Source organism: Panthera pardus, unplaced genomic scaffold, assembly GCF_024362965.1.
Source record: "Panthera pardus isolate Hobbes unplaced genomic scaffold, ASM2436296v1 HiC_scaffold_9, whole genome shotgun sequence".
Lineage (NCBI taxonomy): Eukaryota > Metazoa > Chordata > Mammalia > Carnivora > Felidae > Panthera > Panthera pardus.
Window position 1 is genome coordinate 5380133 of NW_026527024.1, and position 70069 is coordinate 5450201.

The 70069-nt window shown below is 56.3% G+C and overlaps 1 protein-coding gene across 5 annotated transcripts; it reads right to left on the minus strand.

Moving 5' to 3' along the window:
• Window positions 1-7581: 7581 nt before the first annotated feature.
• Window positions 7582-54503, minus strand: CNPY1 (canopy FGF signaling regulator 1). Of its 5 annotated transcripts, XM_053898699.1 has the most exons (6): window positions 53389-54503; window positions 48847-48959; window positions 17626-17829; window positions 15778-15874; window positions 12019-12102; window positions 8955-9051 (listed from the first exon to the last, which is right to left on the minus strand). In XM_053898699.1, the coding sequence occupies exons 2-5, from the start codon at window positions 48943-48945 to the stop codon at window positions 12041-12043; spliced, it is 462 nt and encodes a 153-aa protein (XP_053754674.1). In that variant the 5' UTR covers window positions 48946-48959; window positions 53389-54503; the 3' UTR covers window positions 8955-9051; window positions 12019-12040. The 5 variants fall into 5 exon arrangements, with proteins under 5 accessions (XP_019280440.1, XP_053754674.1, XP_019280441.2 ...); XM_019424895.2 differs by lacking the exon at window positions 12019-12102 and having other exon boundaries at window positions 7582-9051; XM_019424896.2 differs by lacking the exon at window positions 8955-9051 and having other exon boundaries at window positions 10979-12102.
• Window positions 54504-70069: the final 15566 nt, after the last annotated feature.

The following is a 70069-nucleotide window of genomic DNA, read 5'->3' on the forward strand; positions in this document are numbered from 1 at the left end:
ACTGAGGAGCCGCACAATCCGGGAGGGGCCGGAGGGGCTTGGCGGCCGCCCAGTCTCGTTCCTCTTATTGAGGTGCTACGGCGCGATGACCCCGTACCTGTAGGTCTCGTGTGCGACAGGGTGACGGCGGTTAGCAGCGCCGCAGTCCGAGTTTGGACTGTTGCTAAGAGAGCGAATCTCACGAGTTCTCACCACACACACGCAGCCGGTAACTACACTTGTTGTGGTGATGCTTTCGGGACATATTCAGCCTGCTGCTTAAACGTTCGTCACACTTGAGCTCTGGACGCAGAGGTCTGGAAGGAGCGAGAACAGTGTTGCCAGGGCGGGAAGAAGCAAACAGACGGGAAGCAGGAAGGGCAGATCTCAGGCTGTGAGGACTGAGCGGGGCAGCACAAGGAGGCATGGGGTGGGGGCACCTGGGGAGGGCAGCTGGAGGAGGAGGAGGAGCAGCTGGAGGAGGGGGAGCAGCTGGAGGAGGAGGGGGAGCACCTAGAGGAGGGGGAGGAGCAGCTAGAAGAGGAGGAGCAGCTGGAGGAGGGGGAGGAGAAGCTGGAGGAGGGGGAGCAGCTGGAGGAGGGGGAGGAGCAGCTAGAAGAAGAGGAGCAGCTGGAGGAGGAGGAGCAGCTGAAGGAGGGGGAGCAGCTGGAGGAGGGGGAGCAGCTGGAGGAGGAGGAGGAGCACCTGGAGGAGGGGGAGCAGCTGGAGGAGGGGGAGCAGCTGGAGGAGAAAGAGGAATGGCTAGAAGAGGAGGAGCAGCTGGAGGAGGAGGAGGAGGAGCAGCTGGAGGAGGGAGAGCAGCTGGAGGAGGGGGAGCAGCTGGAGGAGGGGGAGCAGCTGGAGGAGAAAGAGGAATAGCTAGAAGAGGAGGAGCAGCTAGAAGAGGAGCAGCTGGAGGAGGTGGAGGAGCAGCTGGAGGGGGAGCAGCTGGAGGAGGGGGAGCAGCTGGAGGAGGAGGAGGAGCATCTGGAGGAGGAGGGGGAGCATCTGGAGGAGGGGAGGAGCAGCTGGAGGAGGGGGAGGAGCAGCTGGGGGAGGGGGAGCAGCTGGGGGAGGGGGAGCAGCTGGAGGAGGAGGAGGAGCAGCTGGAGGAGGAGGGGGAGCAGCTGGAGGGTGGAGGGTTGCCGGAGGAGCATCTTGGCCCACGGCACCCGGGTGAGCCCAGGGCGGGAGCTGGCACGAGGGGAGGCTGATTTGGGGTGGGGGCCGTAAGGTGGGAAGCAGTACAGCAGAGACGCCGTCCCCAGGGAAACGTGAGGACCACACAGAGGGAGTGTGGGCTCGCTGCCCCGGGTGAAGTCTCCCCGCGGCAGCCTGAGAGCGTCTTTGGGAGAGGACGGCGACCCTGTGCCTGTGGCGCGGTGATCCTGACCGCCACGGGATGTACAAACAAACGCGAGGAAGGGAGAGATTTAGGAAGAGTCAGACCTTTGGTTTATGGAAATGGGGCAAGAGTCCACGGGCCCACCTTTTCATTCAGACTATTTCTTCAATCAATAAATAACCACGTACTGTTCCATTCTTTGGGGTGTTATTTTCCATATATTTCTGGAAACGTCTGACATTGGTCTGTACTTTCGGGGGCTACTTGCCTCCAGAGCGCTTCATTTTGTACAGAATTTCGGCAACACGGGACCTCAAGACCCATTGGCCACGTCCTCCATTGCAACCGAAACGTAGTAAGTGAAGCTTACGGTTAACTTATCTATATAGGTATTTATTTCTTTTAAATCTGAACTTGGTCTGAAGGATTTCTTCAAGCAGTCTTATTACTAATTTTATAGCGCTCCCCAGAACGAGGGCCATGAACTGGAAGTTCGAGATTTTTCTCTAGCGAAATGAATCTTCTCATTCCCCCTCGAACCGAGCAAGTCTGTGTGTGTGGTTCAGGTGTGGGTTTTAGATGATCAGTAACTCTTTCCTGAGAGACTCTTTTCAACGTCTTAAAATTTTGTCCATAGTCGTCTTCAGTGAATAGCAAATGTGGTCAAGTGATCTTCGTGGAAGCTCGTCAGGATGAAATCTCTAGAACACTCCCGAGGAGGACGTCTGAGCCAGCACTGAAGGTCAGTGCCTTCAGCAGAAGGTCCCGTGTGGGGCTCTGACCTGCTGTGGTGCCTTGGACCAAACAGCGAGCCTCTCTGCCTTGGTCTCTTCTCTGAACAGGTTGACCCATTCCTGTTTACTTTAAGGCAGGAGCTCTTACTCTGGCTTCCGTGAACTTGGGCCGGGAACATGCATGCTCGTTGTTGTCGCGAGTCGGTGTCTACCAGCCCCCTCCCCGTTCTTTTCCTTACGAGACAGACATAATGATGTCGCGGCAGGAGTCAACCCTGCCCGAGCCCCTGTTGGCAACTTTTTAAAGGTCTCACTTTCGTTCCCGTCAGCGGCCACGGTGTTACATTCGTCTCAGGTGTGCGACGTAGTGACCCAGCACTTGGTGTCCACCCGGTGCTCCTGGCCAGCGCATCCTTAGTCCCCGTCGCCTGTCTCCCCCCGCCCCCCCCCTCCCGCCCACCTCCCCTCTGGTGACCGTCAGTGTGTGCTCTGTAGTGAAGAGTCTGTTTCCTGGTTTGTCTGCCTCTCTTTTGTCTCCCTGCTCATTTGCTTTGTTCCTTCAATTCCAAATATGAGGGAAATCCTGTGGCATTGGTCCTTCTCGACTCCTTTCGCTCAGCCGTATCCTCTCTAGCTGCCTTTTTGCCAACCGAAACCACAGATATTTTCATATCACGCTATAGTCGTCGCAGATACGGGAGATCATCATTTCGGCCCGTCGCTACTTAATTTTTTTTTAACGTTTGCTTATTTATTTTGAGAGAGAGAGAGAGAGCATGAGCAAGGGAGGGGCAGAGAGAGAGAGAGAGAGAGACAGAATCCCAAGCAGGCTCCGCGCCATCAGCACAGAGCCCGATGCGGGGCTCAAACTCACAAACCATGAGCCCATGGCCCGAGCCAAAATCAAGAGTTGGAGGCCTAACCCACTGAGCCACCCAGGTGCCCTTGAGAGACGGACACTTAGCTGACTGAGCCACCCGCGTGCCCTCGCCCATCACTACTTTAAAATCATTGATTCAACCTGTGACTAGACTACGTCTAACACATTAGTACAGAAACACATCACAGTTAAAATATATTTTGTAAGTATTTTAATCCGATTGTGTTTCTTGTCACCTTGCACATTTTATTTTGTGCATGGATCTATCTATCTATACACACACGCACACACACACACGTATCCGTCTAAGAAGGGCGTTGCCAAAGGCTTCCCAAGGCTGCCAGAAGGCTCCATGCCATCCGAAGAGGTTAGGAAGCCCTGCTTTAGAGAGACATTGAGGCGAAACGAACGTTTACCAAAGGGCCGGCAGAACAGTGTCATTACCATGGGGAACAATCAATGAAGTGGCTCCAAGGAGAGGAGGCTGACCTTGGGGCATCACCTCAATTATTAGTATTCAGGGCAGACAGTCCCTCAGGATGGTTTTGGGGCCACACCACCTGGCCGAGCCTGGCCTCCGTGACCCCGCAAGTGGATGTCAACGCCCCCGGCCCCGAGCTCAGCCCCGCATGTTGGGGCCACGTGCTCTGCCCCTCCTGGACACATATTTCCCCGTCCCGATCTCTAGGGGAGATGTCACCGTGGACAAGCGCGCGTCCGAGCAGCAGCTGGGCTGACGCTGGGGCCCTGTTCCCCGTGCAGCAAATTTCTGTCCCGACGCTCCGTGCATAGGGCTTCTGGGGGCCCTCGAGGCACCGAGCCCAGAAGCCCCGTCCTCCCGCCGTCATGCTCTCACGTCGGCACCCGCGGGACCGCGGGGACTGTCCTGTCCAACCAGTCCATCTCGGGGGCCTCCTTCACCGTGTCGGAGGGGGCCCCCCGCTGGAGGCGGGCCGGTGCTGCAGTCAGGACACCGGGGCCTTCGAACCTGGTCACCCGTGTTTCTCCAGACCCCGGCTTCCTCATCTGCACGGTGGAGACGAGATTGTATTTCCACGCGCGGCGGTGGGAGGGTGATGTGAAACGGTACCCGTGGAAGGGACTAAAGCCACGCTCACGTGCGTCGCCAGCACAGCTGTTACTGGAGCCGTGGAGGGCTCCCGAGGGCCCCGACGACCGGGCGGGCTCACCCTGTGGCTTGGGCACCACGCCGGGGACGTCTGCCGGGCGGGGACTCCTGTCCTTGCACCGAAGACGGGGAGTTTCCCAAACAGGAGAGGACCGTTTGGACCCCTCACCCACGGGGGGTGCCCAGTCGGGAGGGCAGGCGCTGTTCTCGACTCTGATGGCACCGCTGGGGACGTGGGGCCACGGGCCCCCCGAGACCTCCCTGCGGCAGCGAGGAACCCAGCCGAGGCCGGCGGCAGCCAGGGAGAATCCGCCGAAGATCCAGCTACCGAGATTCACCTCCGCCTCGTTCCCACTAGTCAAACACTGAAAATGGTCTAAATGGTCCTAACGTAGGAGGCCCGTTACATACAAGTAGACGTTCTGCAGCCGCGACAACTTACGTGGCAGGAGGACATTGAACAACAGGAGAAGAAACTCCTAGCGCTTTGAGGGGAAAGGCCGGGTCAGAGAACATAGGTGACGCACTCAACTCCCCCCGACACCCCCCCACACGTGTGTGCACACCCATATATGATGCAAACAGTTATCTTGGTGATGGGACTTGAGGACTTTTAAAAACTGATTTTTTTTTTAATGTTTGTTTTTGAGAGAGAGAGCACAGGCAGGGGTGGGGCAGGGAGGGAGGGAGACACAGAATCGGAAGCAGGCTCCAGGCTCTGAGCTGTCCGCACAGAGCCCGACGCGGGGCTCGAACTCACAGACCGCGAGATCATGACCTGAGCCAAAGTCGGCCGCTTAACCGACTGAGCCACCCAGGCGCCCCTAATTAATTTTTGGAGGAGGGGGAGGGGTAGAGGGAGAGGTAGGGAGGGAGAGAGAGAGAGAGAGAGAGAGAATCTCAGGTAGGCTCCACACTCAGTGCAGAGCCTGGGGCTCGATCCCATAACTCTGGGATTTGTGACTTTAACCAAAATCAAGAGTCAGACGCACAACTACCTGAGCCACCCAGGTGCCCCGAGAACATTGTCATTTTCTTCTTTTTGAAGAAGTACATGTATTTCTTCTTACCCATGAGGAAAAAAATGTAGGGTTTTTGCGTGTGTGTTTTTCATTTTGCTTTGTCTGGTGTTAAGGGAATCCAAGCTGCAGAGACTGGGGTGCCTCGTGTGCAGTCCGGCAGACTGAAGGGACCCTGGCCACCCGCCTGTCCAGGGCCCAGCTTGCTCTGCCCTGAGCGGCACCTGCTGAGTGTTTGGAGGGCCAAGGGATCCCCCAGTGTGGTGCTTGAGCCCCCGACTTGCCCTGCCTCCAGGAGGAACTGGGCCCGGGGCACTTGGCGACCTGGAACGGGGTCTTCGGAGGACAATGGGGGAGAAAGACCAGTGAGGTCCACTCAGTGGACTGGAGCCCGAGCGGGGCGGCCGGCGGGTAAACCCACCGAAGTCGCACGGTCACCTCGACAAACGGTCCCCGGCCGAGCAGGGTCCCTCAATTCCTACCTCGCGTTGGAGACTCCCTGTGCCAGGCTTTCAGAGGGAAGGTGACCAGGAGGCAAACCGATCACAGGCACTTAAATAAATGAAAACTCTAGAGAGATCCAAGGGATTCCTTCTGCTCTCCACCGCCCTGACCACCCGCCCCCTACTGTGAGAGCCAATAAAAATTAAATGCTTTCCACTCTACTGAAAATTAGCAAAAGTAGATGAACTACGTTTACAACACATGTTTGTGTTTAGCTTGAAGCTCAGGTAACGTCCACGCTCCGAGCCGGCCCTGGCAGGTGACCGGGTGACACAGGTCCTGCAGGAGGGGGGCTCCGGGTGTGGCCAGCCAAGCACAGTGGAGGCGGGGGGCGGGGTGGGGGGCACACATGGCCCACCGTTCTTGCCAGTGAGCCTGCAGAACCGCGAGCTGACCCAGGGCGGTCATCCTCTGTCTCGGCCCGGATCACAGCGACCTGGGAGACACCCCCCTACCCCACCGAGGTGCCCTCTAGGGGCATCGAGGGACCACCCAGCCGCTCTGACCCCCACGGTCTCTGTGCCTCTCCCCTTTCAGCGCAGGAGACCCTGGGAGCCTCTGAACTCCTCTCCCCGCTGACTCCTTCCTCCTCCCAGCAGGGAACACATCCCCCGGTCCCTGTCCTCTCCTCCATAGCGTCCACGTTAGCATTTCTTCCCACCACCTGCCCCTGCGGGGGTCTTTTCTGGGTCTGCTTGTCCCACCACTGACCTGGAAAGCAGTGGTGGCCCCCGGAGGAGGTGGCCCTTTTGAGACGAAGACGAGGACCCCGGTCCCTGTCCAGCACGCAGAGGGCACCAGCGTTCACGTCGAGGCCTCCGGCGAGGCTTCCCCACGGCCCCCCTTCCCGTGGAAAAATCCCAAATTGAATGTAGAGGGGACCCCGGCCACCGCCCCTCCGCCTCTCACCATGGGGCCTTACAACGCACAGGCGTCTGCTGAAACGTGGGCCAGCAAGAGTAGTCGTCAAGGGGGGACAGTTACTGTGGGGGCGCGGGCTTTCGGGGGCACCCTCGGCCCCACGCGGGCAGTGCCGAAGCTGCGTGACGTCGTCCAGCGCTTTCCCGGGGGGCCTGCCAGGAAGGGGCTCTGGCTGAGAAGTTTCTCCGGTTTGGGCCCATGGCTGGCTCTGAGCTACGACACACGGCCGGACTCGGGGGCCCCCTGAGGGAGGAGCCGTGCGCTGGGCCGGTGCTGCCCAGGTTCCCCTCAGCGAGACCACAAACGGGAGGCAGCCAGTGCTTTGTCTGAGCCTGACGGGCTGACCGTGGTGTTTGGGCCTCTGGGATCCAGGACGGGGGCGGCCGGGCTCAAGGGCACTGGCTGTCAGAGCAAGGCCGCAGGACGGCCCTGGACAAAGGGCTCCCCACCTGGGCCGGCGTCCCGCACCTGCCCCGAGGGGCTCGGCCCAGGGCAGCCAGAGCCGCGGGTGTGGGTCACACAGCTGCACCCCCAGGGGCTGGGGGGGGCTCTGGCCCTGAGTCATCGGGTCACCGTGTGGTTACTTAACACTGGGCCCATGAGTGAGAGAACACTTCCCTCTTTGGTGATGGGCCGTACGAACTAGAAGAACAAAGGCTTTGCTAGACTTAGACACTCAGTCATCGAGTAGAAGGAAAAGCATTTCTTTATATATATATATATATATGTATGAACGTATTCCTTTCCTTCTGTGGTATTCAAAGCACCACACCCAACAGGTGGACAGTCAGCCCTGACCAGCGCTGCTCCAAACGGACTCCATCTTCCTGCAGAAGGGACCCGCGACAGCCCTGGTCCACGGACACAGGGCCACGGAGCTCCCTGCAGCGCCGTGACAAAGAATCTCAACACGACTGTAGACCGTGCAGGGGCGGCGAGAGCAGAGCCCCCAGCCAGGCGCTTTGCAGTCTGGAAGTTGTCCAGGTTTCGGTGTCCACAAAGTATGCAAAATGTAGCTAATTCCCACCATTTGGGGTATTGCTAAAAAAAAAAATCCACTCAAGTGACCCTTTAATCTTAGGGCATTAATATTTAATCACAGCTCTGATTGCATAAAAGGGCAGTTCAAGGGCATATTTTCACCTTAAGGTCTAATAATTTAATAACACTTATTGGACCTGCATTTGTATTAGACCTCACTCTGTTTTAATACCATGTTGCTTTAAATAGGGTCCATTTTTAATGGGGACCGAATAGTCTATTTTTTGGTTCTGTGCTTTCTTCTACAAACCACAGGGCATGAAGGTGCTTAATCAGTGCGCTTTGATGAAGAACAACAAAGCCATAAAGATCGTTTCTATCAGACAATGAAAACCACCTGATTGAAATCTTCTCTCCCTCTGTTGACAGTGGTGTCACTTCAAGGATTGTCATCGCCCTTTCTCGGCCTGTATCAGAGAATACTCTGTAGAGAAAGTCCCACTTGTTCGGAAAGCGGCTTTGAGGCGAACCCTTAATCTAAAATGTCAGGAGTACATTCTCTCCCTTCAGGTACCAGCCTCGCTCGTCGTGCAGTTCGAAATCGGGATTAATATTTTAACTTCTCACTTACGGGATCTTTCCGAGTCGGAGCCAGGCTTAATTAGCTGACATTGGGCATCCGGTGTCCCATTATGGAACTTGCATTCCTTAGATATTGGTTCGTTTATGCTCCCGGAGGAGGAGGCAGCTCCTCTCTGTCCGCTCCGAGGAAGGCGTGTGCGCCTCGAGTGGTATCTTAGCTCAGCCAAGTGCGCGGTGCAGCTTCCACTGTGGTTTGGGGGCACGCGGCGCTCTCTCTCCTATTTAATCGCTAGCCTCGCTGTCCCGGCCTCCACTCTGTGCCGTTACGTTTTGGGGGATACGATGTTGGCCCGCGGGTGGTCCAATAAAATCCGTGTTCCGTACTAATGAGCCATATTGCAGTTTCGACATATTTCCGGTGTAACCTCATAGCTTGTTTCCCAAGCTTCTTAACAGATGGCATGTGTTTTGTAAATATCTCGCTGCCGTGAGACAGGATATTTTTGTCAGCTGACTTCCCCTTGCCCAGACGACAGGCCCACCTTTGTGCGTGGGACGGTATGCCTGCACCTAAGTTTCCGCTCTGAACCCTCAGAGAACCCAGAAGGGCACGCACCTGTGGCTGATGCCACAGACTCGTCTACAAACTGTCCCCAGGAAGCCAAGCCAGATTTTCAGGTGACGTCCCTACAGACAGGTGAGTTGCTATTACGGTCACTGTAAGCACCATCTCTGTGGAGAAGGGCAGATCCTGAAAACGGACAGAACGAGTGGGTCACTCCTCCTCAGCAAACCCACGTTCGGGGGCCAAGGGGCGGGAAGGACAAGTCCGGAGACGACATCATCATCTGTCCGTTGCACCTCTTCTGAGGTGACTTATGGGCGATGTAGGTCTATGATTCCATATTTCAATTTTATGTACCTCATTCGATCTTTTGTCTGTGTAGTTCCTTGCCCTGGAACAGTGATTCCGCGGACTGTAAGGAATGTAGCAGGGGGCATTAAGACCTGGGCAGAAAATCATAACAAAACACACACTCGTATGTAACAGGTATCGTGACAATTTGCTACCAGTGCATTGTGGGATAGAACGACGCAAAACGCCATTGAGTGGGTTTCCAGATTTGAGATGAGCTCATAGTTTTGTATCAGATTTTAACACAGGCCACAAAATCACATCAAAGAATGGCTTTTTCCCATATGCCATTGTAACCTGAATTTTAAGGTTGAAAGCTTCAACTTTTTCATGTAGCTAAAGCTACCACCTACGTGGATAAATATCAACCTGAGCAGAGAAACAGGTAGAAGAAATAACAAATATAAACAGCTACTGACTCTATTTTTCAGGGCTTGTCTTAGTAAATAAAGTATTGATCCCTCCCATTTGGGACTCTGGCTCAATTCCACTTTTCAGTCCTCAGTGAAATGGATTCAGTGGCCTGGGCTTCTTCTTAGCAAATGGTAATCCACATAACAGAATATAAACCGCTCATCTTGGCCAGCCTGGTTCCTCTCCAGGAGAACAGGTGCGCAGGATCTTCTGCAGAGACCCAAAGAGCCGGTCTCACAAAAACACAACTCGAAACCCCTGCCTCCAACACGTCTACTCTCCGCAGTATTTTCATAAGCATCACACGCCCCACCCCCCACCTTTTTTTCCCCTCCAGGAATTTCCCTGACCTAGAATTAGGTTGCTTTTCACGGACTCTAAGAAACTTTTGTGCCACGCTCTGGGTGCTGACTCTTTCTTTTCCCCCCAGGCTTTTTGCTGTCTTTGGTTTTGGTCAATCAACGTCATTAAAAAGGCAGGAGTGTGGTTCAGAGGGTCGCTAAAGCAACCCACTGCTCTGTCTCATTATTGCTCATTAGCAAACGCAGCACAACTTGACCGTGCCCCACAGGGAACCCCAGAATATCCCCAGCCCAAAGATGCAGGGGGTTCGCGTCTACCCCTCAAGCGGACGTTTAATCGGTAACTTCGCAAAGCCAAAATATTTACACGGGTTTAGCAAGTTGGATCCGGAAAAAAACTTTCTGGAAGGAAAAAGTACATAGAAGTCGTGGGGCATCAAAAGTCTTGTAAGAGACGAGCCTATTTTTTACCGGGAAATAAGAAAAAAACTGAAAAGCCGTATTCGGCGGAACCTTAGATGTGCGCCATCAGAGAGAGGCAAGATGAGTGGTTCGCGCCAGTCAAAGCAAAAGCATCCACACCCACGAGGGACACCGATCGGGGACAGAAGGCACACCTCTTGTGTTCGTGCGGGTTGGAAGCGGGAGCCCCAATTCTCCTGAGCGGCGCCATATCAGCACTGGCCGCGTCTGTCTCTGAGAATTTGTAGCGACCGCCAGGGAGGTGGAGACAATGCCACACGATCACAGAGTTCCCGTGTCACTGGGCACTTCCTGCCAGGGCCTCTGCCATGTGCTCAGCAAGGAATCGAGTCCCCGGGCAGCACACTTACCAACAAGGCCCACGTTAGGGAAACGTTTATGACTATGTGAGATGCTGAACGAATCTTAAATAGGTAGGCTTACACACGGATGTACGGGCTGCGCTTTAAACAACACTTTCGCTACCTGACTGCAATACGGTGCTAATTATTCTGAAATCCTCTTTCCGTGTTGTGTCAGCTATGGTGCAGGCTCGCTGGGCTACACTGGGCAGGGTCTAGACTCGCAGCCAGCTGCCGACACGTCCAAACACCACGTGCCTTTCCGCTTCCCCCAGTAAATAAGTGGTGTGAACTTACGACAAGAAGTGGGGAGGAAGAAGGAAAAAAGTGGAAACCGCTTCTCCTTAATTTTGGTAAATTTTCCTAAGTTCCAGAATTGTCTCTTCCCAAAGCATCAGCTGAGCGGTTTAAACAGCGTGATTTCCAGGCAATGACGTAACACACGGCGGACGGTTTTTGCTCTCTGGGGGCAGACTTTCTGTCACCCTGCCTAGTAAATTCTCACCACCAACAATGAGCATCTCTTCTTCAGAGTAAGGTACAGCATATGCCCCGGGATCGGCAACGATTACAGTCAGATGTCACTGACTGTAGGTTTAGCGAAGACAATGAAATATCCAAGCCTAGCACTAGGACGACTACGTTCTGGTATTCAGTGGGGTCAAAAGTAATTTTTCATCCGGTCCCACCTCCCCTCTGTCTCCACACCTACAAACACACCCAAATGGGAGGACAATAGATTAGTTAGTGGTAAAATACACACACTAAGCGTTAGCTGAAAGTCTTTTCAGAGACGCACACGCACAACAGAGTTTGCGGCAAAACAAAACACGGTCACTGGTGCCATCTTTGAGGAACACACAAGATAACAGTACAGTGACTTTCTGACTCATCTGGATTAACAAGGTATGCGGAAGAAAGGCCACCATATTGCTTGCGAGAAAAGCGTTCATTATTTTTTCACACATTCCGTTACATTTTAGAGATTAATACGTTTTTAAACTGAAGGTTTCTGGAACTTTGTATCCCCTTCCTGATGGAAAGAAAGTTTGTGTCTTTAATCGATCACCGTATAGAACCCAGAAGACATAATCTGGAATTTGTGGCAATATACTTTCTTACCTTCATGACCAATCAAGCATTTAAGAACTCAAATCATGCTCTTTCTCATCAACTAGAACATTATACTTGTAGACGTGCATAAGATATTGTGTATGTTATCAAATCCTTATTTCATTTATGAAATGCCTTCCGTTTTTTCTTCCTGGGCACTTAAACGCTTCACTCCTGACCCTGTCTGTATCCGAATCCACAAGGGTAATTTGTTTTATGCAGTCCTCAACTTCCCCTATCCAAAGAATCGGGTCTGTCGCGACACCAAACAACAGATTTTCAACACAATGTCACACGTGCGACAACACCGTATAAACGAGACACGTGAACTTTGTTTTCGTGAGGAAACGTGAAGATAGGAACACGGACGTTGACCTGTGGGCTGTGACTTTCCTCCTCAGTAACCAGTAGAGGTGCCATCCAGGAGCTCTGCGAGGTTAGCAGAGGCTCCACAGAGATCTGGAAAAAAAAAAAAACACAAACCAAGAAAAGTCACATAGCATCACTAACCCATCTCACACCAGCGCGTGAGTCACGGACTTTCTGCAAGAAACACAGTTTTGAGGGAAGCACGTTTTAAAAACTTTTTTATCATGGAAATTTTCAAACACACACACCTCCTCCCCGGTACCCCAAACGTGGCCTCCACACCTGCCAAGGCTCTGTTATCTTTGCTGCCGTCCTCCAGCATTTTTTCCCGGAGTATTTTAAAACCAAAGCCCAGGGAGCGTGTCACTTTGCCCATGGCCTTGGGGGTGTTTAAGAAATGCCTTAAATAGAGGCGCAGCACGCTTGGCATTTAACCCACGGAGCAGAGAGGCAAGGAGGGGGCTCTGAGACGCTCCACTTCGCCAACTGGAAGCAATTAACGTCCGCCCCCTCCAGAAAGGCTTCGATTCTTTTTACTCCATAATTTATCAAAAACAGGAAAAAGACGAGGTTTTGAAAGTAATTATTTTGTGTAATATAATTCAACACTGCCGTTCGCGTAGGGCAGTCTGCACGAAGAGGTAAAAACGCTTTTTCTTTAGACGGAAGCCGAACATCTCAAGGTACCTGGTCCTTTACTCCATAGGTCGCATTCACAAGGATCACGCGTCAGATTCCTCAGTCTCACGTTTTCAGGGTTGAGATTTAGGAGCGGAGCGGAAGTGACACGTACCCAGAATATATTCGTGTATTCACATGTAGGCCCTCACGCTCCAGCTAATGAACGCCTCCACAAAACTAAGAGGGTCCATCCATTCCCAACCCAGAGTGGTACACCCTCCACCATCCGTGGGACACAGCTGCCCTTTTACTCATGACCTTCTATCTTATTCCGATTTTAAAGCATCATTTGGACTTCGAGACGTTAAACTGACGATGTGGCCGGGGTAAGTGCCACAAAATATTCCACCAGGAAGATCGAATACACTCACTCCTCTTTTTTTGCCTGGGGAAAAACGACGGCGACGACAGATTGTCTATCAGGTAGTCCCATTACTCTGTCTCACACCCCAAGAGCAGGATGTATTTGACGCCTTTCCTTTTATGCGGTGCAGAGCGGTGAAGAGGCACCCACAGACCCGTCTGCGATGCTGTCGTCTTTCACCGAGGTTTTCTTTATTCGTTCAAGGCAGGGTGCACACGTTCACGAAAACCTCACTGATGGGGCCTTTTTAAATCTAAACGGTCATCGCGAATGTAACATGCGTTTTCTCCATGGCCCCCCACGTACTGGTCTGTGCACGGGGAGTAAACTGGACAGTCCTGTTAGGGTCCAGCGTCAATGAACTTGATGGGAAGAAGGTTTCACAACGTACACACGTATCAGATCGCCACGGTGCACATGTGAAACGCCTTACGGTTTTATACGTCCATCAAAGCCCAATAAAGCTGAGGCTTTAAAATCCGTGAACGTGCTTTCTTGTGCTCCTACGTAATTACCAAGAAGAAGGTGAAACGATCTACCCTCAAGAGAGAGAAAAGCAAAATTCATATATATACACGTATAACACACACGTGTGCACGCAGGCACACGCACGTATAGGTGAAGTGTATACAAAGTGTAAAAAGGGGCCGCCCTTCCGATTAAACATCTAGTTCTAGAACCACCTATTTAAAAAAAACCGATCTCCCTAAAAGCAGAACGTACACACTCTAGCAGCCGTCAGTGCAGCGCCTTGGACACAGCACACTCTGCCTTGGGGGACGGTCACCGGTGAATGCGGCCTCGCGGCCTCCAGCACACAAGACACACACACACACACACACACACACACACACACACACACGGCCCTGTCTTTAAAACGTTTTAAATCACAGAGCTCAATCGTAGCAAAGTTTCGGACAACAGCGCGGGAGTATTTCTACAACATGAGAGTGTCACCTTTTCCACGGGAATCCGAAAGCCTCCCAACCTGTGAAAACACATGCTTCTTTGTCGCCGTGGTCACCGAGGGCGAGCGTCCTCACTGACGCGTGGCTTTCGGTTTTCTGGCGATAATTTTTAAGCGTGAAAAAGGCGACCTCGTTACGTGGCGCTAACTTACTTCGACGGTGGGGACTTTGGGCTGGGAGGGAGTCTAGCCTCTTTGTAAGGTGACCGTGTTCTCACTTGTTAATTTACGGATGGTTTACAACAGCCATGAGGATGCTTCACGGGGAAACACGACCCTGAAAAGGCTCGCTACCTTGCGGCCACGAGGCGGTGGCCCACCTTGTACTCTCAGCAGCTCGGAGGGGCTGGCGCTTTACAGTGGAAATACTTCACCAGTTTCTAAACAACCAAATGCTATTAAGACTCCGTAAGCTAAGGTTTTCTTTCCTGCATAAATCTTAGGGTTTTGCCTTACACTCACGCTTTCTCGGGGCTAACGTTAATTCTCAGTTCCAGGGACCAATATGCAGAAGCAATGAAAAGGCAGTCACTATTATTAAAATTAAGTCAAACTGCTGCATTGAGGAAGAGGGTCTCTCCCCAGAATCTTGTCATTATTTGGGGCCACCGCTGCCAGGAAGAGTTGGTGAAACTTTCTCAGGCCCTTCTGTGAGGTCCAAACAGGTGTTTAGAGAGCAAACTACTGGCCCTTGCCATAGGTGATTGTGACAAGTCCAGACCCTCTGTGACAGAAAAATAGGAAAACAGGTATTTCCAATAGCACGCATCCCATTTTTGCTCGTATCTTCAAGCACGTGCCCATCTCTGAATCGTTCGCAAAACTTCGAAAACATCGAAACTACTTTCTTTGGAAAATCGTGGCTACGCACTTACTGACGGGAGGCTCACAAAAGCAACCTTTCGTGTCTGAGCTCAGTGAGACGGCTCTCCGGGCCCTGAGCAGTCCCGAGTGTCTCCTTCTACGGTACTCTTCAAACCCCCAACCAAACTGGATCATCTTTATTATTTTTTTTTTTCAAGCTGGATTTTAAAAAGAAAACAACCCCATTATCTACTCAGAGGAAGAAAACTTCTTCCTGTTGATGTGGCTTTGTCACTTTCTCGTTTAATAACCTTTGATGACAGAAAACTTTTCTCCACAGATGGGCAGTAACTCTTATTTCAAGGACTGGGGCGCTAAATTTGATACTGTGGAGGAAGGTACGTTAGGCTTTATTAGAAACAAAAAAATTTTTTTAAGATATCCCGGGAAAGAAACTTGAAAAAAAAAAAATACCCAGCACCCCTCGCAAATCGGCAAACAAAAAAAGCTTTTAAAATCTCGTACTAAATAAAGATCCCGCCTGCTATCAGTTTAGGTTCCAGGCGAGTCATAAAGAGATTCTCCTTCCTGGTCCAGGAGGGAGAGAGAACCCAACATCTCCGAGTCTGCAAACTGGAAAGAGAAAGTGCTTTGGACCCCGCCGGTTCTGATGGGCCTGTGCCCCCTTTACCATCTTGAGACTTCCTTGCAAACGCAGAAGAAAGCCAGCGCCCACGGAAGAGCCACCTAGCCCCGTGGTTTTGTTTATTTGTCTTCTCTCACATGGGGTCTTTCTGACTCAGTGCGGAGCCGGTGGTGGTGGTGGTGGTGGTGGTGGTGGTGGTGGTGGTGGCGGGGAGGCAGCGAGGGCGGTTTGAAAAAAAGATGCTGCCGCGCCGGGTGAGGGGGGTGGGCGAGCGGAAGACACATGTTACATCAGACACAGTACCTGCTTTCTCACTGCACAGCTTGTCAGCGAGGTCGTGTGCCTCCTGGGCGATAAGTGAGAATATCTCGTCTTCATGCTCCTCTATAATAGCTTCGCACTGCGGAAACGTAATAACAACATATGTGGCTAGATCCGCGCGCACGGGGCTCTCGTGAGAAGGACGCACCAACATTTTATTAGCTAAAAACAGAAAACCGTGTTACCGCCGTGGCCCGTTTTCATCAGCCCCTTTGCTTTCGGGACCTCACTGCCTCGGATGGAGCCTCGTCCCCAAACGTTAATTGCGTCATTTTCCTGGGACTTAACTAACCGATTAGTCGTGTTGAAAGACGAGGGTGAGGAAGAAAGCGGTTCTTTGTATCTGTGCCTCTTCGTTACATTGGAATGCGAAGAAAAGGAAGAAAGGGGTCTCCTAGGTAGAGCTGGGGAGTCTTAGCTTTCTGGTTTTGTTTGGGTTTTCCAGACTCCTTCAAAGAACCCGGCTCCTGGAGACGCTTAAACCAGTTTCCCTCAGATTTAACATAACAATCTATTTTGTGGTTTTAAAACAGAGTCTGAAGTGTGAAAACAATTAAGCTTTCTCAGCAATCAAAACAAACCTCATCGGTTTCACTGTGGGTAACATGCTTGGCAGTGACTTGGCCAAGTTTCTTTTCAAACCATCTAGCGCTCCGTTGATAATTTCACTTTGCTTCTAGCCCCAAATCTCACTTTTCAGAGAAGAGGGAGCCCAAAGGCGCCCGGGGCATTAAAAAAATCTTAAATTCTAACTGAAGGACGCGTCTGTGCTAAAGACCCACAGGGTTACAGCTCCTGGAACCGTGAAGCTACAGGAGGGCATTCGCTCGAGACTTGGCAAAGCACAGTCCAAGTTCATTCAGCAAGACTTTAAAATTTTTCAATGGCATTTACAAATATGTAAATTCCACCATAACGTGTTTATTTAAAACCTGTGAAATACAAGCACACGTACTCATCGCAATTCCTGTTCCAGGGGTACTTTTACCTTGGAGTTATTGCCTTTACTTTTTAATTAAAATGAAATCTCCAGAAGTCAGCTAAAGCCCCTGTTTCGGGGCGTCAGCATGCCTGGCATTTCGGCCAGTGTGTGAACTTAATACATTTTTTAAACAGGCTTTCCCATCACTTGGTCTGATTCAACAGCGTTAAGTAAAGCGAAATATATTGGAATCTATTTTGCCAGGCACATTCTAGCAAGCCAGAGGCCAGCATTCACTTAAAATAAACACCACACCGGACGGGAGTTTGGCATTAAGCCAACTATCATACCTAAGCCTTTGTTTAACTTAGTTTGTGCTAAAATACTTGAATTAACTCGGGAAGGAAATTCTCTGTCTTCTGTGAAGCCTGAAGGGGGAGAAGGAAAAAAAAAAAAAAAGATGTTTGTCACTCTTCCTCTATCATTTGGCTATAAATATTTGAAAACGACATTCATTCTAATTTGGATTTTAACCTAGGAGCCACCAGCCCTGATTCCTTCCGTGGGAACCTGGAAGAGACCTGCCTCGGCAAGGGGGGGCCACTGAGACCCCTCTCTGAGCCCCACGGGGGCAGAGCAGGCGCGACCCTCGGCTTCAAGTCGCTGGGAGCTACAACAGCACTTTCTGCAAAACACCGCCTGTCTGCACAGCCCCGTGAGGTGTCTCAAAGGCAACTTCCCAAATGCATGGTCAACACTGACGCCGCCGCGGGACCACAGAGCAGCCAGATAACCTTTTAACGTTCAAGGTCTGGAAACTCAACCACAACCCAAGCAAACGGCCAAAAAGAATACCCCAAATGGTGTTCCTGGCGCGTGGGATTCACCTGCGAAGAACGGGAGCTTACCGCGAATTTCAAAGGTCTGTAAGCATCAGAATAAAAATGGAATTTTTTAAATTCTTTGTACATTCTGTCTCCTTTCCTTGGAGCAAATCTCTTAAACTTCTTCTCCCGAGTCACGGAATCTTCTTCCAGCTGGTAGTGGTTCATCCGCTCGCACACTTGGTCCAACAGGTCTGTTAGGAAAACCTCCGAGTGGGCTAGGGGGGTCTGTGGAGACAAACGGGGCAGGAGACCTGCCTTAACGTCCACGCGGTCTTAGCAGATCGTGCGCCGGACGCGTCCGGAGCCGCGCGCCACCCCCAGACGCGCCGGGAGGCACGACCTTCCTCGCACAATGTGCTTGCGGTTAGGTTACTTACAGAACGTGAGAAGTTCGCTTACACTGTGCTTTTGGAAAGGGGCGGGTGTTCGAAAGTGGACGGGAAGAAAACCCCTAGATTGGAACTGGAAAGTGCACTTACACAGGTAGTCCTTTTTCAAAGTCATTGCACACGCAGAATACGGCACCGAGGACAGAAAATGGCTGTGATTATTTACTAGCCGGAGAGAGGGAGGGAGGGGAGGGGGAGGGGCGGAGGGGGAGCACAAGAGGGGGACCGGGAGGGAGGCAGAGACCGCGGGCCAGCGCGCCGCGTCCTTCTGGACGGGTCGGGCCGAGCCAACAGTGGCGCCCGCGGGCGCCGGTGGGGGAGGGGGGGACAGGGGCGCGCGGGACGGCCACGGGCGCGGGCTCGGGGAACAGCTGGCGCCCGTCTCCGCGCGCCCCTGTCCCTCCGGAATGCGGCGAGGATTCAGGGGACGCCCCCCCCCCCCCACTCCGGCCACCACCTCCGCCCCGCGCGGGGGTCAAAGAGCACCCCTCGCCCCTGGTAACCGACACAAAACCTCGGGGCCCGTCTAGACGGGTCAAGGTGCAGGATGCCGCGTCCCCGCGGCTCCTTCCGGAAGGGGGCGGGGACCCGCCAAGGGCGCCGCGGACGCGCCGCGCCCGGGCCTCCGCGGGCTTTCTCCCTCTCCACCCTCCGCTGATCAAAGTAGGAAGTTTGCGTGACAACCGTGGTGAAAGGGGCTGAATCGCAAATGAACTCGATTTCGGCGATGTTGATCTAGCCGGCCTCCATTGTCCCCTTTCAGGCGCAGTGTGAACCCTTCCGGTGCCGGCGACCGCGCGGCGGCGAGGCGCGCGCTCCGGGCGCACAAAGGGTCCCCGCGCCTCCCGCCCCCGGGCCGGCGTCCCCGCCGCCCCCGGGGTCCGCGAGCAGTGCGCGCGGTGGGACACAGGCCTGCGGGAGCCGGGGCAGCAAGAGAGCCGAAGACAACCGCCGCCGCCGATGGGCGCCCAGCTGCCCCCGCCGTGTGCGCGGTAACGGGGTCCCCGCCTCTCCCCCAAAACCCGGTTCCAGGCGCATTCTTTCCAGGCCCGGGCGCTCCCTTTTGCAACGAAACCGCTTACTCAACTGGATTAAACCACAACGGTTATCCATTCACTAAAATAGCCAGTTTTTAAAAACTCGCGAGTGTGGTTTGTTGTTGTTGTTTTCGGGTCTACAGTGAAAAGACCCTAAAGGTGGTGGCTTGAAGTGCATTCCAAATACAAGCTGCATTTTACTTACACTTTTAAGTATGCCAATCAAGCCCTGTAAGTTGTAAAAACAAAACAAAACAAAAAGCACAGCAATGCGTGGGTTAAGGAACAAACTGAAAATCCGTTTTATTAACCACAGGCGCTGAGGATTAAATCTGTATTGGGTCTGCACGTTATAAAACACAGAGGCAAATTCTTAATTACAGTTAATCAAGCAGATCATTAGCTGCATGATTATGGGGTGGTTTTTTTTTTTGCCTGCCACGCGTGTGGTTTAAGTGTATTTCCTTATCTGGTACGTTTGAGATACCTTCATGGTACTTTCTGGATGTTAGCAAAGCAGGTTTTCACTTTACAGTGATGAGTGCACGCTTTCACTTAAAAAAGCTAAGTGAAACCCGGAAAGGCACTCTCTGTCCCCTCCGGCCCCCACCTTCCCCAGCGGAAAAGTAAACAGGGTGGGGGTGGTCGTCACCGGAGGGCAGGGGTTCGAGTCTGGGAGACTTTGGGGGAACACTCAGCGCCGCCTTGACGGATCCCAGTACTTTCCGCTGACTGGGGACGCTCTCGAAAATGTTTTTTAAATCTGACCGCACCCACCCAGCCGTGTGCAGAAACTGCCCACCGTCTCGCCTGAGCAGATCAGACGCCAGCGACCGAAAGGCCTCCTCAACTTACTTTGGAGGGGTTTTTGATTTGTTTCCCCGGGCTGGCACTATTTTAGAACAGTCCCCACTTTACAACTTTCCCCAAAACGGGATTTTTTTTTTTCCAGTTTTCAAAGTGTCATGCTATACATTTGAATATACTGATATGGTACTGTTTTAACACACATATGTTATATCAAGAGATCAACACGTGAATTTTGTTGATTTTATGAGTCTGAAGGCAAACGGGTTTGTGTGTGTGTGTGTGTGTGTGTGTGTGTGTGTGTGTGTGTGTGTGTTTCCCATCATTTGCTGGCTCTTTTGAGTAAACATTCCTTAATAGGAGGAAGTGTTTGCCTGCCGATAGCTCAGAAAATGCTTCCTCACAATCTCCGCTAAAAACAGGTAAAGGAAAAACACCCAACGTGAACTTACTAGATCTGTTTTCAGAAGACTAAGAGAAAAAAAAGGATTTTAAAATCTCAATCAAAGCATCCGGCTTTGTGAGAAAATGGTAAAGATGTCTAAGCATCGCCGCTCTTTGCACATTGACGACGACGCACACGATTGGAGTCTAAAATGATTCCACTTAGCTGAACTGCCTTCAGTAAATTTAAAGACTGTTCACAGAATAATCGGGCCTTTTTCTCCCCTCAGAGTGTTTTGATTATAAGAGTGCAATAAGTGTTGAGACGAGTGGAATAAAACAAAGTCTTTCTTTCTATACTATGAAGATTTTGAATAGTACTTGTCAATAAAGCAATTCCTATTGTAATCTTAGGGGAGGGTGGCCTCCACCCCGGAAGGACTGTCTCAGAGATAGTAACCTCATTACAATATGAATGAAAAAGGCCGCCAGCATTGTATCGGGAGAAAACCGATGCACGGGCACCCGGTTTTCTTATCAGCCGTTACTTTTACGCAGGCACTCACTTGGGATCCGTTATACATATAAAAGCGATCCGTTATAACTTCATCGCTATCTCAGAGCGCGCTGGTCAAAGTAAATCCTAACTTTTGCTCTTCTGAAACCTACCTGCCCCTCTGGATCCTGCTACGTAGATAGAGTGTCTACTTTTCTTTTTTCCCCTCAAGGCTTATTCTGACCATGTGCTTATTCTGTGAGCAATGAAAGGGAGGGGGGGCGGAGGGAAGTACCCATATCCCAACGTGAAAGCGGGAAAAAAAGTCTCTGGAAGTTTTGGGTCTGGAACGCTGGAGTGTGGGGTTCATTCCAGACCCCGTGAGCCACATTCCTAACGGTTCCAGGGCGCCTCCGTGCGCGTTCATTACTGTGTCTCTGTTAATCTTGTAGCAAATTTCTTGCTTGATAGCTATCACAATTAGGCAGGAACACAATTATGTTACGGCGCACGATTGGACGTGGAAATGCCCTTGTGCTCTGTCTGTGGTTTTCATAACAGTCTGGCAATCTCAAATAAATCTCACTTATCTTTATCGTTATCTTGAGTGTTCCTCAGATATGAACCCAGGACTTAACCTGCTTAGCGACTGATAATTGATTTCACATTGTTGCAAAGATTCCCCTTCTGGAGGTTTAGTTAATGTCGAAATTTTAATTGCACTCTGGCAAATATTGCATCTGGCTTAATCACTAACTTTCCATCCATAAAAATATTGAAATCGCTTCTGATATTAGTTAAAAGTCAATATTTAGAAGTGAAAATTCAAGCCTCCTTTGCTCTAGGCGACAACAGGGTAAGCATACATTCGGAAACTTGTAAGATGATGAGATATATAATTAGCTTTTATGTTAATTGACTGTTATGAGTTTGTTGTAGGACAATTCTTCATATAATATGCAGATAGCATGGGCTGTTTAGTTTTATTAGACAATATAATTAGAAAGCTAAAGGAGCTCATTTCGATGAGGAATAATAGAAGCTGATAAATTTCCCAGTGTTCTGTGTATCAGAAGTGAATTCCATCTGGATTTAATCAATAACAGAGATTTCAAGTAGCCTTTGTTTAGAGAACTGAAGCCAGCCCACAGATAACAGAACTAATATAGTTTTTCCAGTTACCATCAATTCACTGTTAAAACAGGTGAATTTCTACAATCAATAAAACCTTGGGGACAAAACTACAAAGATTTCGGCACCGTTTATCACAGAGACACAGTAAATTTACGCAAATAACATCACAATTTTACCTTCCGCAACTTGAATGAGGAAAAGAGTCTTTCCTATTCTTACTTACGGACATATTGTGTTATATCAAGTATATGTTCAGGTTGTGAGGAAAATAGAAAGAATGAAATAAGAACATTTTGATTCGGGGGTAAATTTTCCTACAATTCAAAACTGCTCTAGTTTTGATCACATTTTTTTTTTTTTTAATTCTGGAGCCTTTTTCCAACTTACCAGGGATAAAACAGAATCAGAGAAAAATTGCATAATGCATCATCATTGATGAACTCCAAATGGGGTCATCAAACACAATTTGACCTTTTCCTGAAGTTTAAAAAAGCTCTGCTTTCATTGGCAAATGCAAAATTGGCCCTGCCACTTGGTTTCCCACCCTAAAAAAGTCTTCCACCAAAAACTTTAATTTTCAAACATTTTAGGTAAAGTGAAAACAAAATGCACTTATCCATATGAAAATGTCACAACTTTTCAATCTTTTAAACAAATCAGCCCTTCCCACAGTGGAGCCGTGCCCTCCGCCGGCGTGCCCCGGAAGGATTTTGCAGATTAAAAAACAAAACAAAAAAAAAGTGAATGGAAAAGTGCATGAAAGGAGACGGGAGCACCGTGGCGTTCCTAGAGTAAGATGCGAATCTGTCCATTCATGCCACGAATCCCGGTCCGTCTCCGTGCCAGGTCATTCACGAGGCTTGGAGGGGGCCTCCTCTGTGGTTCTGAATAAAAACGAAGGTACTTGGGGGAGCCTGTGTGCCCGGGAGAGGCCCAGCGAACGCTAGCGAACTGTGATGTGACTCCTCGTCTGTCGGCAGAGCTGAAGGTCACATAAATGCAGAATCGGTGCTCCTGGTTTACAGTTTTCCGCCCTCCCCCCAAGTCTGCATCCCTCACTACCTTGTCACGGAAAACAGGAAGGGATTGAGTGGTTGTGTTTCTGAGCACCGTCACGCAAGGGAAAAGGTGAGACCCCACGTTTGTGGGATGTAGGGCGGCATTTCCCAGCTTTGTGGGCAAACGGTAGCAGTTCCTTAGAAAGCGGTGGCGGGCTCAGGGGAGGAGGGACGGAGAAATGGGACCACGAGAACCTGAGTTGTTCCGTGTCCACAGATGTGGACACGGCCACGCACACAGTGGTTTCCACGGACCAGAAAGACAGCGCTGTTTTCCTTTAAAACCATTTTTAATAGGAAAAGTAACATAGTCATTTGATTGGGAAAAAAAAAAAAACATTCAAAAGGAACAAAAGGGCAGAGTAAAAAGTGAGGCTGATACCCGGGACCCTACGGCCCAGCTCTCCCCCGGGGCCAGGAACCTTCCCCCTGCACATCCATGTGAATGTGCCTGCACGTGTGTGTGTCTGTGTGTGTCACGAGCATTTGTGAGCACCCCTGTCCCCTTGGTACCCAGACTAGGGCACAGCGCTGGGCCTTAGTGACCCCATCCCCCCGCTCCTGGACTTGAGGGCACTGGAGCTTGGAGACCTCGCAGCCAACCCCCTTCTCGTCAGGGGAGGGGGCAGGCACAGAGTGGGGGGGACGGAGCCGGGGTCAGAACCCAGCCACGGGACGTGGTCGGCCAGTCCTCAGGGAAGCCTGTTCCCTAACCACCTTCAGCCGAAGCCACATGCCATGTCCTCCCCAGGTGACCAGGTAGGGGCACTCTTTGGGGCTGAGTTGTGTCCCCTAAACTCCTACGTTGAAGCCCCGACCCTCAGGACCTCACAACGTGGCCTTATTTGGAGACAGGACCTTCACAGAAGTCGTTAAGGTAAAATGAGGTCACCAGGGTGGCCCCGATCCAGTGTGACCGGTGTCCCTATAAGAAGAAGAGGTCAGGACACAGACACACAGAGGGACGGCCACGTGAGGACACAAGACAGCCTTCCACACGATGGGGGGAGAGGCTTCGGGAGGAACCGGCCCTGCCCACACCTCGGTCTTGGACTTCCAGCCTCCAGAACTGTGAGACGCTACCCTGCCCCCCCCCCCCCCCATCTTCGGTACCTTGTGGTGGCGGCCTGACCCGCAAATACAGTCACAGACCATGAGGTCCCCACCGTGAAGTCCTGCTACAACACCCCAAGCCCATCAAACCGAAGATTTGCAGAGAGCTCGACGGGCTGACTACCGCCAGGAGGTCCTGGCTCTGAACAGCACGAGGTGCGCGCCCAGCGACCCCATCCCCCTCCGTCACGTCGCCGCGCTGAGTGGGCAGGGCCCCCGCACATCTCCCCTGCGTGGCCCGGCCAGCCGCTGGCTTCTCCATTCTTCCAGGGTCCTGGCCTGTAAGGCTGGGATGAAAATAACACCCCGGCGGTGTCTCTGATCAGGTCAAGCGACTGGAGTGACATCCTCCCAGAGCCCAACAAATAAACGTAAAGAGCTGTGATTACTTTCCCTTCGACGGGTGCTGTCTGAGTCCGTCGACGTCTTGAGCGGGACGCCAACTTCAGGAGCGGAGACTGATTTCTGTGCTCTCCTTACTGTTGGGCTGGAGGGAGGGGGCCGAGTCCTTTAGGTGCGGAGGACGGGTGGGTGACCTCCCCGGTGGTGCGGACCTCTGCGAAGCTCTCCTTGCCGCTTCCCCTCCTGTCCGCTCAGAATGTGAGGGCCGCCAGGATGGGCACCTAGACCCTTGGCGCTCAAGGGGTGGTCCAGCAGCACTGGTGTCCGGGGGCCCCCGTCCCACCCGGACCTGCTGGGTCCCGCTCTGCCCGGGAAGGGCGTCTAGACCCTTGGCACTCAAGGCGTGGTCCTGGACCAGCAGCACAGGGAAGTTGAGGCCTCGCGGCTCAGAGTCCTGAGCACGGTGCCTGCGGTGGAGACAAGCGTGTAGAGAGCTGCCCGAGCTGGCGTCAGAGAAGCCGGGCTTTTATTCACCGCTGCCGCGCTCCCCCTGGAGACTGGAGGGAGGGCCACGCGGTCAGCGGTCTGGCTACAAGGCGTGTCTCCAGAAACGCGGTGTGGGACCGCCTGAAAAAGGTGCCTCTGTCCTCAGACCCAAACCTCATGCGGACAGCACCTCCGGGAGAGCCAAATGCGCCCATTCTCCCGGCGAGGGCTGAATGTGATGAGGACCGTCTTGCGGATTCGAAAACAGGCTTCCAGACCCGAGCTCTTTCACCAAGAAACCGAGAGCGGCAAAAGGCGATGAAGGGTATCGGCCGATCCTTGGCGCCTGTCGTCCCGGCAGGACCTTTCATTATGTCACGGGGCTGAACGTTCTCCGGAACATCGCAGAGCTCGTTCTCTGAGCTCACGTGGCATGCTCTTTCTCTCACCCATTTCCAATCTTCCCTCTGTTCTCCAGACCCACCCCAGGCGGGTGAGCCGTGTGTCAAGACGGGCTCTGCTCCCGGGGGCTGGGAGCCGGAACGCATGACCTCCCGCGGGCCCGGGGCGCGGGAGGAAGGGCGGCGGCAGGAGAGAAGGCGCCCCAAGTGCGAGCCATCCGATGCAAGCGGCTTGGAAACACTGAGGGTGCTGCGTTCCCCACCCCCCCCCCCCCCCCCGCCACCGGACGCAGAAAGTTCTGTCTCCGAAACACCTGGTCTCTCCAGCAGCCATGCAGGGGGAGGTGGCCGCCCGTGGTCTAGCCTAGACGCGAAGCCAGGGGGTCAAGAGGAAACCCCCAAGGGTTTGAGGACACCACCAGGCCTCAGGGCCAGGAGGGATTCCCGCGTGTCTTTGCCGTTCTGGCGGCTCTCGGACGCCAGTCGTCTGCCATGTCTCTGGCCTGGAAAGAATGGGGCCAGCGTGTGAGACCAAACCCAGCCCGCCCTGTGGCAGCGAAACGGAGACGACTAGTGAACCCACTTGGTTCTCGTTAAAGAAAGCGCTTTTGTTGGCTTGGCTTGCTTTCCCTCCTTCGGCGATCCCCGAGCCTTCGTCAATCCACGTGCCCGCAAGGTAAACGTTCAGCAACGCGCTTTTACTTGCGCCGTGGGACCCACGCGCGGCCGCAAACCCTGTCCCCCTCCGGCGCACACCGGCCCCGGCCGTAGCCCCGCTCTCGTGTCCCCGCTCGGGGACGGCAGAGCGTCCCGTGAGACCTTCCGGCCCGTCTCACGGCCCCTTGACCTTGGGACGCTGAGGGAACCACCAGCACTTGAAACATGACGAGTAACTCCTCCGCTCTGTGCTTCTGGATCCTTTTCTCAGGACGGGGTCCCAAACGTCGGGTAACGACGTCATCCTTGATACGCGTTTCCACGTGTTTCGGTCTCAACCCGGCCGCGTGTGGTCAGCACACTGAACCCAGCCGGGCTAATCACAGAAAGACGTCTCTAGAAATAAACTCTGAGCCAACTCACCGGATTCCTCTGATGGCTTCCCAGAGGAGAGACGGCGCCACAGGCTGCCCGCGTCCTGAGGGCCCTCTGGTCTCCCCTCTTCAGTCCAGCTTGAGAGCAGATGGTGGGGGACCCAGAGCTCAGATCCCTCCCCCCGCGGCAGGAGGCACGGACCCACGCTGGAGGCGGCCCTCCGAGCCGCAGTGACCGCCAGCTTCCGCACGACTTCTCGCGGCCACGGTGGCCTCTGCTTTCTGACGTCCATAGGCAGGAGATTCTTTTGCTCCGTTGGAACCGAATTGGTTTTTCACTACTTAAAAATTACTAATCCCAAGAGATAATGTGAAATCTGTGCCTTCCTGAGTCTCCGTGGATTGGGGTAAATATTATCTTTCTGCTAGTTAGTACTCGGACCGGAGAAGAAGGTTATGCTTCTATTTTTTTAAACAAGCATGAGATTAAAAAAATTTTTTTTTCTTTCATGTTTATTTATATTCGAGAGAGAGAATGCGAGCGGAGGTGGGGGGGGTGGCAGAGAGAGAGGGAGACACAGAATCCGAAGCAGGCTCCGGGCTCTGAGCTGTTAGCACAGAGCCCGACGCAGGGCTCGAACCCACAGACCGCGAGATCATGACCCGAGCCGAAGTCGGACGCCCAACCGCCTGAGCCACCCAGGCGCCCCGAAAGGTTCTGTTTCTAAATTGAGGGTATGAAATACTCCCCCTGGAGCTCCTGGAGAGAAGAAAGCGTGGTTGGCCATTCTTCCGGGCCCCGGGGCCCTGGCTGTGGGCGCACCAGCTTTCCAGGGGGCTTGCCAGCTGGGCCTCCGATTGCAGAGGCCACGGGCATTTGCTGAGCCCTGGGCACTGAGCGCTGTGCTGCGGGCTGACGGCAAGGAGAGTAAGCGTGTCTCCGAACGGGCGAGGTGCCTCGCCTGCAGGAGCCCCGGGAGAGGCTGGGCAAAGAAACACCTGCCCGAGAGAGAGTCTAGGGCAAGTCACATACTTCCACGGTGAAAGTGAGTCACTCGGCCGCTGTTTGTTGAACATCTACTTCATGCCGGGTTGTGCCAGACACGAGGAGGCCGCGGCGAACAAAATTAAGGTGGTCCTCGTCGTCCGGTGCCGGCGGCCTGGGCCCCCGCCTGAGGTCACACGGGGGCCGTATCGGCCTTGGGAGGAGCCCTCCCTTGGAGCTGGGGACCCCAGGCCACCGTCTGTGCACAGCCTGGGAGCCAAGACCGGTTCTTGCATTTATAAGTGGCAAAAAATCAAATCAAATCAAAATCAAAAGAATAGCGTTTGAGACGTGTGAAAATGATAGGAAATTCAAATTCCAGCGTCCACAATAAAGCTTCCTGGGACGCAGCCACACCCGTCAGTACACATCTCGCCCGTGGCTGCCGTCCGGCTGCAGTGGCAGGGGTGAGTCGTGGCCACGGGGCCCCACAGATCCTCAAGTACTCACTGTCTGGCTCTTTCCAGAAGCCACTTGCCCAGCCCTGCTCTGCGGCCCTGCCCCTCTGCGCAGGTGGCGTTGTTCCTGCTGTTCCCTGGCCCCCTGCCTGCAGGGCATGGTCCTGTCCCCACTGCCCTGCCTGTGTCCCTCCTCCCTTCTCTGTCAACAGCCTTCCTCTCCTGCCTGATGCAGCAACAGTTCTTCTAAACAGGCTTCAGACACACGTGTGTGCACCCACACACACGCATACTCCCGGGTGCACACGGGTGCTCACACACACGCACGCACACGTGTACTCACACACATGCACATACACGTGCACACGTGTGCTCACACACGTACGCACACGTGTACTCACACACATGCACGTACTCGTGCTGCACATGTGCGCGCGCACACGCACACACGCGTGAACACGTGTGTATTCACACAGATGCATTACTCGCGTGTGCACACGTGCATACACATGTATACTCACACGCACACGCGTGTGCTCATGTACATGCACACGTGTGTGCTCACACACGCGTGGTCGTGCTGCACACGTGCAATCACATAACATGCACACGCGCACACACGTGTGTACTCACACACGGACGTACTCGCGTGTGCACACGTGTGCACACATGCATACACTGTGTACTCACACGCACACACGCGTGCGCTCATGCACACACGTGTGTACTCACACACACATGCACACGTGTGTACTCACACGCATGTACTCGTGTGCGCACACGTGTGCACACATGCATACACTGTGTACTCACACGCGCATACACACACGTGTGTATTCACGCACACATGCATGCACTCATGTGCGCACACGTGTGCTCACATACACACACACACAGTGAGCAAGCTGCATCACCCCGAATGGAGAGGAAAGCCATTTTTATCCAGGGCATGATGACTATGCCAGAGCAACCCCCCCCCCCCCCCCCCCAGAGCACGCTCGGTCCCCGCTCCTGTCCCCCCGGGGCGGCGGCCCCGTGCCACTGAGCGGAGCCAACGCAGCGCGTGAGGGAGGGCTCTGGCCCGAGATCACAAACTAGTCTATTCGCTGAAGCCAGAAGACGAGCAGGTCTATCTGATGCTAAAGTCCTTCTCCGAGCGTCGGGGGCCAGAGGGAGTGGCGGCTTCCCAGCCCTCACGGAATGTTCCGGGTTCTCTGCCGTCCTCCCGAGAGCTGTGCGCGTGTGTCTCTACCGCCGGGCGCACCCCCGCGCAGCGCGTCTGGCTCCTGTAGCGTCAGGCACGTGCCCCCCAAGTCGCCGTTTCCAGGAGAGTTAGTGTCACAGACTCAGTCTCCCGTCCTGCCGATCTCTCTCGAAGGTAACCGGGGCCTCGCTTTCCCTCCGACGGCTCCCTGGAAAGAACGTTCGAAACCCGCCAGACTCCAAGCTGCCGCGCAGGAAACCCGGCCTCCCTGCACGCGGGCTGCGCGGCGCCCACCTGGGTCCTCACCCCTGTGTCCTGGGGGAGAAGCGGCGGCAGGCCTCTAAACGCTTCCCGTCAGCCGTCCCTTCTTCACCCGATTTGCGGATTCCAACAACCCTGATTCAGTGGAATCAGGGCAATTAACGGGACTAGGGATTTATTAAGGATAAGTCATGCAGACACTTTTGACAGCTTGTTTTGAGTGTGACAGAATTACAGGATGCATTATGTATTTAGACTTTTGTGCAGCGTCTAATACCAGGCTTGTGAAATTATTCTTGCCAAATGGTCTGAACCAGCCTGGATGAGAAACGGTCTCACGTACCGGAAATGAACTCAAACATCAGAGACAAAGGGTAAATGGCAGTGAGCCGCACACCCAGACGGGGGTCAGGAGCCATGGGGGGGGGGGGGCATGGCGTTTCCTGAGGGGCTGGAGGCCAGTGGTGGGGTCTGTTGCCCTTAGCACCTTTATTGCTGATCTGCAGGGAGGGGACGCGGTCCCCAACACGGGGCCACGTGAGGGGTGGGAAGGGACAGCCCCGACCAGGTGGCCCCCCCCCGGCCTGGCAGCTGGAGGGGGGGCTGCGAGGGGGATGCCGGCCCAGCCTTCCAGCACCCCCATCGCTCGACAGTGCCCGGCAGACACCGAGGCAGAGAAAAGAACCCCCTCAGCCTCATGGGATCAGACAGACAGCCGGAAGGCTCCAGGTCGCCAACTCGAAAGCCTGTGGTGGGTGAGATTGTGTCCCCCCCAAAACACGTGCTCCAGTCCAAACCCTTGGTCCCTGTGAATGCAGCCTTATTTGTCAACAGGGTCTCTGCAGACATAATGAGCGCAGACGAGGTCACATTCGGTTAGGATGGGTTCTGACCCGATGTGACCGGGGTCACGGACCCCCGGAGAGGGGTGCCGTGTGCTCACGAGGCAGACACTGGGGGTACAGCTCCAAGCCAGGGAGCTCCAGGACTGCCAGCCACCCGCAGAAGCGGGCGAGACAGGGGACCCGCTTTTCCTGAGCACTCGAGAAGGAGCCCAGCCTGCCCACACCTCGCGCCTCCTGACCTCTGAGAAACTCAGCCTCTGTTCCAGCCTCTGTTCCGGCCGCCCGGTCTGTGGCATCTGGTCAGGGCAGCCCGAGGACACACACCAGTCTGCTTTCAGGCACGAAGAACTAATGAGGGGGCTCCGATGGCCCCGGCCCCCCCCCCCGGGCAAGAGGAGGAGCTGTGAGCGTCCCCCCCCCGCCAGGGGAAAGTGGCCAGAGGAGGGGTCTCCATCCCCCGGGGGGCCCAGGGAAGATTTCAGTCGGGGGGGGGTGCCTGGCACATCCTGTCACACCTCCTGTTTGTAGTGATGAAAAGAAACACGCGTGGCCAGCAGCTGGTTAATTAACCCTGCGCCGTGCTAAGCCGCTACAGCCTTTAATTCTCTCCCATCACTTTATGCCCTCTGATAATTATTATTTTTATTCTGCTCAGGGGTACTGAATCATCTGTTTTATTTCTTCCCCCTGAGGGTGGTATAGCATTTAATCCTCCTACATGGCCAAGCGCTAAGGCTGCTGTTTTCTCGCTGCACCAGGATATTTGATTAAGCAGAAAACACTGCGCCTCTGCCCCTGAGATGCGTCGTGTCACCAACTTTCACGTCAGTCCCGGCCGGCGGCCAGCGTTGCTGCCCGCGGGGCCCCGGGGCGGGCCGTGGGGGAGCAGTGCAGGGAAGAAGGCGGTGCCGGGGACGCAGGGACCTGTCACAGGCTCACCGCCTGGACCGAAGGCTGGCTGTGCGAAGCCGCCCTCTGGGTACGCAGCGCCGACCCGAGCACAAAGCCACAGCTCCCGAGTCTTGTCTAGAAACTCCAACCTGATCCATAGACTCTTGTCATATCGCGCTGGGCTTAATCAGCACCTGGTGCCACAGACACTTATCATCAAACTAAATCCTCAGGAGGTTAGCAGGTGGAGGATCCCCTTTTTTCCTTGACATTCTATCACTTTTCTAAAGGCTTCACAAGATAATGGCAATAGTCCCCAAACAGCTCACAGAACCAATAGAGAAGTGATACATTGGGGCGCCTGGGTGGCTCAGTCGGTTAAGCGTCCGACTTCGGCTCGGGTCACGATCTCGCAGTCCGTGAGTTCGAGCCCTGCGTCAGGCCCTGGGCTGGTGGCTCAGAGCCTGGAGCCTGCTTCTGATTCTGTGTCTCCCTCTCTCTCTGCCCCTCCCCCGTTCATGCTCTGTCTCTCTCTGTCCCAAAAATAAATAAACGTTAAAAAAAATTAAAAAAAAAAAAAGAAGTGATACATCAATCGAGCAAACATTTATTCTTTTCCTCTTGCATTTCACAGAAATTCAGAACCGGGGTGCCTGGGTGGCTCAGTTGAGCGTCCGACTTCGGCTCGGGTCATGATCTCACAGTCCGTGAGTTTGAGCCCCGCGTCGGGCTCCGTGCCGACAACTCAGAGCCTGGAGCCTGCTTCGGAGTCTGTGTCTCCCTCTCTCTCTCTGCCCCTGCCCTGCTCATGCTCTGTCTCTGTCTCAAAAAGAAATAAAGACTTTAAAAAGCAATTTTTAAAAAATTAAAACAAAAAGAAATTGAGAACACACTAGAAGCAAATCCCGTGCTGTGCGCATACGGAGGGGGCGGTGCCAGAAAAAGACGTAGTTCAGGACAGAGATGTATTACGGCATACACATAACTAGAATAAAATGTAGAAATCAGCAAATGCTCTGAAAAAGCTACAAAAATACATCCGATGTTAGGAATGTGTATTTAGGAGTATCTGTATTTCAGTTTCTAACGAACTCCTCTTCATAAAAAGCTGACGACGCGTCACCCTGATTCAGTGAGGAGGGGTGTGGTTTCCTTAGTAGCGAGGGCTGACACATGTCACCGGAAGGAGAGGAGCCGGACCGTACCTCACGCCGTATCCAAAACCACGTTCCATATGGATGCCATGTCCACACACCAAAGCACAAGCTCTTGGGGGAAAATTCAGAAAGCCGTCAGTATGACAAAGAGGAGGGAGGCGTCCCTGAACAGGACGAGAAACCCACAGCCATCGAGAACAAAGACCTTCCAGGCACCGAAGGGGGCGAGGCCACTGACAAACCACGCGTGGAGACTCCTGTGTGGCCGGCGAGGCACAGTGTCCCCGTCTGCTGGATTGTCAAATAACAACGACACGAGGGACGAGCCAACAGAAAATGGGTAAGGACACAAATAAACAACTGGAAACACGGGAAATCTAAGTGAACGGTGCCCTTGCGAAAATATGCTTCTTTCACTTGGAGCCCATGAAAGGGAAATGAGGACAAGAATGAGATAGCATCCCGGGCGCCTGGCGGGGCTCAGCCGGCTAAGTGTCCGACCTCGGCTCAGGTCATGATCTCGCGGTTCGTGGGTTCGAGCCCCGCGTCGGGCTCTGGGCTGACGGCTCAGAGCCTGGAGCCTGCTTCTGATTCTGTGTCTCCCTCTCTCTCTGCCCCTCCTCCACTGTGCTCGCTCGCTCTCAAAATAAGTAAATAAACATTAAAGAAACAGGCAATGAAATAACCCTCTTTCACTTACGAGATTACCAAACATCGAAGAATGATATGATCCAATGCCGGCCGCAAGGCAAGAAAGCTGGTGAGGATCTAAAACGCAACAGCCTTTGGGGAAAACAATCTGGCAACACCAGTTCCAAAGAAAATGCACACGTCCTCTGAGCCCCGCGCTTCCGGGGGTCTGTGCTCTGGAAAGCAATTCGACACCAGGACGTACCGTCCAGGGGGCTTGCTGAAGCCCTGATGGGTTGTGATAACACACTGGACACAGCCCGTCCGTCCGTCGCTGGGGCGGTCACCAGGGTGCAGACACGGACAGAGACGGGTTGGATCTCTGTCCGTTGGTTGACAGTGGGGGGTGTCCTCGTCCGCTCTGGCGGCCATAACAAATAGCACCGTCCGGGGGGCTTAGGCATCAGGAGTGTATCCCTCACACTTCTGGAGGCTGGAGTCCAAGATCGCACTGCCAGAAGGTTCCGTTCCCGGCGAGAGCCCTCCTGCTGGCTTGTGGCGGCCACATCCCCCTCTGTCCTCACACGCGGCACAGAGACAGATGCCTCCTTCTCTGCTCACGAGGATCCCAGTCCTACCCGAGTGGGGCCCCACCCTCACGGCCTCATTTAACCCGAATCACCTCCTTATGAGCGACCCGTGCCCAGTGTGGCCACATGGGGGGTTAGGGCTTCAACATATGCATGGGGTTGCACACTCCAGTCGAGAGCGTGGAGTCTAGACTGAACACTTAGGTTTATTTCACATTTCCACATTCTTCAGAGGAATAGAGAGAGGCTATTAATTTATAATGACAAGCAAAACCAAAAAATACTGAACGTGTGGACGTTCGCGAGAGTTTGAGTGCGTGTGGAGAAAGCTGGGGGCTGGTCTCCTACCGCTGATCATCTGAGTCGCTGGGAAGGGTGGATTTCAAAAGCTCCTGTATCCCTCCAGCTAAAATCACCATGTGTTACTTTCATACTGTAACGTTTTTGACGAAAAGAACTTAGAAAACCCAAAGTGGGGGCATCAGACACAAGCGTCCCTACTCTGACCGCCTCCTGCCTGGGGCCGCTCATCGCCCAGCAGGAGCCCCAGCCCACAGTCGGCGCACTGCTTGCGGGACCCCGGGAGCCCACAGAGACCCAGCCCCTGGGTGGCATCACTGACCCCTTCACTCAAAATGCGACGCCTTCCCCGAAACATGGGGACAGCTTGAGAGCTGACTAGATAGATCTTATCAGCGAAATCTACTGGCCTCCGCAATATTAGAGATGACTCTTAACTCTACGTTTTCGTACAGAAGGGAGAGCAGAGCTCTCCAGGCAGCCCCCTCCACACGGTCAAATAATTCAACGTGGCTGGAGAGGCTCTCTCCCTCTGGTGTTTCCAGAAAGTTCACAGACCAAGACTTGAGAAGGGGCCCAAAGAGCCTAATTATTTCTGCACTTGACTTAAACAATGGGCTGGAAAATAAGACCCTGTTCATATAAAATTTAAACTCTCTCCATTGGAGCTGTGTCCACACCAACGCCTCCCTCCACGGCTTTCCGTGCCTCTTACCGGCGGGACGGCAGGGAGGACGGGCTGGTCCCTGAGCCAGGCCGGCCAGGTCTCCGGCAGCTGGGCATGGCGGCCCTTCCGGTCACAGGTCACCTTCCCTTCTCCGTCCCACGTTAACCTCTGCTGGAGGGATGGGCCGCTGTCACCACCGTGCGGGTCACGTTGGCACCGGAGAGAAGGGATGTTCACGTCGGGCACATGGAGTGGAGCCCCCTCATGGCGCCGGGCGGTACAAGCCACAGCGGTCCCTCGTCTAGAGCCAAACTCCAATGAAGGGGAGCTTGTCTAACTCCTTCCACAGGGCAGCCCGGGCTCCCATTTCTCTCCAAACCCGTGACGTCTTGGTCTTTGAGGTCCGCTGTGGTTAGAGACCGGGCTGTGGACCCAGACCCTGCACCTGTAAGGAAAGCACTGGGCCAGCGGTGAGCACTGGGCTGGGCGGCCTGGGAGGCCACCAGAGGGGCTGTGGACACCGCAGGGAACACGCCGGATGGGGGGGATGACTGAGGCCCGAGGGGCGGGTCCCCGGATGCCCCAGAGAAACGAGAAAGACAACCGTTGACAGGGAACCTTCCACGCACGATTGCTGGCTCGCGGTTCTGTTTTCCACATTGTGGGGGCTGCATGTGCGGGACCCTCCGATCTTTCTCCCCCCGCGGGACCCGCTCGCTTCCCCGGGGCCGGGCTCCCACCTGGCTCGTGTCCACACTGTGGCTCCGAACGGCAGAAACGTGCTCTCTGGCAGTTCGGGAGGCCGGGGTGTGACCTCGAGGTATCGGCAGGGCCTCGCTCCCCCTGAAGCCTCCAGGGAGGGTCCTTCCGGGCCTGGTTCCAGCTGCTGGTGTCCCCCGCATCCTTGGCGACCCTGGCCTCTCCGATCTCCGCCTCAGTCTTTGCATGGCCACCTCCCCTCTGTGTGTCTCTGCTGGCCTTCTGGGAAGGGCTGTGATCATTGGAACAGGGCTTCCCTTAATCCGGGATGACCTCCTCTTAACTAGAAACATCTGTAGAGATCCTATTCAAAAACTTTTGTGAGAGAGAGAGAGGGAGGGAGACAGAGTGTGAGTGGGGGAGGGGCAGAGAGAGAGCCTTCCACTGCATTCCACGGCCTTCCTCAGCCTTCCACTGCTTTTCACAGCCTTTCTCAGCCTTCCAACGCCTTCCACGGCCTTCCTCAGCCTTCCACAGCCTTCCATGGCCTTCCTCAGCCTTCCTCGGCCTTCCTCGGTCTTCCTCAGCCTTCCACAGCCTTCCACGGCCTTCCTCAGCCTTCCACAGCCTTCCACGGCCTTCCTCAGCCTTCCACTACATTCCACGGCCTTTCTCAGCCTTTCACGGCCTTCCTCAGCCTTCCACTACATTCCACGGCCTTTCTCAGCCTTTCACGGCCTTCCTCAGCCTTCCACAGCCTTCCACGGCCTTCCTCAGCCTTACACAGCCTTCCATGGCCTTTCTCAGCCTTCCACAGCCTTCCACGGCCTTCCACGGCCTTCCATGGCCTTCCTCAGCCTTCCACAGCCTTCCACGGCCTTTCTCAGCCTTCCACGGCCTTCCTTCAGCCTTCCATGGCCTTCCTCAGCTTTCCACAGCCTTCCACGGCCTTCCTTCAGCCTTCCACGGCCTTCCTCAGCTTTTTACAGCCTTCCACAGCCTTCCACGGTCTTCCACGGCCTTCCTCAGCCTTCCACAGCCTTCCACAGCCGTCCTCAGGCTTCCACTGCCTTCCACGGCCTTTCTCAGCCTTCCACTGCCTTCCACAGCCATCCTCAGCCTTCCACTGCCTCCCACTTGGCCTTTCACACAGCCTTCCACAACTTCCCCAGCTTTCCTCCACCTTCTGCAGCCTTCCGTGGCCTTCCTCTGCCTTCCTCAGCCTTCCACATGGCTTTCTGCAGCCTTTGACAACCTTCTGCAGGGCCTTCCTTAGCTTTCTACAGCCTTCCACAGCCTTCTGCAGCCTTCTGCGTGGCCTCCTACAGCCTCCCACAGCCTTCTGCTGGTCACCCCTTACTTTTACTGGGTTCATCCTGCCCGGCTCACCCTCTCCCTCTGCAGGTTAGCATTCGGGCACTTCTTTGCCAGATGACACACAGCCTGCACTCAGAGATGGGATAATTCCTTATTGGTATTTCTGTTTCCAAAGAGCTGCTCAGCCGAGCCTTGGGGAGCTCTGGCTAATTTCAGCTTCACACAATCCAGCAACAGGAAACCCCAGACAGGACGTCAGGGTGAGTGGTGACAGCCAAAGGGACAGAGTTCCAGGGAAATGCCTCAGAAACAGAGAAGGGGATTTCGCCTTGTCAGTTCCCTAGAGGGCTGAGCCCTGAGCCCCTGAGCATCATCAATCCAGGATGTCCAGAAGCATTAGAAAGGACCTCAGCGGAAAGGGGTCTCCTCCTCGCGGTAAATTGTCCTCTCACTGCACAATCCTGTTCAAGTGTGACAGCCAAGTCGGCTTGCATTCCAGATGACAGAAGAGAATAGAACAGAATATGTGCAAACAGCAGCCCAGGATAATAAATAGCTCACTTACCTCGATGGCTAGTAGGAGACTCCATAAGCAAAAGTGATACTGAAATTCAGAGAGGAAAAAAAAATTGGTTCTGAAAGTTCAGCCTGATTTTTCAAGCCCATTAGTTAACAATGGAAGTTATTGCAGAAGAGATGTGTCTGTGGACGGTCCCGAGGCTGCTTCTTTCCCAGGGTCTTTGTCTTTTGAAACGATTCTCGGAGAACCCTCCTTCACCATTTTGGAAACAGGACACTTTTATAAACCATTGCTTTATTTTATGTTACCTACTAACTCCTCCTAAAAATGTTGCTGGAATTTTCCTTCTTCCTTCCTTCCTTCCTTCCTTCCTTCCTTCCTTCCTTCCTTCCTTTCTTACTCTTTCTCTCTCTTTCTTTCTTTCTCTCTTTCTTTCTCTCTCTCTCTCCTCTCTCTGTTTCTTTCTCTCTTTCTTTCTTTCGGAAAATTTTTTCTTAAATTAAACCCAAGAGAGAAGAATTTGCATGAAAAACTCCCACTATGCCTTTATGAGAAGATGCCATATCGCAAACACGGAAAGTCGTGCCGACGGAGGACCTCCCAGCCTGGCCACAGGCCTCTGTGTGCCTCCTCCTGCCCACGGGCATCTCCAGCCCCTGGGGAACATTGCTAACAAAGTTCAGCTTGCAAGCCCGATACGAGAATTCATCCCCTCAAATACTGCTTGCGGGACGCCTGCGTGGCTCAATCGGTCGAGCGTCCGACTCTTGATTTCCGCTCAGGTCATGACATCACAGTTCGTAGGTTCGAGCCCTGTGTCAGGTTCTGTGCTGACAGCGTGCAGCCTGCTTGGGATTGTGTCCCTCCCTCTCTCTCTCTGCCCCTCCCCAACTCATGCTGTCTCTGCCTCTCTCAGAATAAATAAGTAAACTTAAAAAAAAAAAAAAGATTCTTTAAAAAAATGCTGCTTGCGTCATCAGAGAACAAAATATGCTAACTTCTTTCTCGCTCAATAACAACCAAATGATCTCAAACGGATACCCGTTCAGACTTGCTCACCTCCAGGTAAGTGAGCAGGACGTGTCACGGGGCCCGGGAGGGTCGGGGGGGGTGGGGGGGGGCTTCCACTGCCGCTGGAGGAGCGGAGGATAAACCAGACGGAGCTAACACGCACGCGGTGACTGGAATCTTCCAACGCCACGTGCAGATAAGTAACTGCAGACGCGGGGTTTCCCACCGCAACGCGTCACCCCCCCGGCCACCGCACCCCGGACAGAGCTGCGCCGACTTCTGATCTCAGCCTGCGGCCCGTCCGCACCAGGCAGGTGGGACAAGCGGACCGGCCGGAATGCGGCAAGTCAGGGCCTCACTGAGGCCACAGCTGCTCTGTGTTCACTCCCCGCCCGGGCGGATTAGTCCGAGCGGGACGGGGGACCGAGAACGTCTGTGTCACTTCCCGGAAGGTTCTCAAGGCAGCTCAGTGTTCGGGTTCACTTTAGTTTTAAGTTTATGCCTGAGTGATGGGGCGGAGGCTGCGGGCGACCCAGCTAACAGCCCCCAGAAGGAGCACCCACCCCCCGCATCGGGTTGCCCCCGCGACAGGCCTCCTGGGCCGTTGGAAACCCGGACCGGGAGAGGTGCCATCACGCCTGAATCCCACCCGCGCACGCCCAGCACAGGAAGACCGGTTTGGGGCCGGGAAGGCAGTGGCCGGGTGGGGAAGGCCTGGGGAAGGGTCCCCCTGCTGGCCCCTCCGGGAAGAGCAGTGGCGCCCCCACGCCGGGGCACGCGGTCCTGCAGGAGAGATGTGCCCTCCCCCGACCCCAGGGCCGCAAGCAGTCCCCCTGGGGTCCCAGCCGGGCCTGCCCCCGCCCCCGCAGCTCCTACCTTCCCGAGGCTCACGCTCTCTGCTCTGTGATAGGCGACCTCCGGCTAAGGTGCCTGTGTTGTGTGCATACACGCACACACACGTGCACACACGGAGCCCGCAGACGCCTGCTCCTGTCCCCCAGGGCTGCATTCTCACTCCGGCCTCCCCGGACGAGATTTGGTGGCAGGGGCGGTTCCACTCTGGGGTGGTGGCCCATCGCGCTGACCCAGAGGCAGCCCCGGACGGTCCCGGACAATTCAGAGGCAGGGGCGAGGAGGGGCTGCGTGAGGTTGGACGGGGGGGAGGCACCCCAGCCTTGGGCCCTGCAGGCCCAGATGCCCTCCCGGCCACGCGCGGAGAGGAGGGCACCCCTTTGAGCCACAAAAGCAGGGCTAAGGACCTGGAGGCTTCGCCGCAGGGTCTGGCGGGCAAGGGGAGGTGGACTGGGTCACCTTTCCGCGGACGATGGGGGCGAGAGAGGCTGATGTCGGAGGAGGCGGGCGGTTCCGGGTCAGGAAGATCCTCCTGAGCTAAGCCGGCTGGGGGGCGGGGGGGGGGACCGGCTGATGAGGGAACCACCCCCGGGCTGAGCCGCTGCAGAAGAGGAGGTGGGGGGTGTGGCGCCAGGTGGGGGAGGCTCCTCCCCCCCAAACAAGGGGCCGTCCCCAAGCACCCGAGTTCAGATTCCACACCCCCAGGGCCCCTGCTGTTGCGCGTGAACAGTGTGCGGACATCCGGGCACACCCGCGTTGTGGGGATACCAAGGCGAGCCTTCTCTCCACTGTCCCCTGCTCCCCCAACCCTGCTGCCCCTGCCTCCGGGGAGGCCAGCGCTGCGGGGCCAAGGGCGAGAGTCTCAGGCCACACCCTTCTGTCCGTGCCTCTGCCAGAGCGGAGCCCGCCCGGACGGCACAGCGGGAGCCCTGGGGAGGCGTCCCAAGGCTGGGGAGAGGCAGAAGGGACACAGGGGCAAAATGACGGAAATACACTGGGCCCAAGAAGGAATCTGAGGCTGCCCGGAGCCCACCCGGGTAAGATGACAGCATGTTACTGGACATAAACGGACTCGGATGCACGGAGCGCACACCTGAGTCCGGGCGCCGACTGGCTCCCTCCCAGACAGACCGCCTCCCACCACCCTGCAGGGGGCGCCACACAGCACAGCCCTCTGAGCAGCTGGGGCTCTTTCTGGGGCCCGCTGGATGTCCTCCCACGTGGCCGGAAGACGGGGACTCGTCTTCTGCCGTCATCCTCCGGTCGGGGTGTCCGCGCCCTCGGGTTTTCCCAAAGCGGTTCCCAGCACCCCGCACGGGTCTGGAGCAGGACGAGGGTGTCTGCGGTAGGACCGGGCAGGGGCCAGGACTTCCGCTGCTTCCTTTTGTGGGAGCTGACCCAGCAGACATGTCCTGGGGGCAAGGTCACAGCTGCCACAGTCACTTGCTGGGCCCTCGGTGACAGCTAACCAGAGTCTGGCATTTAATGCGGCTGCTCCCGGCCGCGGCCTCTCGCTCTCCCTTCTCCTGTGGGCAGCAGAGGGGGCAGCTCCCTGGGGGTCTGGGTGTGCTGTGTGGACGCATCTAAAAGCCTGTATTAAATTCCTTCCTGGGGTCGCCCGGAGGGCTCGGTCGGTTAAGCGTCCGACTCTTGATTTCGGCTCAGGTCACGATCTCGCGGTTCGTGGGTCGGAGCCCCGCGTCGGGCCCTGCGCTGACAGGCTCGGAGCCTGGAGCCCGCTTCGGATTCTGTGTCTCCCTCTCTCTCTGCCCCTCCCCTGCTCATACTCTGTCTCTCAAAAGTAAATAAATACAGTAAATAAATGAAATCTTGAGGGGTAGCGTTTCTCTTTAAAAAAAAAAAATAAAGAAGTAAAATAAAAGATGATGCACGATAAAAGTCCCAAAATTTTTCTCCAAGGTGCACAGAACCCCAAGTGTTATGGTCTTGAGGACTAGAATTCATTCTTTCTTTTTTAAAAAAAAAAAAGTTTTTTTAATGTTTATTTTTGAGAGACAGAGACATGGTGTGAGCAGGGGAGGGGCAGAGAGAGAGGGAGACACAGAATCCAAAACGGGCTCCAGGCTCCGAGCCATCGGCACAGAGCCCGATGTGGGGCTCGAACTCACGAACTGTGAGATCATGACCCGAGCCGAAGTCGGATGCTTAACCGACTGAGCCACCCAGGCGCCCCATAGAATTCATTCTTATTCTTCCTCGAGAGGAAGAGGAATGAAGAGTGTAAGTAAACCAGTCAGCGTTATTTCGTACCGAACACACAAATACCTGTTCATTTCCTTGCAGACGAGGGACCAGACCAACCTGTCCCCCGGGGGAAGTTCTCGGGCCGCGAGGGCCATGGAGACAAGACAGCGACACATCAGAGACGTGCTGAAAGCCACCCCAGCCCCACCCCGTCCTCCCGGTCCTCTCAAAATGTCTGAAGGACAAGCGTGTGCCGACTGCGTTACTGACGGTGACGAAGGACCAGTATGACCACCAGGAACGGAGACTGAACAAATCGGGAGAAGGCCTCGCTGTAGCTCTTTGTCAGGAATTTTGTAAAAAGGCAAATCACGTGTTCCTGTGTGGCTTTCCAACTCCCTGAGAACAACGCTACGTTTTAGCATTGGAGTTCTTGAAATGACATGGAATTCTTTTGATTTCTCAAAAAAAAAAAAACCAAAAAAACCCACACTTCGCAAAAAATTACAGCGATAATGTGTTCATTATGGAAAACATTTAAAAGATAAGCAAACGGAGAAGAAAGACCCAGTAATACCAAAGATAACCATGCCTGCCACTGTGATGTGTATTCTGGGACAACCCCCCTGCTCCCCCCAGAACAAGCGCATGTACACGCAGGGTCATCCTATACCCTGGCTAATAACCTCTTTTTTGCAGTTAAAAACTGGAAAACATCTTTCTGACTCTTTTTTTTTTTTTTTTTTACTGTTGCTGATTTACAGCTTCCTGGGAACATAATTTTATTCGTGATTGTTATCAAAGTAACCTACTTATTTTTTTAAATGTTTTTATTTATTTCTGAGACAGAGAGAGACAGAGCATGAGCGGGGGAGGGGCAGAGAGGGAGACACAGGATCCGAAGCAGGCTCCAGGCTCCGAGCTGTCAGCACAGAGCCCGACGTGGGGCTCGAACCCACAGACCGGGAGATCATGACCTGAGCTGAAGTCGGACGCTTCACCGACTGAGCCACCCAGACGCCCCAGTAACATACTTATTAAAATGTTGTCTGTGGGCTGACAATGTCCGCAGACCAACTTAGGGTGACCCCTCCCCCCAATTCCTGCTTCCTAGGCATGGTTGCCAGCCTGGCACTCCAACCCCACACCGTTTCCCTCTCTTGCTGACCCGGGAATGCAAGGCAGAGCGCAGGGCTGGCCCCCACCCGTGCCTCGCCAAAGGGGGGCTCTGGCTTCTGCCTGTCTCCTCAGTCCCCGGCCCTCAGGAACCCCCCTGCCCCCTCCCGCCGACAGCCCCCACTCCTGTTTCCGCCTATGCTCAAGCAGGCACCCCCAGCAGACCCCGAGTTCGGGTCTCCAGCGAGGGAGATCACCAGCAGGTGTTTGGGGCTCTCCTGACCACGACCCAGGAGACAAGTGTTCCGGGGATGGGGGTGGGGCTTCTGGACAAGTTTCCCACGGGTTAAAAAAGGAACGTAATACAAAACTTTCCCCTTCTTGGGGCGCCTGGGTGGCTCAGTTGGTTGGGCGGCCAACTTCGGCTCAGGTCATGATCTCGCGGTCCGTGAGTTCGAGCCCCGCGTCGGGCTCTGTGCTGACAGCTCAGAGCCTGGAGCCTGTTTCAGATTCTGTGTCTCCCTCTCGCTGACCCTCCCCTGTTCATGCTCTGTCTCTCTCTGTCTCAAAAATAAATAAAAAACGTTAAAAGAAAAAAAGAAAAAAAAAAAACTTTCCCTTTCTCTGCTCCGAACGCCGCGATGGACGATTCATTACGTAGGCGTATGATCGATTAAATCATTGGCTGTTGGAGATTGAGCTCTGTCTCCAGCCCCCGCCCTCCCCAGAGGTCCGGGTGGGGTTGAAGGGTCGACCCCAAGGGTCACCTCACCAGCATACACTCTCGTCCCTATCACTCAGGATATCACAAGGGTTTCAGAAGCTCTGTGGCAGGAAGGGAAGGCAAAGACCAAATTCGTGTCTTGTTGCTGTCACACGCGGTGTTCACAGTGGCTAGGGTCTAACTCCTTCCGGGTAAGCACTCTTTGTCTCGTCTCCACCACGTTCAGCAGGGCTGAACTTGCATCCGGCGTCCTGACCTTGGGAGGCCACAGCGTCAGAGCACAGCTCCTGAGACGGCAGTAGCAGCGGGCCAGACTCGGGCCACTGGGGCCGCTGGGGCCAGGAAGACATCCGTCCCCCCGTGGGGCCCTGGGTCCCCGGCCTCGAGAAGGTACAGACCACCAAACTGCCAGCCATTTCTGCCCTGATATCTGGTCTCAGAGAAGTTCTGGCTGCTTCTGTAGAGGGAGGCAGGAATTATTACAGCTCTCTGTTTGGGTATTAATAATCTTCCCAAATGAAATACCTTTAGGCTACTGTCCCATGCTGAGAACAGCCATCTGCTATGGTGGCTTTTAGCTTTTTGGACATGACCCACTTTTTGCATTTCAGCTCATTACATGGTGTCATGAGATAACAGTTTCCTTTGCCATAAGATGCACTCTGATATTTTATGTATATTTTTACATGCTGGTTTCACCCCACTACACCTATTTGTGACAGACTACACTCTGAAAAGTATGGAGGGACTGAATTTCCCCTCTGCTTCCTAGCTGGCCTATTACAAAGGCCACGCCTCTCACCTTGTTAGCAAACAGGGCCCCCATACAGTTGTACAGGTTGTGCACTGCACAACTTCAAAATGCCGCAGGAACCTGGTGCTATACAGTATGTAACAGCATGGGGTAGCTCTATCGATAGCAAATGATGCGGCTCTGTCTAAACGGACTTATCAGCAATTAAATGAAATTAATCCCGATTTGCCAAAACAGTGAGTCACTAAAGCTTTCTGAGCCTCGTCTTCTGTATTTTTGTTTTAAGTTTTAATGTTTATTTATTTTTGAGAAAGAGCGAGAGACAGAGCATGAGCAGGGGGAGGGGCAGAGAGAGAGGGAGACACAGAATCCGAAGCAGCTCCAGGCTCCGAGCGGTCAGAGCACAGAGCCCGACGCGGGGCTCGAACTCACGGACCGGGAGATCGTGACCTGAGCCCAAGTCGGACGCTTCACCCACTGAGCTTCCCGGGAGCCCATCATCTTCTGTATTTCTAAAATGAGGCTAATTAAGGGTGCCTGGCAGGCTCAGTCGGTAGAGCGTGCAACTCTATCTCATGGTTGTGAGTTCGAGCCCCACATGGGGCTTAGAGATTACTTGGGAAAAAAAAAAAAAAAGGAAAGGGAGCTAATTAAAGTGGCCTTATTTACTTTGCAGAGCTGTTAAAAGAATGTAACGAAAGAGGCTTTACGTCCTGGTCTAAATCATCGTCATCTTTGATCGATGAGATCTACTCTCTTCGAACTTTCCAAGTTTCGCGGTCTCAGTCACGGCAAAGGGGACCTTCGTGCTCCCGCCTTCACCTACTGCACAGAGAAGTGGGTCCTGGGTCCCGCGCACCGAGTTCGGGGTTTCGATCTGTAGAAGCAAGAGTAAGCCCTCACCCCCCCGCTCCCAGCTCCCAGACTCCGGGTCCCCGTCACGAGAGCACAAGTTCATTCACGGCCCCTTCTGGGAGGCCCGCGGTTGGCTTTTCAGGAGAGGATGAACACATGGTTACGAAGCGATCGTACAACAGCCGCCTCCAGACGGTGTCGTGCTGTCCCGCTCACCGTGGGTTACTACGACCGTCACAAAACCACGAGGTGACCTAGAGGCTGACGTGCACAGACACGGCTCTGTCACAAGCCCGGGGAAGTATCAGGCGGCGACGGTCCCCTCGAGTGCAGCCAGCAGGAGGCTTCCTCGGCGGTCACCGGCCGGGGCCCTGGGCCCCCAGAGCGTGCCTCCCCCAGCCCCCCCTCCCGCTCCGCTGCAGAGACGCGGCCGGCGACAGGAAGACAAGCACGTCCGGCTCATTAGACAGCCCGAGGCAAAACGCCGCTGTGCGCGAACCGAACTTGTTCGTTCAGAAAACGAGAAAGGAGACTGTTTCCAGCAAAGCCACCAAATCTCTGGGGTCGGTCCGGCACCGGGACTCACTCCATCTGTTTTTCAGAGTGTTTTTTAAAGCTTATTTGTCCATTTTTGAGAGAAAGAGTGAGTGAGAAGGGGGCAGAGGGAGAGGGAGACCCAGAACCCGAAGCAGGCTGCAGGCTCCGAGCCGTCGGCACAGAGCCCGACGCGGGGCTCGAACCCACAGACCGCAAGATCGTGACCTGAGCCGAAGTCGGACGCTCGACCGACCGAGCCACCCAGGCGCCCCCGCTGCACCGTCTGCTTTTATAGGCCGTCCCTAAAATCGGTAACACTGGAGGCCTCCGAGCGACCTCGAGGATGATGTCATCAAAGCCCAGGAGACTTACGTCTTCAAACCCCCGCCCCACATGTCAATCTCTGGCAGCCCGCTCAGCCCAGCAGGCTCAGGTCGGGTCGGGGGCCCACCGAGTCCGGGCAGCAAGTGTTGGGAGGCCGGGCCGGTCACAACTCCGACAAACGGGGGCCTCTGCCCACCCGTGCTGGGGTAGGGAGCCGTTGGCGGCTCTCATGTCCCTCCAGGACCCCCCGCTCGTCCACGCTCACATCTGTGAGCAGGACACAGAGGAGGCGCTCTCAGAAACCCTTCATGTCCCCGGAGGGGGCCTTTCAGCCCCCGGGCGGTCGGGTTTTCATCCGGGAGGCTCCCGAGGCAGGGGAGGGGAGGGGGCAGAGCTGTGGAAGGAGGGGCGGCCGATAAGCTGTGCTCTCCGGGAGTAGCTGGGGCCTGATTCCGCCGGGGACCTTCGCGCTGAGCATACTTCACAAGTACTCTGAAGGTACCAAGGAGTACTTAAAACCCGGTTCCGGGGGTTGCCCCCCGGGAGTCGATTCCTTTCTTGCTCAGCTGGAAACAACTGCCGGGCAGAGAGCAGGTCTCACTGGAAGTCGGCTGGAGCCCCGGAGAAACGGGGGTGTCTCACCAGCTACGGCCCCCCCCCTCCAGTACCCTAACCCTGCCCCCAACCCCACCTGAGTCCCGCCCAGTCCTCCGAGGGACAGCTCTCCCAGCGTCCCCACCGCCCGGCATCTTGCCGGTGGCCACATGGGCCGTCATGTCTGGGAGCCGGTGGTGTTAGCTAGCCGGTGACCCCGGGGGTCGGCAGCCTCTTTTGCTCCCGTGCGCACAGAGTCGGGGGACGAAAGACTGAAACCAGGACTCAAAGCAAAGCCGGGTCAGAGCCGGAGAGGGCCAGGGAGATGGCGTGGCCACCAGACGAGGTGGGGCCGGCGGGCGGAGGGGGGCCGGCGGGCACGTGGGGGCAGGGGCCATCTGCAGCCCTGCACAGGGCAGCTTTCTCCCCGGCCGTCCTCTGGGGGCAGAACGTGCACCAGGAACCCCCTCGGGTCTTCTCACCAACTGAGAACTGGTCCCGAGCAGGCCCCCCGTCCACGCCACCCTCCCCACGCCCGCCCCGCTGCGGGCCCCGATTCACAGTGAGGAGCCCTGTGTCTCTCAACCACACTGTGCAAGGCCACCTCGGGTCGCTTCACCCCGCCCCCCTCCGAACATGGGCTCTCTCGGGGGGCGCCCCCACCCTCCCTCTGAGGAAGGGGAGGCTTTCCAAGGACCTTGGGGTGTCGGCTCCCTCAGCTCGCAGATTCGTGTTTCCTTTTATCCTCGGAGAAACGGAATGCAAAGGGGAAGGAAAAAGCAGAAAGACGCAGGAAGGTGAGTGGTCTCGTCCCTCGGGCCAGCCGCGTCCCTGAGACCCAGGAAAGGCCCCGGCGTCTGAGGCCTCGCCCCGCCAGGGCGGCTGGTCCAAACCTCCTCCTTCAGCGTCCTGCCAGGCACTGCTTTTGTTCTTTGCCCAACGCCAAGCTGAGCCCGCACATCCTGCAGGCTCGCGGCAGAAGGGGAGAGAAATGCCTCTGGATCCACACCAGGCGAGAGCCGCCTGGCCCCCGTCCAAGACGGGCATTGGAAGGGCCTGACTTCCTGCCGTGACGCCCCCCTGCATTTCCAGTGTGGCGGGCAGCCGGCCGGCCCAAGAAAACAACGCCACGGGGTTTTGGATCACCGCAGGGGAGAGTTTTCGCAGGCCCCGGTAGCTTCCTGGGGAAGGTGGCAGGGCTCCCGAAACGATGAGGGCTTTGGGGTTATTCTGCTGCGAGCTGGCCAGAGGTGGGAAAACCGACCCGCACCCCAGAGCTGAAAACCACACGGTTCCAAAACGCGGGGCTTTAAAGAGCAGCCTTCTGGCCGCCCCACAGACCGGCCCACATGCCCGCGGGGGAGCCCTGCTCCAGCCTGAGACCCAGGGCGCACCCGCTCCTCGTAGCCGGGACTCTGAGGTTACAGATGCGCAGGACGGTGGCTTTCAAATCGCTCTGCGGACTGACGGTTTGTGGCAAACGTCGAAAAAGTTATTTCAAGTCGACGGACTCAAAGTGGGATATCCTCTGGCAAGAGGAGGAGGGGAGAGGAGGCCCATTTTCTCCAGGTAAACACGGGCCCCTGTCCAGAGGGCCCAGGGCCTCTAAGCCAGGCCTGGGTGAGAGCCAGGAGGCGGGAGGGCCCGCGGGTGCCCTGGCGAGCCCCCGTGCGGCCCTCCATCCACCACGGGACCCCAGGCTCTGCGCACCGGCCTCATTCCCTCCTTCCGCGACCCTCTGGTGTCTCCTGTAACCTTTGGCCTGTTACCCTGTGAAGAGAGAGGTCTTCCTTCGTCCTGGGCAGGCGCCCGACAGGTAACCCGCATTGTAACCTCGTATGATACTAACACCTGGTTATTTTTGACCGTGTTGGCCTGTGCCCGGCCCTGCCTGGCTGTGGAACCCCTCTCCGGCTGGTGCCAGGAGCCCAGGGCCGCTCCTCGACAGGCCGCCGGGACTGCGTGGGGCCGGGGGCACCTGGGGATACGCGGCGACCACCGCCGGCAAAGGAGCCGCACGGATGTGCCCGTGATGCGGGTAAGCACGGTCCTTCCGCTGGCACGACGCGAACAGCGAGACCTCAGGGCCTGTCCTTGTCTGTGGCCTCAAGACGCGGCGCACCGGAGCCCCCCCGCCCCCCGCTCCCTTCGCCAGCAGGCGCACGGGCTCCTGACGGAGGTGAACATCACGCTTCGGCCCCCGTAAAGGCTGTCGTGTCCACACAGCGCAGCCCCCCGTGAAGTCCTCGGCTGGACCCGGCCCCGGCCTCCTCCCTCTTTGATGGGCACAAAACCCCAGAAAGAGGTGGAAAAAGCAAACAGCCCACCTCGATGATTTGTTCTAAGACAGGGTGCAGTGCACTGGCCAAGCGGCGAGAAGCCCCAAAGCGGCCTCCCTTCAGCTCTGAGCGACTTAGGCCACGTCAGGGAACAGCTTCTCCAGTTCTGTCTCGCTTAGGATGACATCACTGTCGGCTGGCGTGTTGGGAACGTTAGGACCTCGGTGCCGGGCGGGGGAGGAGACAGGAGCCCGGCTCCCGGCGGCCCCACCCATCACACCCAAGGGTTCGGGCCGGCCTCTCTCTAGGGGGTCTCTGTGGGGGAACAGCATCCTTCTCCCCTCAGACAGGAGCCCCCGTCTGTCCAGGAGACGGGTCTCACATTCCCCCTGTGAGTAGAAACCTGTAGGTCTCGGGGTGGGGGTGGGTGGAGTCTGGGGGAGGGTGCTCCCGTTAGGGGGGCTCGAGGCAGCCCCCCCCGCCCCCAGCCGCTCTGGGCCCCCCGCTGGCCTCGCCCAAGAACCATGGAAACGCTATTTTTATCCTGATGAACAATAGTGCCGAAATGTCTTCTGACTTGGCAAGACACAAAATTTAGGTGCTGGGAGAGAGACTTCAATTTCAAGCTTAAAGATTACTTTGGATCCCCCAGGACTCAGAAGCAATTTAGAGCTGATACCCTGAACAAGAGGAAGGTTACAAGATTAAGACCAACTGCTGTTTGGATAAATGGTTGGTAATTGCCCATATCCGCAATTATACACTGGCACATAATTTCTTTTCCGCTACCTTTCTCCTCTCCTGCGTCCCGTCAGGATTTATTCGGAAGGAGCCCACCTTGGTCGTCTTCTGCCGAGCCTTGGTGACGTCATACTCCACCTCGTCCATCAGGGCCCTGCATGCTAGACAAGATACGAAGAGTCTGTTATCTCCGGAAGGCGCAGGGTAAGGCCACTTGGAGCCGTTCGCTAGCTCGACCCTCAGCCAGGGCGTCCCCGTCAACAGGGAGGGACTCTCGTCCCCCGACTTTCCATCCACAAGCACAGGTGTGCAGCTTTTCTGAGACTGAGATGGAACGCAGAACCAACCGAGACTGATTTTCTTTGTATGGCCCTTTGTACTCTGTGGTTTTTAAAACCATGTATGGTTTACTTATTCATTTAAAATATGCATTTTGGGGGGCGCCTGGGTGGCTCAGTCGGTTAAGCATCTGACTTCGGTTCAGGTCATAATCTTGCAGTTCATGGGTTGGAGCCCCGCATCGGGCTCTGTGCTGATGGCTCGGAGCCTGGAGCCCGCTTCGGATTCTGTGTCCCCCTCCCTCTCTGCCCCTCCCCCACTTGTGTGTGTGCGTGTGCACTCTCTCTCTCTCTCTCAAGAATATATAAACATAAAAAAATTTAATAAAAAAATAAGAAAGCATATTTAAAAATGTTTAATGTGTGTTATTCTTGAGAGAGAGAGAGAGAGAGAGGGAGGGAGCAGGGGGGGGGGCAGAGAGAGAGAGACAGAATCCGAAGCAGCTCCAGGCTCTGAGCCATCAGCACAGAGCCCGATGCGGGGCTCAATCCCACAAACTGCAAGATCTTGACCTGAGTCGAAGTCGGACGCTCAACGGATCGAGCCTCTCAGGTGCCCCTAAAATATGCTTTTTTAAGGAATAAAGACACAGCTGCTCCTAGTCTGTCAGGGACTCCCCAAGCCTCCCTGGGTCGCATTCATTACACTCAGGGACCCCCCGCCTGACGGGAAAGGTTGGCCCCAAACTGGGCCCTGCTCCCAAATGACACACTTTTGCTGGATTTGAAATCGCAGGGAGCCTCTGACCCGTACCTCTTACGGGCTATACGGCGGGTTCGGTCCCTTCTTTCCAGGCACTGCCTCAGCAGCTGAGAATTCTCACCAGTAACAAGTAAATGAAGCGATGCCTCCAACACCAGCCTCATTTGCTCAGCAGAAAGCAATTTTGGACGTGCCGTCTCCGCCCAGCCGTGGCCGAGGGATGTGAAGGCGTGATGGAGACAAAGCTCCCCCATTCGGACGAGGCATAAGCAGCCTCTGTCTGACTCAAGTATTTCCGAGTCTCCCCGTGGGAACAGCACTGCCTTTACCTGCCCACGAGGTGAATTCTGGCACCGTAGACCCGACCCGGTTCCAGCACCGCGTCCTGATTGCACACGGGACCGGGATGGCCCAGGGCCCAGGCGGCCCGATGACGATGACAAAGGCCAAAGTCCCGATGGTGACCCACACCGACGCTGCGGGGGCTCGCCGCCCTCCTGGCGCGGACCGAGCTGTGTTCCCACGCGCACAGCCCGTGACCGCAACAGTCCTCCTGGGTCCCTGGGACCACACGCGCCTCATGGCGGGGATTTCAAAGTGTTTTGCCAGCTCGTTTGGGGGCAAACTGTTGGTGGCTTGAACCCGTTTTGCATAACTTGTTTTGATGGCTGTTTTGATCTAAGAAAGGAGTCGCGGACACTGGGGAGGCTGTCAGGGGGACGTCCTCAAAACCGATGGGCTGAGGAGGGCTTGTCAACATGAGCACAGGGAGGGGCCGTCACCACGAGGTCTCTGGAAACTGCAAAGAATCTGAGAGGACTCGGGAAGCGTGTCCGGCCTGGCGAGTCTGCTCCTGGCCGATCTGCACAGCTCTCCCGGAGGTCCTGGACACCTGTGCCCGTGTGGCCAGGCCGCTCTTGGTCGGCGGTGGGGTCAAACCGTGCAGCGGGCTCGGGGGGAGGGAGGCCCGGCCCGGCCGTGGAGGGGCTCCTGCTCGTGGGTACTGGTGCACGGTGTGCCGTGGCCCCTGGAGAAACGCCCTCCGGAACAGCCCAGCCTGCCCCCTCCTCCCAGCTACACGCCCCGGCAGCGAGGGACCTACGCGGGTGGCTGGCACCCCGCTTTGGCCGCAAGGACTCACACTCCCCAGAAACAACCGGTAGCAAAGTGCACCTCGGCTGAACCTGGACTTGACGGCCTTCCTCCCGCTTTCCCCGGAACGATCGTGGAATTCATCTATCGTTGGTTCAGCGTGCGTTATTTCGTCATTGGCTTATTAGGAGACATTATCTGCTTTGCTACTGGCTTGTGAAAGAGTATTATTATAAATTATAATGCCCGCCATGAACCTGTATTAAACAGATGACTAGCAAAGAGCGTCTCAGTCTCCGGGCATAATTTTCCCCCAACAAAACAGCCCCAAGGCCGTCACCAGCGGGGCATGGAAGGTGTGTGGGTCCCTGCCTAGGCCGCCCGCTCAGCGCTTTCTGCCTCCCCCGGCGGGTCTCCCCCCACCCGGAGAAAGAACGCGGAGCCTCAGACAACACACGCGTCCTTTCCGGAACCTGTACGGCCCCGGGTGGCTCTAGAAGTTGTGTTCCATGACCTTCCTTCCTGAAGAGAGAGCTGGCGCTTGCCCTTGGCCCTGGGGTCGTCCCCTCCCTTTCCCACCACGGGGGCCCCGATGAGCTGGGCCAGGCCACGGGGACCAGGCAGCCCACAGATACCGCAGGTGAGCGGCCGCAGGGGCTGGTCCCCCGCCAACCCGCACAGCGATTCCCCATCCCCTGGGAGAGTGCTCAGTCACTAGTTTGAGTTTGCCAAATCCCAGGCGAACGTAAGCTTGTGCTTCCTGGGCAGGAATCGGGGAAGACGGTCACACGCCAGCCCGATTTATGCTTATTCCTTCAACCTGGGATAAGGCGTCAGGCACCTGCAAGGCCCCTTCGCCCACCCTCTGGAAGAGTCCTGATTCCCAGAATCCCACCTTGACCTGGTGACCCACCTGGGATCCTTGAGGTCTCTCTGCTCTGTGTCACAGGCCCAGGTTTCAGAGTCCAGCCTGATCAAAGGTGGCTTTGGCTCTCGAGAGCCCACAAGGCTGGATGTGGCGGGTATGGGGTGTGCCTGCCCCCCACCCCCGGGGCCATCGGTCATATGTTAACACCTGTTCCCTTCCACTCAGTGCCCAAGATTCGGGGCCACCGAGACAGCCATGTAAAGGATGTCTCCTGAGGACAGACCCCTGGAGGGGCTGAGCTGATGGCCAGGCCCCTGGTGTCAGGAAGGCCCGTGTCTCCTGCATCTCTGCCCCCTTGACCCCAGGGTGGGGGGTGCGGTGGGAGGGGCCACACCCACTGGTCGAGCAGAGCATCTCAGGGTCAGAGGTGACCGCCCCCCCCAGACACGGAAGGCTCTAGCTTCTAGGACAGGCTGGGAGGGAGGGGGGGCCTCCCCATGGAGGGGCGGCTCAATGAGAAAAGATCATTTTAGATTTCTGCCCCAGGTCACAGAACAAGTTAACAGAGTCACATCAGCGACCTGGGCCTCCAGATTTCCAGTCCGGTGTTAATTTAAATGTTAATCTGAAATCTTCACTTAAGTCACTGGAGTTTTGGGTTTATTAGAGCAGGCGGCAGGAGTGAGCCTCATGGGGGGGTTGGCGGGTCACGTTGCCTGCCAGAGGGCGAGCCCTCCTCCCCGCTGGGCCCGCCAGCCTCTTCCGTCTGTCTGCCTCCTCCCTTCTCCCGTCCTTCCTCTCTCTCTCTCTCTCTCTCTCTCTCTCGCTCTCTCTGTCGGAGTGAGATTTGGCAATGGCAAGGAGGTGGTGGTGGATGTCACGGCAGATTCAGCCTATCCCGGAGGAGCTCAGGTGCCGGAGCCTTCTGGAATCGCCTCACACCTTCCCAGCCCTGCAGTTAGTGAGCCACGTGGCACAGGTAGCCGGAGAGCCGCCTGGATGCGGCCGCTCTCTGCCCGGCCCTGCTCTGCACGTGCCCTGGAGACTCATGGGTCAACCGGTGTTCGGGCACCTGCTGTCTTCAAGGACAAGCACAAGGTACCAGGAAGGAGCAGAGAGGGAGAGGTCACAGACCAGGCCCTGGAAGGAACCCACACCTGACTGGGGGTCCGTGAGCAGCACTGATGTGAGAAGGAGCCGGGGACGTGCGGACACAACATGCAGACGCCTCGAGCAGGCAGGGCGAGTGAGGGAGGCCGGGCCAGGCAGCCCGTCCCTCAGCCGCACGTGCCGGGGAACCCCAGACCCACCTTGGAAGGGGCCGAGCCGCAGGCCCCGGTCACAGGCTCTTGGTCGCTGCTGGGGGTGTGGCCTGCCTCTTTGACAAGCACCTGTGACCACACAACGGCCACTCAAAGACCGCCCGGGGCGCCCGGGTCCGCTTAGTGGAGCCCGACGCCTTTAGGGGGAGACGAAGCCCTGCCCGCTGCTCCCCACGGCGGGGAGGACACGTCGGGGAGAAAGGAGCACCACCCCCCACCCCGCCGACGAAGCAACACTCGTTTTCCTACGAGCAGAGTGGCTGATACCTGAGTCTGTCCGCAGCGCTGTGGGCCCAAGACCTCCAGAGGGTGGTGGAGTGTTGGACAGTCCCACTCGGGAGCGGAGGAGACACCAGCCCGGCCAAACCCACGTAGAAACAGCGACCTGGGGCCTGGCCACGCACCTCCTTCCTGGGTCCTCCTCCCCTGCTCCTCACCATCTGGTGCGATCGTGGCTCCAAGAGGGCCGGTCCACAGCCGACACCCGGGATCTGTGAATGTGACGGAACTCGAGACAGGGTCTCTGCGGACGATCACGTTACGATGGGGCCTTAATCCGGGGCGCCTGCGTGGCTCAGTCAGTTAAGCGTCAGACCTCAGCTCAGGTCATGATCTCCCAGTTCATGAGTTTGAAACCCACATCCGGCTCTGTGCTGACAGCTCGGAGCCTGGAGCCTGCTTCCGAATCTGTGCCTCCCTCTCTACTGCCCCTCCTCTGCTGGCACTCTGGCTCTCTCTGTCTCTCAAAAATGAATAAACATTAAAATTTTTCTTGATAAGAAAAGATGGGGCTTAACCCAATGCGACTGGTGTCTTTATAAGAGGAGAGACGCAGAGACAGACATGGGGAGGGCACCTGGGAGGACAGATGCAGGGTCTGTAAGCCAACAGTCCCCAGCCACCGCCAGAAGCTGGGACGAGGCCTGAACAAACCAGGACGTGCTGAGTCTGGGCCTCAGAGAGACGCCCCGAGGACACACAGGGACGGGCCAGGCTTGGACAGAGAGGGGCCCGTCCCGGGGAGGCCCAGCGTCCACCTCTAGGAGGAGGTGAGCTGGGGGGGATGTGTTTGGGCGATGGGGACACATTATCATAAGAAGATGTTCTCTTTTTCTCATTGCTTCTCGTTCAATATTATGCCTTAAGCATTATCTCCACTTGCTGCGTTGTGATGACTTTTTAAATGTTTGCTTCGTACCCCATCAGGTAGATGTACCGTGATTTTCTCCGCTCTCCTATCTGTGCACATCAGGTGCTCTAGTTATCTAAATGATGCATCACGTGGGCTCAAAAATTATCTTCCTTTGCAACACAGCTGCCTTTTCCAGTTAACCCGGAGCCATCGCTCAACAAAACACTTGTGTCCTGACTGTCTTCCAGGCGCTGGGTCAGGGTGCAGAGGGGAAGGAGGGAGGACGGGGGAGGACACAGAAGGAGGAAGAGCCACGTCCCTGCCACGGCCACGGCCACGGTCCCCACGACGAGGTCCGGGAGACAGGAGCGCAGCCGTGCCCCGAGACCGGCGGGGAGGGGGCGGGAGAAGAGGACACGCCCACCACATTCTGCCCCGAGTTGGGGGGACCCGCACAAGGTGGAGCTTCCGTAGAAATTCCGGGGGCCTCGCAGTTTTCACTTTTGCGGTCTGGGAACAAGGAGAGGCCTCCCGGGAATGGAATCGAAGCATGGGCCCCACCCCAGACGGTGAGGGAGCCATCCTGGCCCCCAGGAGGAGCCGCCGCGGGAGGGGGACCACGCGTGAGGCCAGCCGAAGGCAGGGAGCCACTCGTGCCTGTGGGCATAGTCGGGTCACGTCCAGGCCTCCGGTGTGGGGCGGTGACACGGTGCAGTGGCCCCCGTCAGGCGTCCCTGACAGAGGGAGGAGGAAGGCCTGCGGGGGTGAGGATACACCTGCCCGAGGAAGAGTGGAGGGAGCTGGTCCTCGGGAGAGGGGGTGTCTACACCACAGCACCACAGTGGAAGAGCGTAAGGTGAATTTGAAGAACGATAAAAAACGGTGGCCCGAGGCCTGAGTCCTAGTGTTTCAGAGGACGACGGCGCCTGATCAGGCTGCCGGGGTGGGCAGGGACCAGGCAGACCCTTGCGGGCAGAGGTGAGGAAGTATGTCTTTGTCCTCAGCCACGTGGAACCCCTGCGGTATCATTAAGGTGTGGCTTGATGTGATTGGTGTCTTCCGGAAACGATTCAGCCTGTCGTTAGAAGAGGCGGAGGGGACCAGGGTGGGTGCAGGTGAGCCAGCTGATAGGCTACTGCACCAGTCCCAGCAAGGGACGACTGTGGCTGGAATCACAGTAAGCACAGAGGAGACGCTGAGAGGTGGACGACTGCGAGAGCTCTGTAGGAGGTAGATCAGTGGGACTGCTGGTGATCAGTGGGATTTCCGTTCTTCTTTCTTCTGTGGTGGTGACACGGCATTCCTGTTTGGTTACCGGCAGCCACCTGTGTCAGAAAACTGACTCCCTCCCGGGTCAACCGCAGTAATTCCACGCGTGTTGCCAGTTGCTGGTCTGGGATTGCACGCGTGGAGGAGCTCTGGCCGAGACCCGGGGAGAAGACTTTCCTCTCTTTCACAAAGCGCAGGCACGTAGGGGCCCCGTCCGTGCCGCTGCACAGGAGGCAGTGTGGGCCGTCCCGAGGGGCCAGCAGGAAGGTGGAGAGCCTGGCTGTCTACCGACGTGTGGAGACCGCCACGAGCCGCTCTACTCCCGGGCTCGCTCAACTTTCTGCTCGTGGGTGAAGCCACTTCGACTTAGGGCGAATGTCGCTGGCTTGCTTCTCACGCCTGTCCTGTCTCCTAGGGTGGCCGTAACGACCACGGACGGGGCTCCCACAGCAGACAGTCCTCTCTCACGGTTCCAGAGGCCACGAGTCCACGATCAGCTACCAGCCGGGCCGGGTATCTCTCCGTGGCCCGTCCGTGGCCCCTCGTGGTCCTTCCTCTGTGCGGGCCCATGTCTGTGTCTAAAGCCCCTCTTCTTACAAGACCAGCCACACTGGACCGTGAGTTACCGATTACAATTCACTGGTTGTTAACCACAAGCCTAACCCTCACTCGGGTTACGGTCCCTAAAGACCTCTTTAAAGACCTTGTCTCCAGGGGTTCCTTCCGAGGCACAAGGGGCGTAGGGCCGCAGCCGACGAATTAGGGGGGCGCACAGCTCGGCAATAAGGCGGGAGGTTTGCCACCACAACCAGGACGGCCACGGGGCAGCGGCTTCAGCACCGGGTAGCTCAGCACCTCGAAGGTCATCTGTCTCCGGGTCTGGTTCTTCACCAGGCTCTGGCTTCCCCTGCGTGGCCGCGAGACGCTGTCCCAGCAAGGACTGAGCCCTTCTGTTGCTGCACAAAATCGGGGTTCTGTTAGCGAGGACATGCCCCGCCCAGAGGCCCCCCCCCCCCCCCGCCCCACTCACCCCTGCCGGAAACGCCCTCCTACTCCAGGCTGGTGTCAGTACCGGGCAGGGATTCAGGGAGGCAGCAGGTGGGGAGGGGTGAGGGGAGGAGGAGGCCCACCAGCTGGCTGGGAGACAAAGCCCAGCCCGGAGGCTCATGCAAATACCGCCGGCCATCCGGCTCCCCTCGCCAGCACATCTCCACGGCAACCCATCCGCGTGAGCGACTCCCCATCGAGTTTTAACCCAAATTGTATTTTCCAGGCCTAAAATCGTCACTGTGAGAAGGAGAACTCATGCTAACAACTTTAGGAGGCTCCGGACGTGAGGCAAAGAGAGATCAATGGCAAAAAAAAAAAAAGAAAAAGAAAAAAGGCAAATCTTACAATATTTTACTCAGAACCCACCCCACAGGCGTTTTCCATCTGTATGATTTTAAGAAAAAGAACGATATTAGAATTCGTCACTGCTGGTGTTTGTTTTCCAGGGAATATTCTAGTTGTGCTGTAATCCTATTTACCTACACTCTTACTCAGTCATCCTTGATGTTCGGGATAATGGCCTTTAGTCACCAAGGGAAGAGCTAATTAAGGGCATCAAATGCTGTTTACCCTGGGAGGAACGTGGGCAAACACACAGCCGAGAGATTTCTGGAACTAGCAGCACACCGGTATCCCGTCGGCCTTCAGAAACCAGAGATCCAACCGACCAGAACAGCCCCGGAGGCTCACTTGAAAATCGCTTTCTTTGATTCAGCTGATTCTCATCGGATGGCTCTTCGAAATCTTCCCCTGGACACCTCTGGAGCATTGACTTCCTTCTGTGAGACTTGGCAATGTTAAGAAGAGTCTGGAAGAAGCTTAAAACAGGCCATTGTGATGCGGCTCAGCTCTCGGAGCGGGGCTCCCGTCCTTTGGGTCGCTGTCAGTTAAAACCCAGCACACGTGAACTAAGGATCACCGGGGACCGTGGTCCTGGAGCCACGGATCTGGAGCCATCCACGGGGGGGCCGGGCTTTCGTCCGTGGGGCGCTTCCGGCCTCAACGCCGTGCTGCTCACTCCACAGGCCGTGACACTGACCCCCACGGAGCAATGTTGTTGTCATCCCGTTTTGCTGACGGGGAAACTGGAAAGTGCCTTGGCTCCTGAAGAGCCAAGATTCAACACCAGGTACGTCTCTGGAGCTCACGGCCACTTTACCCAAACGCCTTCTGGGCAGAGAGGCACTAATGCGCCTGGGGTTGGGGGGCAGCCGGCAGGCGGGGCGCCTTCCAAGGCCAACAGCGAGCCCGCGTTTGACCACACCATCTCCCGAGGGCTCTGGAAAGCCCGTCGCGAGGTCCACCGTTTCCACTGGAAAAGGCCTGGTGTGGAAAGAAGCCGAAAGGCAGGGCTCGCCGTGAGTTCTAACGAGCCGAGGAAGAAATCACCCAGGCTGACTTCAGCTCGTCACGGCGAGCACTTGGGCCAACGCGACCCACCGTAACCAGGGGCCCCTCCGGTCCTGCCAGAAGGAGTCTTACCTACACGCCTCCGTCTAAAGACACCTGCTCTTCCCAGGAAGAAAGCCATTTCCCAATAAAGTGTCAAAACATGCCCCCGTCGGTTCTAATAAGGCCACGGCTCTCCTGCCCACGGGGGGGCCTCTGGCTCCACGGACAAACCCAGGGAGCACTCGTCAGCGAATCCCGCTCGGCGGTCCCACTTGGGGCGAGGGACCTGGCCGCTGCAGAGCTGGCATTTCCAGGGAGTGACGTGCACGGCTCTTCGAAGGCTCAGGCTTGATTTCCCCGCGTGGGCACAGACCCGCCTGTAGAGGGCAGAGGGAGGAGGTCCACGGAACCACTGCTTCCTAAGCCCCGCTTTGGTGGCGATGCCGGCATTTTAAGGTGCCCTGGGGGCCGGGCCCCGAGCCGGCGTCTGGTGCCCGTTCGGTCAAACCACTCACCCTCCCGGCCGGCCGTTGCGTGAGCGTCGCTGAAGACGTCCGGGATCCACGGGGCCACGGCCACAGAGGCTGGCTGAAGACGTGTCTGCCCCCAAACCGCACGACAAGCCAACTCCTGCGACGGCCCACAGCCCAAAGCCACCCTCCACTGATACCAAAAACTCGGTCCACTCAGGTAACCGAGGGCAGAGGGAAGGAGGACGAAGGTTTACAGTGAGGGATGGTGGGGGCGGGCAAGCCATTGCACCAAGCATTTCGGCTTAACTCCCCAAACCAGCCCCTCATGAGACATTCTCTGTAGGTCGAGAACCTTAGGGAACTCCCCCCCGCCCCCCCCACCGCTACCAACCCTTTATGAACACGAAACAAAGCAAACATCATGCAGGTTTCTTTTTTCAACCAGGGCGAATAACCATTATTATATCTCCGCTCTTAAAACGCCATCGTTATGGCTTTTAAGTGAGGATTCAAATCGGAGGGAAAAAGCTACTTTAAAAGCAGGCAGCTTTTGTCTCTTGTGTATTCCACAGGCAAACCCGGGTAAAAGCAGGTTTACATTTTTAAATCAAGTGCCGAGGGGCGCCTGGGCGGCTCAGTCGGTGAAGAGTCTGACTTTGGCTCAGGGTCACGATCTCACGGTTCATGGGTTCGAGCCCCGCGTCGGGCTCTGTGCCGACAGCTCGGAGCCTGGATCCTGCTTCGGATTCTGTCTCTCCCTCTCTCTCTGCCCCTCCCCTGCTCTGTCTCTGTCTCTCTCTCTCAAAAATAAATAAAGATTTAAAAATAGATAAATCCATCGATGGATCAGGTGGCAAAGACTCAGAGAAAGACTCACAAATCACGGCCGCCACACTAACGCACGCCGCTCTTTGACTACCCATGGTGTGGATTCTCAGAACACGAGACTGGCCCCTGCCGGAACTAAGGGTGTGAAAAGTAAACAGAACCCAGTATGTGGTCTTCCTTAGAGGGGGGTGAGGAAGGGGCGGCCCTGCAACAGGGACAACATGGCAAAGCCCCGGTTTAACTGTCGGCGAAAGGGAAGCCTGAAGGTTAGCATCAGGTGAGGGATCATGCCGTCAGTCGTGAAGGGTATTTGAAGAGAAGGAGGCGAGTCACGTAGCATGCTGGGTTATCGTCCCCATTCGCTCAGCCCTCTGTCCGTGCTATTGCAGTGTCCTGGCCCACGCCTCACCGCTGGCTCAGACATCTGACGTGCCAATGGACTGTGGTAGGCGCGACAGCCATCGGCTCTGAGCCTGTGCCTCCGAGGCATCATTTACCTCCACTTGCCCGTGACCCTTGCGGGAGAAGAACGGGCCCCAGGCGGCCGGTGGGTCCGGCGTATACGTGGACCCACCCTGCCCCTTGTAGCTGCCTGCTGGGCCCCGTGCCATTAGACTCGCGATTAGCCAGCAACCACTGACGGACACCGTGTGTGAGTGGGGCGAGGAGTGGGAGATCGGGTTACGAACGCGGATTGGCTTATACGGTTCAGGGTCTCATCTGTGCCCCGGAAGGTCCGACGTTTCATCAGTCACGTCTGGGAAAACCTCTCTGTTGAAATGTGTGTCCAAGTCAAGGAAGAGCCGAGACCTCGGAGGCTGGTGCTGGGGTTTTTGTGATTTGCTTCCCAGGTCTAGGAGACTATGGAGCAGCCCAGGGAAGATGGGTGTTTAGAGAGACCCCCAAATGCTTGCATTTCTTGTAGCTAAAGGGGCGGATCTTTGTTGATGTCCTGCACTGGCTCCCGCTGGCTGGCGTCTGGGGAGGGCGCTGGGACCCGAGCCGCCTCGTCTCCCGGCCCCCGGGGAGGCGGCGCTCCCTGATTCCCCGCTCTGGGTGGCGGCGAACCTCTCGTCCTGGCCCGCGGACTGTGAGCGTGGGCGCCGGTGTCGTTTGGGGCCCCGGCCTGCGTCCTGGCCAGGACCTGCCCAGCTCTGAGCGCCCGCAACCCTGGGGGTGGCCGCGCGACGTGCATGTGGGGCTCAGGGGTCGTTGGTGACCGGCCGAGATGCGTGGGTCTCACCTACCTCAGACCCCGTGCGATTCGGAGCTGGCAGGTGGATCTGTGGGTCTGGTCGCCGGCCTGCCCAACTGAAGGGACCCCCAGGGAAGCAGACCCCACTGGGCAGAACCAGGGGCCCCACCGGCCCCGTGCATAAGGAAGTCGCTTGTTACTATGGCTCCTGGCCAGGACACCCGTCCCCTGAGGCGGCTATGACCGTGGTTCCTGGGACACAGGCTGGCGGGGCCCTCGGGGGCAGGTGTGGCCTGGGAGCGGTCTGCTGTTGCCGTCTGGGAGCTCTTACCGATTTGTGAACAGACCCTGCATCTCCATTGCGCACTGGGCCTCTGCACCGATACAGCCAGTCCCGCCGTGGGGCCTCTGTGACCGACAGCTGACCACCAGCTCTGAGCAGGGGGTCTGAGTGGAGAGCCAGCCCTCTGTACTAGGCCAGGCTGGGGACCTGGGCCTGGGAGAAGGGCACCGAGGCCAGGTGAGGCGGGAGCCACGGCTCTGGGCCGTGCACAGCAGTCAGACCTGAGAGCCAGTTGGGGACCCCGCGGCCAGGGGTGCCGGCCCGGCACATGTGAGGCCTGGTGGTGCGAGGGATGGTTTCCCCCAGCACTCAGGGTGCCGGCCCCCTGAGGCCGCCCTATGAACACGTGCTCGCACCCAGAGTTCTCTATGGGGCCCTGGGGTACAGAGTCCCGTGGCTCGGAAGCAGTCGGGGCTCAGACTGATGGCCACACACAGTGGCAAAGCTGGGGTGGGAAGGAGGAGGAAACCAGGTAGGAAACGCTGAAGTCCCCACGTGCAGAACGTCCAGACCGGACAGCAAGACGGAGGAGGAAGCTGAGCTTTTTCAAGGGCAGTGACTGTATGGGGCACCTGCTGGGGGGGGGGCGGGTGGTGGGGGAGGAAGAGACGGGGCCCCCAGGACAGGGACCATGGGGAGCCCAGGACCCTCTGTCCCAGCAGCCGCACTGAGCATTTCTACGTGGAGTCCTGACGGAGACGGCGAGGGCTCCGGTCACTTTCGGGAAGGCGGCTGTACAGCATGCAGCTGTGTGTCACCGCACGGGGGGCGGCTCCGGTCCCAGAAGGTCGCCTACGACTCACCTTTCTTCAGGGACACAGCCAGGCCCGAGAAGATCTTTACCATCTCCCGATACGGAATGAACTTGTTAAAGCATTTTTAGTGTAATGAAAACATTAGATCAATTCCGAGCACTGATAGTTGTCATTAAATCAATAGCCCGCGCAGGCCATCACGCTGACGGCTGACACACGGGCCTGAAGGTCTGCTGACAATTGTAGAGACCGAGGACTGCCCTCTGCAGAGCTGCGGGGAAGGAGGGGCGGAGAGAGATAAAAATCTGCTGCCCAGGAGAAGAGGGAAAGAGGAGACTGTCACGGGTGTCCTGAGAACAGTGGGGGTGACAATGCAGGTGGTTCGTTAGGAAACGCGCCGGCTGGCACAGGTTAGTAGGGGTAGGGCGGGAGGAGCAGGGTCTTTGTTGTGCCTCTGCGCTCACACCCAGTAGGGCTCTTACCACTCACTCGCTCTTTGTTTCTCCTCCAAATGAGTCGAACAAAGAAAGTAGGGGCAGAAATGACTCCTGTGGCGGCAGCCCAGTGGAAGCCTCAGGGATGGGCGCCACCGGAAAGCCAGCCGTTTGTGGGGCTCTGGTCCCCGAGGGCAGGCCCCCTGGCAGCAGCCACCACACCCGCTGGAAGGAGGCTGCTTTGAGGAGCGCTCCCACCGGGTCCCGCTACGCGTTTCCCAGCTTTCGGGGAGAAAGGGGAACTGGTCCAGGATGACAAGAACACCAACGTCTGCGGGAGGGTTAGGGCCCTAAAGACCCATCACGCGCGCTCTGCGGGCAGGACGGGGTGGGAAGGAGTTCGCCACGGGACGTCATGGGGCCAGAAGCGTGGAAGACATTGGGGCCAGAGCGTGGCAGGGGGGTGTCTGTGGGTGAGTCTGGAGACCCACGGAAGGGGGTAGATGAGGGCGTGAAGGGCTGGGACCCCAGTCAGAGTGGGAGAAGGTCCATCTGGAGAAGTAGAATGATCTAGAAAGTGTGAACCATTGGCAAGATGGAAGCACATTGACAATTACTCGCAGATGACAGCTGTAAAATGCCAATGAACCCGCCCGCAGAGGAGTGCCAGGACGCTCAGAGAATTCACCAAAGCGGCTGATTACAAGTTTATACAAGAAGGTAGGACTAACATGAACTAATTAGAAAGCACGAAGGAAGAAAAGAACTCATGAACCCGGCAATAACAAAAAAGATACTCCAGCTAGAAATAAACAGAAAGACAAGCGTTTTAGGGCAGCGACTCCACCCTTCAGGAATCCAGTGCTAAGGATCCGCGATGAAAACCCTGAACTCTCCGAGGACATAGTAAATGGAACTCAACGAATAGCCTGCTGTTGGCTACGAGGCTTAGCAGTGGTGAAGGTGGACGTTCTCCACAGGCCCCGTGGGCTGGCCCCGAGCCCCGGCCGGGACAGGAGGCCAAACAGCAAAGGAGCCAGGTCATGCAGCGTCTTACGGGCCACGGCAGGCAACGGGACTTTATTCTAAGAGCGATAGGGAGCCATCGAAGACTTTAAAATATAAGCAAGTCACTCTGGCTTTGTGTGGAGAGTGGGTTGGAGGGACAGGGAGGGAAGTGAAAGCGGGTCGGGGACCAACAAGGAGCCAGATGAGGGTGGCTTCACTGGGTTCCGGCATCAGACGTGTTTGGAGCAGCGCCATCGGGCCGCGGAGGGGAGCAGAGGAAGGAGTCACAGGCGGTGGCACCTGGTTCTTGGCTCCTACCGCTGGGTGGCAGGTGGGGCCGTTCAATGAGAAGACAGGACAGCAGGTGACGTGGGCGGGAGCAGAGCGGGGAGGTCCGGTTTGGAACCGTGAGGGCTGGGAATCCCAGTGGGCACTGTGCACGCGACTCTCAACGCAAGAAAAAGGGCTCTGTGGAGACGGACCCTGGGGCCCTCTGCATCTACATGACAAAACGACGCCGGGGACTTGGCTGGGATCACGGAAATGGAGCAGGTGCACGGATTCACCTGAGAAAGGACTTCCTGGTTCCAGGGAAGAAAGGAGTGAGCTCCACCCCCCCCACCACCCCCAGGAGAGGCGTCCTTACCTACAGCCCGGCTGTGCAGACCCGTGGAGGTGCATCAGCCTTTCGGGGGCCTCTGCTCCTGCCTGCACCCCGCAAGGATGGGGGGAAGGAGGGAGTTCGGGGTTACAGTTTCGGACCATCCGGGCCAGGGCTCAGGCCTGGCTGGCGCCAGAGAAAGGATGGGGAGGCGTCTTACGAGCGCGGCAGAAAGGCAGGGCCTTCCCGGTGGGGAGACCCTCCTAGCAGGGCTGGCTCAGCACAGGTGGGCTGTGGGCAGTGCTGGCACAGCCCGGCCCGGAGAGAGGCCACAGGCACCACCGACCCTCTGCCCCCATGGGGCCAGCCGGGCGTAGTTCCCTTCTACCCTGAGCGGCCAAGCAGTGGGGGGCCGGCAGCCTAAACACCAAGGTGACGGGACATTCTGGGTCAGGCCACCCAAGCTCATTGTCAGGGTCCTGGCGTTCAGGGCTCGGAGCACCACAGCCTACGATCAAATATTTACAAAACACTCGTGGGCCGTCTGGGTGGCACAGTCCGTTCAGCGTCTCACTCTCGATCTCGGCTCGGGTCACGATCTCAGGGCTTGTGAGCTGGAGCCCTGCGTCGGGCTCTGTGCTGACAGTGTGGAGCCTGCTTGGGCTTCTCTCTCTCTCTCTCTCTCTCTCTCTCTCTCTCTCCCTGCTTGGGCTTCTCTCTCTCTCTCTCTCTCTCTGCCCCTCCCCTGCTCGTGCTCGCTTACTCTCTCTCCAAATGAAATAAAACTTTTAAAAAAGTAAAAAATAAATAAAAACTAAAAACCACACTCATGTCTCGCCCTGTCGTATTGCGATAAAATTGCGTCAGCCCGTTTTACAGCCAAGGGCTCAGGCTTCCACCGCTCCGAGGGGTCGTCTGGTCAACAAAGGTCTTACTTCTCCAAAGTGGCTTCTGCTTCCAGAGGTCAAGGCGCCATGAGGGCGACTGTCTCCCCAGCGCCTTGTACCAAGCTAGTGGAGAACCCAGAGGCCGTAAGCCTGAGCCCCCGGCGTCGGAGGTGGGCAGAGTGGGAGAGGAGCAGTTGGGTGTTGGCGAGGAAACAGGGGCACGACAGCAAAGTCAGGGAGGGTGCAGAGGCCAGGAGGGGGCTCTGCCAGCCCGGCTGAGTGGTCGGTCAACGGTCCACGGGGTTTGGCAACGTGGTAGCCGTGGGGGAAGGGGGCACGGGTTCCTGCCGCCTCCGAATTCAGTCCCTTCCTTTCCATTTATCTGACACCTGTCAAAGTTCCGGTTCACCTTGTTTTAGCCGTGGCTTCTCCCCACAACGATTCACAGTTCCTATCTGTGCGGTCCCCAGAGGTGCCCCTCTGTGGGTCGCCTGAGTCACCTGGCGAGCGAGATGGCTGGTGCCTAAGAGCCTGGGCGGAGCCAGAGCGCTGGGTTCGAGCTCAGCCCGGCCCACCCAGCGGAGTGACCTTGGGCAAAAACACCTGCGTTTCCTTCTGTTTCCTCCTGTGTCAAATGAGCGTAATAATTGCACCCACCGGTGTTCGGCCGAGCCCCCCCGCCCCCCCAAATAAAGGAAAAAGGCAGCGGAGCAGAGGGTTGAGAAAACAGGATGCTTCAATGTGGGCGGTCGGGGCTGGATCCCTTGAGACCCCAGGACGCCGTGGAGAGAAGGCCGGGCACACTGCGGCCCCCAGGCCAAAACCAGCCTGCCGCCTGATTTTATAAATAAAGCTTTATTCCAACACGGACATGCCCCACCGTTTGCATGTTTTCTGTGATGTGGATGCCGGGAGAGGCCGGAGGCCCGGACAGGGTACCTGCCGATAGGACGGCGGCCCCACTGGCCCACAGGGCCGTGACGGGTCCGAGTAAGGTGGACCGTGCCGAGCCTCGCTGGCAGGATGTAAATGCTGGACACAGAGGCTGGACAGAATTTCATTTCTCCATCCTGGTGGCTCTCCCACAGAGCCCGCCAAGCACAGTCTCAGGGGAAGGTCACCAGTCCTGCGTTCGAGCACCAAGGCCAAGTCTGGAACAGTCCGCTCCGCCCACAGCCCCTCTCTCGGCAGAAGGGACAACGATGAGGGGGACAGCGGCGAAGAATGCTGGGTTCGCGCATTTTATTGCCAGTATTACTCCTAGAATGAGGGCAGGCAGGTGGCTTCCCGTCCCCCCGCTGGGGAAGGTTTTCTGCATTCTACCTCTTTCCACCGCGGAACGAGGAGAATCGCTTCAGGGCACAGAGCAGCCACGCGGCGTCAGCTGTCAGTGTTCAGGGCCATTTGTGCCAGAGAGACGGGGTTCAGCCGAATGGAAGGGGACGTCCCCTCCCAGGTCTCCCTAAATGAGTTTGCTCCAAATGGAAGGAGACTCTGAACGAGATTTTCCAAGAGCAAAACAGAGTGAGAGAGGAGAAAAAACAGAGACAGCCGCGGGGGGAGATTTCACGAGTGGAGCTGGGCTGGCCTGGGGGAGCCGCTGACGCCCACGGAGAGCCCCCCGCAGCCACGCCTGGGGGCCTCAGCTTCCCCCCCAGCACCCACAGCTGTGCCCAGAGCCCGGAGACAGACTTCCTCACTCCCCGTCCCATTTCCTACCTGGCGTCCCCAAGCCGGCACTGGTGCGTGTGGGGCACCCCCAGTACGTGCCTACGGGAGGCTCTATGAAGAGGCTCTAAAACACTTCCATACGCTATGCAGTGTTTTTTTAAAAGATAAGGTCTTTAACTTTTTTTTAATGTTTATTTTCAGCGAGCATGAGTGGGGGAGGGGCAGACAGCGAGGGAGACACAGAATCCGAAGCAGCTCCAGGCTCCGAGCTGTCAGCACAGAGCCCGATGTGGGGCTCGAACCCATAGACTGCGAGATCATGACCTGAGCTGAAGTCGGACGCTCAACCGACTGAGCCCCCCAGGCGCCCCGTACACTATGCACGGTTTTAGGATGAGACGTACAGAACTAGAAGCTCTGATCCCCCTCGCCCAGCCCTTCTCTGCGAGCACACACTTCTCTGGAGACCGCGGACCAGGCCCGGGTCTTCGTCCGTCCTTCGCGGCACAATTTCATTGGAAAAGAGGGACCTATTGCTAAAGAGCAGTTTGAAAACCACAGCCCTAGATGGGTCCAAAAACCTGTCTCTTGGTCAGAGCTCACTCACCTTGTGCCTCATCCTCTGGGACCCCCGCCCTGCCCCGGGCCGTCGGGCAAGCTACCTTTGTGTCCCTTCAGGACGCACACGTGGTCCCTCCCAGGCTGAGCTGCAGGTTTACACTTTAGTGGGAACTTTCCGGAGAGGATGTGAATGACGTCAGGCACCGGGTCCAGACAGAGGACGGTGTATCTTGGGACAGGGGGATCTTTCACTTCGTCGTGAGTCACCCCCCACTCAGGGGCGCGCGCTGACTGTATGAGGGGTGGGGAGAGGGCCGACCTGAAGCCACAGGGAAAGGTGAGGCGATGGGCCCTCCCCGCCCCTCCCCCAGCCCCCGCCCCACAGTCAGGCCAGGGGGGCCCTCGCGGGTCAGAGCAGAGCTTGGAAGGCACCGCCAGCCCGTCTCCACCCAGAGACCCGAGGGCCACGCGATGGGGCCACGAAGCATGAAGAAAGCTAGACTCAGAATCCAGAAGGCAAGCGGAAGCACCCAGGGCTCCTGCCCCAGCCCTGGGGGCCTCTCCAGTACAAGGGCCCCGTCCCCACCCCGAGGGGGTCACCCGCTGCCCTCTGATCACGCCCCTTCCAGTGACTGGAACAAGGCGTCCTCTGGACACGAGGAAGCCTAAACCCACCTATGGATTCTACAGTCCGGAGGCCAGAGTTGCAGCCAGAAAGTCAGCTGAGGGATCCCCGAAACAGGCTGTAAGAGATGTCACCGAAGTGCGACCCCCACGGCTGACCCAGCACCCCCAAGCCCACCCCAAGAGGGGGCTAAGAGGTGAAATGGTTGCCCCGGGGCCACGAGCCAGAGCGGGCGGAGAAGTCATGGCCTGGGCAGCTCCCAGGCAGGCGCCGGGCCTGGACCTCGTCAGGGCCCAGAGGCCTTCTCGTCCGGGTGCCCCGGGGTGCCCCAAGCTGCTCCCACACACTCACCTCCGCAGAGCACGTCAGGGTCCCAGGCACCCAGGGCCCGCGCCGGCCACATCAGCAGGGCCAGCAGGGCCACGGACAGCACCGCTGGCCCCATGCTTCACAGCCAGCCTCCTCTGGTGCCGTCCTGCCGCCCGGGTGCCCCACGGGAACGGCAGGTGCGGCCTCGTCGCCTGGAGACCAGCGTCCACCCTGCAGGTGCCACCCCTGCACCTGTAACCAGGTGCGCCGGGCCGGTCACCGCCCCCTCGTCCCCATCCCTGCGCCCCCACCCCACCTCTGAGCTGTCAGCACAGGTCCCCACGCCCGCCCCAGGCCCCCTCGACGGGGTCTGGGAGTGATGGTGGTGACCGTGGGGTTTGGAGCCGACGGCCAAGAAAGAATTTTGAAGATGTCTTTGGTGCAAAAAGGTGAATTTATTAAAGCCTGGGGACAGGACCCGTGGGCAGGAAGAGCTGCCCTGGGGTCGTGACGGGTAACTCATCGTATACCCTCAGGTTGGGAGGGGGTCGAGGATAGCGCAAGTCTCTAAGGAATATTTGAAGCGAGGTTTCCAGGACCTTGAGGGGCTGGGGTTGTTAGGAAAACAGCACTTATTACCGGTTAGTAAAACCTCAGTCATGAGACCCTACAGATGGAGACCAGGGGCCGTAAGCTGGGATGATGATGCCAGCGTATATTTGGGGGAGTTGAGATAAGGGAAGTTGCCACAGGAATTTTTGTACGTTAAAGTAGGACTTACAGGATCCTGGGGGGTCAGCATAATGTTGAGCCAAGATTCCCTTTTGCCCCTAGCGCAGTGTCATCATCGAGGCAGCCGAGCTCCTAGAGGGAGGTCACTCTGCCTGTTTCAAGGACTCGTCACTGGGCTGCAGGCAGTAAGGGAATTTAATTTTTCATTTGCCCGAGTTTCCCACACCACCACGGCAAGCACTTCAACGTCTTTCCTTTGTTCTTGGGGGGGCAGGGGTGTCCGAGGAATATCACACATGTCCCACCTCAGGGGCGGGGGAAGGCTGCTGTTAGCCTGTACCTTTCCCTCAGCCCCCTCGCCCCCAGCCCTCCTGCACCTGCTGGTTCAGCTCTCCAGTGCGGACGGCCCCTGGGAGCTACAGCCGCTTCTGGTGCACACACTCCTCTGGTGCAGATCCTCACCCTGCCGGGCAAGGGTGCGTTCCCGCTGGTCACGTGGCCCCTATGGGCCTTGTGCTCAGTGTTGCCACAACAGGTGGAGGAAATGTCCTCCTGGGGGCTCTGAGAAGCCCCTCGCAGTGGTCCGGGCCCCACAGGATATACTTGCCCTATTCCCCCGACCCGTCTCCATGGTCCCTGATACCCTTCCTTCCCACCTTATCCCCACCCATGGCAAAGCCAGGTGCAGGAAAAGGGTGATGCATTTAGCATCACGTTTACGCTGTAACAGGACCCTGCCTTAAGCAGTCAGCACGGCGTCTCTTTTTTTCAAATGAGTCTCATGGAAATCCCAGTATGAAAAGCAGCTACGTTTCAGCCTCCCCGCATCTCCCCATCCACACATTCCTCCCTCTCCAGGGCCACCTCTCCCCACCCAGCTGCGGGCTGCAGGGGCAGGACTTAGGTGGGGAGAGAAGGATAAGTATTTTTGGCTGCATAATTTCCCCAAACTCATCTGATCCCCATTTTCTGTGAGTGACAGCGGGGACTAACTCTGTGTAGTTTGGTTTTGAATGCTTTGGATTCTGCGTCTCCCTCTCTTTGTGCCCCTCCCCCGCACACGCTCTGGCTCTATCTCTCTCCCTCTCTCTCTCAAAAATAAACAAACATTTAAAAAAAAAAAAAAAAAGGGTTCAAAGTCATTGACTGAAGAGCCACGGCTGGAAAGAGAGAGAATCCCAAGCAGGCTTCATGCCGTGAATGCAGAGCCAGATGCTGGGCTCGATCGTACGAACCCTGAGATCGTGACCCGAGCTGAAACCAAGAGTCGGACGCTTAACCCACCGAGCTACCCAGGGGCCCCCTGCCCCTGAAAAAATATTTTTAAGTAAAAAAAAAAAAATGTTCCAAACCACGTGTACAATGTCACGTGCTACTGAAGGGGGACAGAATTCGTCGGCCCAAATTATGCCTCTTTGGCATAAAGATTATTTTAGGCTGATTATTTTTAGAAACTGCCAATTCAGGAAAAGTCTTTTACTTCCCCTCAGCTGCCTGAGTTTGTACCGGAAAGGGGGCCTGGACCAGGAAGAGAGCTATCACCAGAGAGTCCCCATTCCCCAGGACATTTACTTGCATGGCAGGGCGGCCTGTGTTTTCCAAACATGTCCTGTGCTTGGTCCTCCTGAAAACCGTCGCTCGGGATGTCCTAGAAGCCTCAATTACCTGGCTGCCTTTTGGGTC

Coding starts and splice junctions, on each gene's coding strand:
- CNPY1 (XM_019424895.2), bottom strand. CDS start 48,945: ATGGACGAGGTGGAGTATGACGTCACCAAGGCTCGGCAGAAGACGACC. Junction 15,875..17,625: donor ACAGACCTTTGAAATTCGCG/GTAAGCTCCCGT, acceptor ACGTTTCCGCAG/TGCGAAGCTATTATAGAGGA. Junction 9,052..15,777: donor GCTGTGCAGTGAGAAAGCAG/GTACTGTGTCTG, acceptor CATTCCTTACAG/TCCGCGGAATCACTGTTCCA.